This window comes from Toxorhynchites rutilus, chromosome 2 (genome assembly GCF_029784135.1).
Source record: "Toxorhynchites rutilus septentrionalis strain SRP chromosome 2, ASM2978413v1, whole genome shotgun sequence".
Lineage (NCBI taxonomy): Eukaryota > Metazoa > Arthropoda > Insecta > Diptera > Culicidae > Toxorhynchites > Toxorhynchites rutilus.
In genome coordinates this window covers 159170588-159222494 of record NC_073745.1, presented here as the reverse complement: position 1 = coordinate 159222494, position 51907 = coordinate 159170588, and the positions used below count along the sequence as shown (strand labels likewise).

At 38.3% G+C, this 51907-nt stretch overlaps 5 protein-coding genes across 5 annotated transcripts; 3 read left to right on the top strand and 2 right to left on the bottom strand.

Moving 5' to 3' along the window:
* Nucleotides 1-3281: 3281 nt before the first annotated feature.
* LOC129769633 (co-chaperone protein HscB homolog) lies at nucleotides 3282-4362 on the bottom strand. Its single transcript, XM_055772013.1, has 2 exons — nucleotides 4142-4362; nucleotides 3282-3990 (listed from the first exon to the last, which is right to left on the bottom strand). The coding sequence occupies exons 1-2, from the start codon at nucleotides 4331-4333 to the stop codon at nucleotides 3496-3498; spliced, it is 687 nt and encodes a 228-aa protein (XP_055627988.1). The 5' UTR covers nucleotides 4334-4362; the 3' UTR covers nucleotides 3282-3495.
* A 10183-nt stretch (nucleotides 4363-14545) lies between these two features.
* On the top strand, nucleotides 14546-15580 carry LOC129769238 (putative nuclease HARBI1). Its single transcript, XM_055771351.1, has 2 exons — nucleotides 14546-15063; nucleotides 15136-15580. Exons 1-2 carry the CDS (start codon nucleotides 14794-14796, stop codon nucleotides 15490-15492), a joined length of 627 nt encoding a protein of 208 aa, XP_055627326.1. The 5' UTR covers nucleotides 14546-14793; the 3' UTR covers nucleotides 15493-15580.
* Nucleotides 15581-16160: 580 nt separating this feature from the next.
* Nucleotides 16161-17147, bottom strand: LOC129769237 (uncharacterized). The gene is made up of 3 exons (XM_055771350.1): nucleotides 16975-17147; nucleotides 16556-16915; nucleotides 16161-16496 (listed from the first exon to the last, which is right to left on the bottom strand). The coding sequence occupies exons 1-3, from the start codon at nucleotides 17111-17113 to the stop codon at nucleotides 16339-16341; spliced, it is 657 nt and encodes a 218-aa protein (XP_055627325.1). The 5' UTR covers nucleotides 17114-17147; the 3' UTR covers nucleotides 16161-16338.
* A 10894-nt stretch (nucleotides 17148-28041) lies between these two features.
* On the top strand, nucleotides 28042-28452 carry LOC129767392 (uncharacterized). The gene is made up of 2 exons (XM_055768254.1): nucleotides 28042-28225; nucleotides 28279-28452. The coding sequence occupies exons 1-2, from the start codon at nucleotides 28053-28055 to the stop codon at nucleotides 28370-28372; spliced, it is 267 nt and encodes an 88-aa protein (XP_055624229.1). The 5' UTR covers nucleotides 28042-28052; the 3' UTR covers nucleotides 28373-28452.
* A 5-nt stretch (nucleotides 28453-28457) lies between these two features.
* LOC129767391 (N-acetylglucosamine-6-sulfatase-like) lies at nucleotides 28458-30413 on the top strand. The gene is made up of 7 exons (XM_055768253.1): nucleotides 28458-28598; nucleotides 28655-28714; nucleotides 28774-29112; nucleotides 29170-29344; nucleotides 29403-29914; nucleotides 29971-30087; nucleotides 30139-30413. The coding sequence occupies exons 1-7, from the start codon at nucleotides 28458-28460 to the stop codon at nucleotides 30286-30288; spliced, it is 1494 nt and encodes a 497-aa protein (XP_055624228.1). The 3' UTR covers nucleotides 30289-30413.
* The last annotated feature ends 21494 nt before the right edge of the window (nucleotides 30414-51907 follow it).

Below are 51907 nucleotides of genomic sequence, written 5' to 3'. Positions count from 1 at the left end.
TTGATAGGAAATATATCTATGCATCTATCATAACGAATAACATTTCATTTTTCTTGAGATAAATAATTAAATAATTGTGAAATATCAAGCATTGTCAAAATGCACTATGTGCCCATTTTTGATTGGTCCATTTTGTGCTCCTCAAATCGTACCGACCAAAACGGGCAACCAGAGCAGCAGCGAAATAGAATGAAGCACGATTGGAAAGGAAAAAGAAAAAAATGAACGAAACATTGGTCGCAGTCTCACACATGCGTAATTCTCGAGCCAGCCAGTCAGCTTAAAAATCCCCGCTCCGCTGCCGCAACGATCATTCTCATTCAAACCGTACACCACATCGGTTCGCATCACAACACATCAACAAACCAACCCAAGCAGCCATGTCTGGACATGGTAAAGGAGGAAAAGTGAAGGGAAAGGCAAAATCCCGCTCGAACCGTGTTGATCTGGAGTTCCCCGCAAGGGTAGCTAGGCCGAGCGCGTTAGTACCAGTGCACCAGTCCACCTAGTCGGCGTTATATAGTTTCGGCCGCCGAAGTGATCGAGTTGGCTGGCAAAGCTGCTCGCGACGATAAGAAAACCCGCATTCGGAACAGAACACATTCGGTTCGGTGGACATCAAGTCAACAGGCAGTTGCAACGAGTGGTGAATGGCAAACGCAATCGCAAAACGGCAGCTGGTAGCAGAAGAAAATAGTTTGTTCTTTATACAATCTGCTTTGGTGGCAAATCCAGAACAAGGCGGCATCGAGGGCGTTCGAAATGGTTTTTTTTCAAAACCACGAGTACAAAGTTTTCTAAATTGGAACCATTCCATAAAACAAGGCGCTTTTCAGGGCCATTAAACCTTCCAAAAAAGAGTTTAGGGAATACAGTTCAATGCTTTCTAAAACATTATCCAAAATAATAATAAAACACAAATTGATTTTTTCTTAATTTGTTTGCCAGGATCTGACGAGTATGTGAATTTGGCAGTTGTTCTGAGCTTATTGATAGTTGGGGACTTTCCTGATTATTCAATTTTCACCAATTCTTAAATTGTTTCCAGATTGAAAGTACAGTAATTTACAATTAGTTCGACATTTAGCTAATTGGACGGACATGTAATGCGACTTATTTAGTTGGACATTTGTGTACATAGAGATCCAAATTATGACCCCACATTGAAAGTCGACACTGTCCACTGTCATCGCAAATGTTCAATTACAGGTTAAAATCGCCTCCAATGCGTCACTGAGTGGCGCTTCGGCACGTCGCATTGAATGTAATTTACTGTACAACATGTCACAAAACTGGATGGGAAGAAATTTTCCAACTGTGAAAGCTGTGGCGAGTGGCAACAAATCGCTTAACAGGAAGGTTTAGCCGAACAAGATGGGGATATCGAGTGATAACAAAACAATAAACTCTTTAGATTGAAGATAATTTTGTGATCCTGAAAAGGACCCTTTTTAGCCTGCATGTGAATCCAACGAGCGAACAAATCGTAATAAATGTATTTTTTGCAATCGCTCCCTTTTAACGCTCATTCGTTCGTCTCGTTGGACTCGCCCCTCTGGCTGAGTCTGCCGATTTGTCTCTATCCTGTGAGTGTGTACCGCTAGAGTATAAAACACGCGGACCCCAAAAAAATATCTTATTTTCTTTCAAACCGTAAACCCGTGTGGTTGTACGGCATCGGCATCGTGGACGTAACAAAGGAGGACAAGTTAAGGAAAGGCAAAGTCTCACTCGAACCGTGCAGGTCTCCAGTTCCCTGTTGGTCGCATTCACTGATTGCTCCGCAAGGGTAACTAGGCCGAACGGATTGGTGCCGGAGCACCAGTATACCTAACAGCGATTATAGAGTTTCGGTCGTCGGAGTGCTCGAGTTGGCTTGCAAAGCTGCTCACGACAATCAGAAAACCCGCATCAAGAACAGAGCAGCTTCGGTTCGGCGCTCATCAAGGCAACAATTAGTTTCAGTGAGTGGCAAAGTGTTTCTCCGGCACGTCGCATTAAATGTAATTTACTGAACAATATGTCACAAGCTGGATGGGAATAAATTTTCCAACTGTGAAAGCTGTGGCGAGTGGCAAACGCAATAGCTAAACAGGAAGGTTTAACCGAACAAGATGGGAATATCGAGTGATAACAAAAACACAACACCAAAGGTTCTTTTCAGAACCATCAACATATTCATAAAGAGTAAACAGTAAACTAATCCATTTTTCAGGTAGATAGGTAGGTATTCACGTAGGAGAAGGAAATAAAACAATATATTTAAAATATATATTTAACAAAAGCTGTCCCCTTTGTATAGTCCTACGTCACTCCGGTTATGTCCCCGACATTACCCACCCGACTTTTTTTTTCTTTTTCCTTTCCAATCGTGCTTCATTCTATTTCGCTGCTGCTCTGGTTGCCCGTTTTGGTCGGTACGATTTGAGGAGCACAAAATGGACCAATCGAAAATGGGCACATAGTGCATTTGGACAATGCTTGATATTTCACAATTATTCAATTATTTATCTCAAGAAAAATGAAATGTTATTCGTTATGATAGATGCGTAGATATATTTCCTATCAATTGATGCAAAAACCTTTGCGATCTATTGAGAAATGCTCGAGTTATAAACGTTCCAAATCTTGCATTTTTTCCTACTTGTTCAGTGCCTAGATTTCCATTTCACCCCCTATATCTTCCGGTTAGACGTAGTCCTACGTCAAAAACACAAAAGCATTAAATTCTTATACTAGACCGTTTCACAAACATATAGATCAACTGCATATAGCAGATGTCGCAAGATCCCAACACGTCTCTAACAGGAACATAGGGATGTCTTCCTTGGGCCCAAGGACATTCAAAATGTACACTCTGGCTGCGTAGCTATCCGTACATTGCCAAACTGCGTGATCAATGTCATCGTAACCGTTTCCACACCGACAGACATTGCTTTGAACAAGATTCATTCTGTGGACATGCACATCTAGCGGGTAGTGGTTGGACATAAGTCTACTCATTCATTACACGAATGAAGTCACGACTTACGTCCAAGCCTTTGAACCACGCTCTCGAAGAAACATGATGATCGGGGTTCTACTGTACTGGAAAAATACAGCAGATGAGGTTGACCAGAAGTTTAAACTGAATGGTATGTATAAAGCTCAGAGTTTCAATCTTCATTTGAAAGGATTAAAAATCCCAAACCCTATATTGTATCTTTAAACTACCTATACCTACATGTAGAACATTTTTCTTCTAATAAAATTTTCTTCCAAATCCGATTCTTAGAAATATATCCGATTAAAACCGTACAGATCCTAAATTGGCAGTGCTTTAGAAGGCGAATATAATATATGAATACGAAACATAGGGCTCTTAGAATGCATAGTAGAAGGTAGAAGAAACTTGATAATACTATTCATGTAATATATAACTGAGCTAAATACAATACAATCCTAGCGTTAAATACTTTGCCAAAAATACTTCAAACATTGTTTTTTATCCAAACGTTACATGTATTTCAACATCTTTTCTTTTACAATAGCCTCTATGTTCAATAAATATTTTAACCTTATCACAGCTATTTTTGCACCTTCAAGATTATTATTTGCGAAACATACGTTCAACTCATCATATAAATTATTAATATCTAATCGCAAGTCTCGCGCTATGTTTTCCAAATCCGCACGTTCTACAGCTTCCTCCACTTGTTCGTTCCTCTCCATCATATCCATAAGGAACTCAGAATCGACGGATGTATTGTCTTCAGATATTCTAATCCCGTTTTGCTGCAGTATATACTTCCCTCTCTCCAACGGTAAACTCAACGTTTTGTATGCCTTATTCACAAGCGAACTCCATTCTAGCGAGTTATTCCTCTCTACGATCGATTTCTGACTGAACTTATCTGGGTGGAGCTGACTTTGAAGTCGTCGAAAATTGGAAGTTAAAGTCGAGGAATCCAAATTAAACGTACTGGGTACATCGAGCAATTTGAAGTAATCCTAAAATCACATCAGGAAAACATTATTAAAACGCAAAATTCAATTATGAATACAACAATGATTGTGAAACCACAAATTTCATACAAATATAGGGGAAAAGTTTATGTTTTGATTCTCACACTGAATCGCGTAGCTTGTTATTCAATGTTACCTCATATCCAACTTTTTGTAGGGAGCCACAACCGGTGCAAAAACAACTGTTCTGTTTCATTAATTGCTTATTACAACTCCAGCATATATTTGGAATCGAACAATATTCCATTTTATTTTTTATTTCATTTCCCGATCTGCCAATCGAATTAAAAACTTGAGCAAAATTACTGTTTTTCAACGCTCGTCTCATTTTTTAAATTACACAACAAAGAATATCAACATAGCCGGTGCTTACGAACATACTGACAGTATCAAATTCTACTGAATAAGATGGTGGGCCAACTTCAAAAAGTTTTCCATTTTCTACAGGTTTGCTAGGATTTTTGTATCGTACACGAAATTATCTACACCAACCAGAATATTTTGTTCCAAATTTCATGAATTTTTGTTTTAATCGATTTGTACACTCCCTAACAATCGTGCTTATTTGTAAATTATATATTTTATGAAACTAACTATCGAACAATTGCATAATGTCAAGTATTGTACAGGCGAAAATCCCGCGTTCAGATTGGTTAATTGGAACAAGCAATCTGTGTTCTCCCGTGGCTCATTCAGTACATTAGCACTCTATAGAAATAAGAATCATTCCCGTACTGGAAATATGCGCTTGGAGCTTGATTTTCTGTTGCGCAAAATACCACGTTTTTGTTGGTCCAATTTACGCTCCACAAGTTTTGCCACTTGCTTGAAATGCAGCACAAAAAAGGAAAACATTGAGTGCAGGGATGAATCATCTTTAGTTGTTTCTAAAGAACCATGCAATTTGGGTGCCTTTTAGGGTGCGGCGCAGAATTAAGGGCAATATGTCACAATATTTGAACACCCAACTGTAGAGTACAGAGCTGACATAATACCAAATGAAATAATAGTAATAATAATAATAATAAAAAAAGCATGAGAAACATGCCATGAAAACTATAGACCAATCAGATGAAAGGAAAATATGAGCCAGGCTATAAAAGCGCGAGCCATTCCGCGCAGCCGGCATTCTGACAACGGACGTGATACGAGCAACATCTGGAAGGAAAACTAGCAGCAGTGGCAGCAGCGAACAACGGAGCTAACCTGAGCAGCCGATAATCAAGCTAGGTGTCGCATCGGCCTGCTTCAATAGCAGCAGCAACAGGAGCAGCAGTAGCAACGGACATCGAAGTTCATCCGGACAACCAACAATCGAGCTCTGTACTCTACACCAACGTAAACGTGGATCCCGTAATCGTGTATCGGAGGTGAATTGAGTATACATAATATTATTCGATATATTGGTTCGTGAAAATAGATTACAATACCCGATCATGCACATTATATGTTCTTTATTTAGGAGGCTTTCAGCCTCCGGGGCATGTTCACCTCTGTATCGACGGCAGTGGATATTTCCAAATCATTTCACAGAAAATGTTTACATAAAAATTGAACTTGAAATAAAACCAAAATTAAACATATTAAAATATTTTCTAAGCATAATTTTCAAAAAAACAAGACAGGTATTTTTTTCGCTTGCTGGACCAGTAAACATTGAGTTCGGGGCCCAAATATTGGCCCCAAATTAAAAGACGCCGCCAGACGTCGACACTGTACCACTCTCAACGTCAATGTCCAATTACAATTGCCTCCAATTAGAGATGGGCAAATCAGCTCATCATGGTGAGCGGCTCAGAGCCGTTCAGCTCATACAAGTGAGCTGCTCATTTGGAACAGCTCTTCAGCTCAGTTGAATTTTGCAGTTGTCCACACAATTGCATATGAAACGTAATCACCATGGGACATTGCATAGTGTGCATTTTTTTAATAGACGGAAAGCAAAAAATAAACGAATTTAATTCGTAATTGTACAAAAACTAAAACTGATATGAATTCTAATAATATAATATACAACAAATACCTATTGCTGAAATCCAACATAGAAGATGCTTAGGATATGCTGAACTTAAACAACAGAAAAACCAGCAGTAGCCAAATAGAATGCCTCCAGGAATATTGGCTGAGACAACGTTTTTTGAAAAAAACCATCGAGATTTTTTTTTGCATCCGAGGATATAAAAATAAATCCACTAATAGGTGCAACGAGAAATAATTATTCGCGATCACAAAGGTAACAAAAGGACCAGTCAGACCGATCATCAATCATCAACATTTATGCCGAGTGGTTTTCTTAATTGTTTTGATTCAGCATGCGGAAATAAATGTATGTGTTTCCACAGTAATGTTTAAATAACAATGTAATATATTAAATTTATTTACAAGCATATAATAATGTGTATTATTTTGTTTGGCCATATAAGAAAAATTTAATGAAGTATCGAACGATTGAATATCTTCAAAACAAAAAACAGGAAGTGGGTTATATCTATGGTATAACCGCAAGGGTGACGTAGGACTATCGTTGATTTATAGATCATTTGTATGAAGTTGAATCTGAATTCATTCTGAATGAATGAATATTTGGAGAACTTCGAAAACGAGAGCGTTACGTTGGAGGCACAAGGTTTTATGCATCCAATATTGGATACGGAAATATCCTACTGATGGGGAAGAATAATCTTCAGAAGCTATCCTGTTGATTGCGATTGATTGAAAAACCACAAAACCAAATGTATTTGGTCACAGTGTTACATGGATAGAAAACATTCAATTAAACTCTTTCACATGAATATATTTTGAAAATTCCCAAAGGAACTGGCAGATTATTTTCAGTAACGATTAGTTATTTTCACATTTTCCTCGATATTGGAAGCCCACCAGTGGTTAATACCAACTCGATAACCACCTGTTAATAGCACTTGATTGAAACATATTTGGTCACAGTGTTACATGGATAGAAAACATTCAATTAAACTCTTTCACATGAATATATTTTGAAAATTCCCAAAGGAACTGGCAGATTATTTTCCAGCAATGATTAGATCTTTCCGGAACTTTCTCGATGCTGAATGGCATCCTAATGGAAAGAGTTCTGCGCGTGTATGTGTCGATCCTTCGCCGTCCACCTCCTCCAGCACGTTAGGCAACGATGTTGTCTTGTCGATGTCCTCACGAAAAATGAATGTGTCTCACCACCAGAATATCGCTTAAGTATGCTTTTTGTGTGTGATTGAATCGAGAGAAGGTGTGGTTTACGATGGCAATTTGGAAGGCAAACTAGAGGGGAATGAACTCTCTGAGCTCGGAACTTTCGGCGACTGAGCAATAATCGATTGCGGGCGCATACAATATTGGTTACGGAAATATCCTACTGATGGGGAAGAATAATCTTCTGAAGCTATCCTGTTAATTGCGATTGATTGAAAAACCACAAAACCAAATGTATTTGGTCACAGTGTTACATGGATAGAAAACATTCAATTAAACTCTTTCACATGAATATATTTTGAAAATTCCCAAAGGAACTGGCAGATTATTTTCAGTAACGATTAGATATTTCCACATTTTCCTCGATACTGGAAGCCCACCAGTGGTTAATGCCAACTCGATAACCACCTGTTAATAGCACTTGATTGAAACATATTTGGTCACAGTGTAACATGGATAGAAAACATTCAATTAAACTCTTTCACATGAATATATTTTGAAAATTCCCAAAGAAACTGGCAGATTATTTTCAGTAACGATTAGATATTTCCACATTTTCCTCGATACTGGAAGCCCACCAGTGGTTAATGCCACCTCGATAACCACCTGTTAATAGCACTTGATTGAAACATATTTGGTCACAGTGTAACATGGATAGAAAACATTCAATTAAACTCTTTCACATGAATATATTTTGAAAATTCCCAGAGGAACTGGCAGATTATTTTCAGTAACGATTAGTTATTTCCACATTTTCCTCGATACTGGAAGCCCACCAGTGGTTAATACCAACTCGATAACCACCTGTTAATAGCACTTGATTGAAACATATTTGGTCACAGTGTTACATGGATAGAAAACATTCAATTAAACTCTTTCACATGAATATATTTTGAAAATTCCCAAAGGAACTGGCAGATTATTTTCCAGCAATGATTAGATCTTTCCGGAACTTTCTCGATGCTGAATGGCATCCTAACGGAAAGAGTTCGGCGCGTGTATGTGTCGATCCTTCGCCGTCCACCTCCTCCAGCACGTTAGGCAACGATGTTGTCTTGTCGATGTCCTCACGAAAAATGAATGTGTCTCACCACCAGAATATCGCTTAAGTATGCTTTTTGTGTGTGATTGAATCGAGAGAAGGTGTGGTTTACGATAGCAATTTGGGAGGCAAACTAGAGGGGAATGAACTCTCTGAGCTCGGAACTTTCGGCGACTGAGCAATAATCGATTGCGGGCGCATACAATATTGGTTACGGAAATATCCTACTGATGGGGAAGAATAATCTTCTGAAGCTATCCTGTTAATTGCGATTGATTGAAAAACCACAAAACCAAATGTATTTGGTCACAGTGTTACATGGATAGAAAACATTCAATTAAACTCTTTCACATGAATATATTTAGAAAATTCCCAGAGGAACTGGCAGATTATTTTCAGTAACGATTAGATATTTCCACATTTTCCTCGATACTGGAAGCCCACCAGTGGTTAATGCCAACTCGATAACCACCTGTTAATAGCACTTGATTGAAACATATTTGGTCACAGTGTAACATGGATAGAAATCATTCAATTAAACTCTTTCACATGAATATATTTTGAAAATTCCCAGAGGAACTGGCAGATTATTTTCAGTAACGATTAGATATTTCCACATTTTCCTCGATACTGGAAGCCCACCAGTGTTTAATGCCAACTCGATAACCACCTGTTAATAGCCGCGCGTGTATGTGTGTGTAGCGATGTCTTCCCAGGGAACCGTTTGTGGCATCACTCTCCTCCTGATAGATTCCCTTCTGGTCTAGGGTGCACAAACAGGCTCTTGGTGACACCGTTCATCCGCGCTTTCATGATAAATAAAGAGCTTCACCGCAACAGCGACAACATGCTCCAATCGCTGTTCAATTAGAACTGAGTGGATTTCCGAGCGCCGCTCGCTTATATACCGATTGGTGATTTCAATAGCCTGTTTTGAAAGCAATTTTAAGACTATTGAAACAAGTTTTTGGATCAAAAAGTAACAAGTATATAACGCGTAGACATTTTATCTTTCGAATGAAGTGTTTATTATACCATTTCATTCAGTTGTTTAGGAGCTATTAACGCTCAAAATCTCGGTCTCCGGCGTAACGCTTTCGTTTTCGAAACTTTGATTTTACACCCCGGTATAGAAATGAAAGACGTAGTCCTACGTCAAAACCTTTTTTCCTATCTGGCATCTCTGCTAAAGCTAAAATACGAAGAGGGATACACGAAAACAAACTGACGTCATGCCATGAAGCGCGGGAGACGAAAAATCCTTTCGCGTCTCGCAATTCACACTCTCTGCAGCTTTTGCGCTCCACAGCTATGCAGCTCAACAGCTATGCAGCTCAACAGCTCAACAGCTCAACAGCTCAACAGCTCAACAGCTCAACAGCTCAACAGCTCTTCAGCTCAACAGCTCAACAGCTCATCAGCTCAACAGCTCAACAGCTCACCAGCTCAACAGCTCAATAGCTCATCAGCTCAACAGCTCAACAGCTCAGCAGCTCATCAGCTCAACAGCTCAACAGCTCATCAGCTCCAGCTCCGTAATGAGCTGATTAGCTGCGTTTTTTTGATTGCGAGCCGATCCGAATCCGCTCACTATGATGAAGCGATTCGAATGAACAGCTCATGAGGGGATGGCACATCTCTACCTCCAATGCGACGCTGAGGCCTTATACACATTGGACAACCGCGGCCCGATCTATGTTGGCGATGTCAATCGCATCTCTAACTCAGCTCTGCACATTGAGGCAACTCGTGACGAATTCGTTAATCCGTCAACTGCATAATCGCTGGCAAAGATGTCATTTCTTCAAATTTTGAAGGAAATCATATGAAGGGCGAATTATTAAAAATGACTAAAAGAATTACTTTACTTGAGTTTTTTTTCTTATCTTTAGCGAAAAGAGGAAAAAACAAAACAATATTTTTAAGCTACAATGAAATCAAAACGAACAGCCTTCTAATACAATACACTTTCAACTGCATGAAACAGATAACAAGCATCACTACAAATTTTCTGATCGCATGAAAAAGACAAGAAAATATGACCCGCTGCCATTTGGCAGTAAACTTTATTAAGTTTCGTATCAATCTTAAGCAATTGAAAATCAAATAAGTCTGTTGACTAGACTCATGTCCAATATTCCGTCGCTAACTAGTTCGAATTTCTGTTAAATTTTCAGTAATTTCGTACTGTTCTCAACTGTTCCGATATGATTCCGGCAGTATTGAAAGCAACATAAATTCTAGCATTACCCGGATTGTACTCAGTGGTCATTTCATTCCCTCCCTCTATTTCTGTGTATTAATAATTTGTAAAGTAACTGGCTCGCACCTGCTCGCACGAATCGTTGACCACAATATGAATATGTTTGAAGAGCAATCGTCACTGTGTCTTGCTCCGGAGTACGTGCCCCATCGGGAATGTCTGCTTGGAGTAGGGTCTCCCCACTGGTACCAGACCAACATAAATCGTGTCAAGAACCTGATTAAATCTGATTAAAGCTGATCCCACGTAGAATATTTTCCATTCGAGTTCTCTTCCAACTCTTCTGATCGCTTCACTTGAATAAAGTCACAGGAGGGTTGTGTCTGAGACACGACCGCATATTTGATGTAGGATTCCGTTAGGCTATCTGTTGATTTTGGATATGTTTGAACATCGTTAGACTCTTTGATAATTATTTGGTTTGGTTGTTGGGTAGTGTTTGTTCACTCCACCAGTGTTTACCGAGTGATGCTGTCAGAAGGATGAGAAACACTCGTTGGAAGGTGCGTATCAGATAAAAGATACCGAAGTGGAACGAGATATGATGAAAACCGCCCTCTGTGATCCTAGACGAGATGCCTCCTGTGATATGTATGGATGAAATAAATAAAAAAAAACTCACCAATGGAATATAATATAATTACCAATACTGAACACAATTATCAATTTTTCTCATCAGTAAAACATGTTACTTTAATATAGAGAAAACATATTTGAAATGGGAAAGGTATTTTTTTAATAATTTTTCTTTCTGAGTGATTATTTAACCCAGTGCGAATTTTAATTGGACTAACAGCGCCTAATACTATATGTAGAGCATATGGGAAATCACTATTTCTTCACTTTTCCAATTTTTCTCGCCGTTAAACATTCCTTGGGTGAAAATGAACACAACATTACAGACAGCTTAAACCAAACGACTCGTTCTCGAGCGGGAACACAACTTGGTTTTTATTTATGAAAATTGAATTAAATCGTTTCATATACCAAGTCATTTTTAACACAACTGTTACCATATACAATTTTACACTTACACTTACACTTTACTTGTGCTAAATTATTCTCAATACACGATCCGTCATTGATATGAAATTCACGAAGCAACCAACATTAAAGTTCCAAATTTATATTTTATTTGCTAGAATTAATCGTATCACGCACCCCAGCAAACATTAAATCGCATAACAAGCGTATATATAACATCATATGCCCTAAAATTTGGTTGGCATATAATGCGCCTAACTGGCATATGCATGCAAAAGTGGAGGCCATATACATACATGGCAAATGCTTACCGAATTTGTTTGGATGAATATGCAACTTTGACCGACTATAATAGCGATTATGTTGGAATTGAATTGCGATCTAATATGAATATATTCATGAATTGTCAAAGCACCAAATACGGCTTTCGCCATACTCCTATACGATTTATTACAGACATAGAAAAAAACAAATGGCGCAAAATATTTTCGTGAAATGTTTATTACAACCTCACGAATCGCCATTTTTATATATGAGTACTTATGTTCGTAGAAATAATAATTGTTTGATTGACTTGTGTTGGGAGTGGAATATGAATGTTTGAAATGGCACAGATTGATGTTTGGTGAAAACTGCTCCGATGTGGGTTCGAACTCCGGTCGTCTGGATTATCATCCACCAGCTATCTCTTACACTTACACTTACACTTTACTTGTGCTAAATTATTCTCAATACACGATCCGTCATTGATATGAAATTCACGAAGCAACCAACATTAAAGTTCCAAATTTATATTTTATTTGCTAGAATTAATCGTATCACGCACCCCAGCAAACATTAAATCGCATAACAAGCGTATATATAACATCATATGCCCTAAAATTTGGTTGGCATATAATGCGCCTAACTGGCATATGCATGCAAAAGTGGAGGCCATATACATACATGGCAAATGCTTACCGAATTTGTTTGGATGAATATGCAACTTTGACCGACTATAATAGCGATTATGTTGGAATTGAATTGCGATCTAATATGAATATATTCATGAATTGTCAAAGCACCAAATACGGCTTTCGCCATACTCCTATACGATTTATTACAGACATAGAAAAAAACAAATGGCGCAAAATATTTTCGTGAAATGTTTATTACAACCTCACGAATCGCCATTTTTATATATGAGTACTTATGTTCGTAGAAATAATAATTGTTTGATTGACTTGTGTTGGGAGTGGAATATGAATGTTTGAAATGGCACAGATTGATGTTTGGTGAAAACTGCTCCGATGTGGGTTCGAACTCCGGTCGTCTGGATTATCATCCACCAGCTATCTCGCGCGGCTATCTGAAATTTAATTCAACGGCGGTTAAAACTTTCGAGGGTATCAGCTTTTCATTGACATTTCAATATGATGTAATATGTTCTTTATTAGGATCTAATGTGATTTACTGTTTCATGATTCTCCTCAGCATGCAACACGATTTACTAAAGTATTGAATCGATTGAAATTATACGCTTATACGACACACAAACTGCATCAGCGTAATATACGCATATAATGCGGATTAAATATATGTTACGACAATGTACATCATAAAATTGATGTTTGTTATACCGAATTGCGACTTAATTTGATAATGGTATATAAAATCGAGTTTTCACATTTTATGCGATTTCAAATATACACGATACATACTTTGATTGATATTATTTGCGATTATGATTTATTCGGATTTCTTGTAAGACTTGGCACGTGCAAAATTATACGATTTAATGTTTGCTGGGACCATACCCAGCAAACATTAAGTCGTATGAATAGCTATAATTGGAGGCGATATACATACAACCAAGACACATTTGTATGATATATGATGCAGATAACTAGCATATACACACAAAAGTGGAGGCGATATACGTATATGCCATATTTTGCACGCATATAAAGCCGTATATAACGATATGCGATGCTTTTTGGACTGATATGCGATTTGATACGACAACGTTACCACTCAATCCATCGATGACATGGAAAGTCGTGTTTTTGCATTTTATGCGATTTTAGATATATATGATCGATATTTTGATTGATATTTTATGCGATTGTGATTTGATACGACATTATATGTGACTTATCATGTGCAAAGTTATACGATTTAATGTTTGCTGGGTACTTGCAATATGAAAATTCCTCCGGCTTGCATATATTTGCAATGCCAATTTCCTCCAGGCAGCTTGGTTTTGATGTCTCTGATAGGGAACACATTTCGGTAGGAACAAAAGTTCCCCCCTACTTTTATGTATTTGCAATGCCGATTTCACCCAGGCAGCTTGGTTTTGATGTCTCTGTTAGGGAACACATTTGGGTAGGAAGAAAAGTTCACTCTACTTTCATGTATTTGCAATGCCAATTTCCCCCAGGCAGCTTGGTTTTAATGTCTCTGTTAGGCACCCGCCGCATGTGTCGTCAATTTCGAGCAATCAGAAGTGAGTATTTCCGTTGGGATAGGGGTTGAGATTTTACAATTGTTCATTAGTTAGGTTCATGACATATATTATTTTCTTCAATATAAAAAATCGTTATTGAGTGTCGAAATCGATTGACGCATTTTTATCAATCCATCATTAAATGACTGCGCAATAGGCGTTTGAAATTGGACAATTTTCACGATGTACTCGATTTTCGATTTTCAATTTGTACCCCAATATGTTCCCGAAAGACGTAATCCTACATCAAAAATATGGATAATATATGAAATTCTATATCAAATTAGCAAAACACTTACATTTCGTTCGTGTTTGTATAAGCTGGGTCAATCTTCAAAACATTGTTTGTTATTATCACTGACGAATACTGAAATTCAACGAACACAAAAATCGAGACGTCAACAACAATTGAACGAAAAGATTTGCGACGGACATCGCGCGTGACTTGACATGCCGAGTTGAATCGAAAAAGTTGGTCCGACCGAAGTTGCCAGTTGCCTAGTTTGTAGGCTCTCATTTGATTACACATGAGGTCATATGAATAAAATGAGTGCTTTACTTGACTTCACTCAAATTCGCCTGTCAAAGCATTCACTCAAGCTTTTACTCACATCCGTATGATAAAAAAACGAGAATTGAGTGTTTACTTTTCGAACATCACAATTCGTATGAATAAAACCGTAACAGTCAAGTAAACACTCCGAAAACTTTGAGTGTGCCTCTAAGCAGACTCAGACCGCACTTCGCAAGGGATCGTTTGGAGAATTACGTAAAATTTAAGTTTATAAGGCATACATCAATATGTACTCTGGGGATTTTTTTAATCTACCATTTCAACCAGTTGTCGATGTTGATGGTATTTATACGAGAAATCGCGCAACAAAAATATACAAAGGGAGACGCATAGGTGACGATGACAATTTCAAGCAACTATACAGATTCTCCCGCGAAAACGTTGATCATTTAGCACAAATTTTTTTAGGAAACGACAATGAAACTAGAGGTGGAGCTCTCGGGGACATCCAGCGAATGAAATGTTTCTTGCGTTACTTGGGAGACCCCGGATTTCAGGTAATCTAATTATAAATAATAGATAAGATATTAATTATTGTCATTAATCTTTAAAACCCAAATATGTTTCAGGTTGGAGTTGGAGAGGATCTGGGTATCCACCAAACAACGGTATGCAAAACTATATGGGCTGTGTGCAAGGCAATTGTTATCAAAGCCAACGATTGGATTCGTTTTCCACAGACGACACAAGAACTGGAACATGAAAAGAAAGTCTGGTTGTCCAAACATCGAATGCCCGGTGCAATCGGGGCTATAGATTGTACCCATATCCTGATAAAAAGACCCAATATCTACAAGGATGAGTTCATTAATAGAAAGGGGCTCCATTCTTTCAACGTACAAGCGACTTGCAATGCCAAAGAGATTTTTTTAAATGGGCTGGTTCCGTTCATGACGCTCGTATATGGCGGAACTCCGAAATATTGAAAATTATGCAGCAAAACGGATCCGGTGCTCTACTGTTGGCTGATGAAGCATACCCTTTAGCACCGTGGACGATGACCCCGTATCGAAACCCAGTAACTGCTGGCCAAAAACAGTACAATAAGATACATACTCAAGAAAGAGTTATTATTGAAAGATGTTTTGGTCAAATAAAACAAAGATTCCCTATTCTGCAATCTAAGGTACGCGTGAGCACTGAGCGTATTCCAAGAATGATTGCAGCTTGCTTCGTTTTGCATAATGTTGCAAAATATGTTAATGATACTGACTTCGAACCATATTCAGATTCGACCAATTGCGAAATAAATCAAAGTTTGTTCGAAATTTCTGACACGGCTGCAAACACAGTACTGCAACGTGAGAAACAACGTCGTGATGCTATAGCTTCGTTTCTATTAGCCAGAAATTAGAGCGTAAGAAACAAAAACCGGTAATAACTGTGGAATGTAACTCGATTACAATTGGAAACCATGTAAAATCATTGAAACTTTAAATTTCTATCGATGTTTCATCAGAAGACTATGCAATTAAAATATTTTCAGTTTTTCTTTAAGAATATATGAATACCTTAAGTATTGAATAACATAGTATTAACTACGTTCGTTTTTATAATATAAACATGTATTTTTGATATTCGTAACAAGTGTAATGTGTATCCCTCAACATCCCGCTCCTCTCTCTATTGAATAGAGATATTTGAATGCTCCCAAAGACCCATACAAAAAGTATCATAGGACGAATTGGGGAAGGAGGGATTACAATGGGTGATTTATAGGAATGTAATTAATGGACGTTCCCTCGTGTGCATTTGATACACAATAGTAATTCTTAAAAATGTATTACCTTCGTCGACAGAGTATCGTTCAAATGTTCCTCAGTACTTGGAATTGGATCCGTTTCATCCATGTTTTCGACATCATATAATGTAGAATCTTCAGAAATTGACGGACCAGCAAGTGAAGTTGTCGACCCAAATGAAACGCCATCTAAACAAAGAAGTTACTTTCATCATTTACATAAAAGTATAATTATGCAGCATACTTACAACATCTTTTGGACACGCTGGGATTTTCTATTCCACCCATAATGTTAAAAAAATCTGTTTCGTGACTTTTTAATGTGATTTTTTTGTTTCCAGTCGCTTTGGTATCCGTCTTTTCTTTGATTCTCGCCTTCAAATTTTGCACTTTCTTGCTTATCTGTTTTCCAGACATCGAAATCCCGTACTGAATCAGAAGCTGTTCTTCTACCACTTTTAGCGCAGTTTTCTTTTTACGTTTCACTTCAGGAACTTGACTTTTCTCCAAAAGAACCTTTCCATAAAGTTTCAAAACTCTGACGAATATTTCATCTCCGCTTGTTTCACTTGCTCCCCAGCGAGATTTATCTTCATCTTTGTCAGTATCTGGAATGTATATGAAAAAATATATCATAAATGACTTTATGCTAATCAATCTAATTTACCGTATTCGCTCTCGATATACTCGGCGTTTATTTCTTCAAAATCGTTGTTACCGTCCAGATCCATGCTTTTATTTCGCAACGAACGGCACCACAAGCAGAATAAATTTCCAACGCTACAAAAATAAACAAACAACTCCATTGACAACAAACCAAACCGATCGTTTTGACAGAGTGAAAGCTATTTTCGAATTCGAACTTATTCCGAGTAAAGCATATCTTTATTCATATCAATATGAGTAAACACTCAAACAGTTTACTTTGCTCAAAGTAGCAAGTTTGTGAGTAAAAGCTAATTTTTATTCATATGGCTTATGGTCTCAACTTTTTTGCGACACTCGTTAAGTTGCTTTCCAACTTAGGTTGTCTAGTGTGTAGATGGCCTGAGTGGTACCGCGGCATGTCGCATTAAATGTAAACTACTGTATTGTAATAGAATTATAGGACAGATAGCTAATTTATTTCCCGAATGTATCTATTTATTGCATGTCTCATGCATTTCTGATTTGTGTGTATTCCGTTTCAGCTAGTTCCTTAAGAAGCTGTGTTGACAACCATTTTGTATCTGTAATTAAAGGCTGATTTAGACGATGCCAGTCAGCGCTCTAGTTGAAGTATCCAGTGAACAGAGAACAGACACTCTGTTCAAGTTAGAGGTCAATTACTTGTTCGATACTGGTACAAGTATCTTAAACAGAGTGTCTGTTCTCTGTTCACTGGATACTTCAACTAGAGCGCTGACTGGCATCGTCTAAATCAGCCTTAAAGGCTGTTTCGATACTGGTACAAGTAACTTGACAGAGTGTCTGTTCTCTGTTCACTGGATACTTCAACTAGAGCGCTGACTGGCATCGTCTAAATCAGCCTTAAAGGCTGTTTCGATACTGGTACAAGTAACTTGACAGAGTGTCTGTTCTCTGTTCACTGGATACTTCAACTAGAGCGCTGACTGGCATCGTCTAAATCAGCCTTAACGGTCATTCGTGTTCAGACTAGAGATGGGCAAAACAGTTCACTTTGATGAACGGTTCACTCATTAACCGTTCATCTAAGTGAATCAGTTCTTTTGAACCGTTCTTTCGCTCTTTCGTTCAGCGGTATTAAGAACAACATAGAATGTTAGCTGGAACCCAACATCAATAGACAGCTATTAATTGATATCGTTGGATTGGACAGTGTACGTATGGGATTTATATTTTTGAAATTTAGTGGGGAAAGATAAGCTGCTTCTTTTTTTAAAGTCGCAAACTGTATGTGAAAATATGTTTGTCGGTCGACAAAAGTTTATGTAATAATTTGATGTGCACAAAATATGTGCAATTTTTCATATTCTCTTTTTGGACAACACACAGGTTCCATGTAAGATCATATTTCATAATGTTCATTCAGGGGAAAAATCAGCAGCGATTTTCACTAACAATAAATCATACAAACAATCACGATAACACGTATACGCAATAGGCCAAACAATGAATTGAAAGCAACGAAAAAACTTTGCCCTCACTATAAGATTTTATGTTTACCTAATTCATGAATCGCCCCAGCTTCCCCCAGATTTTTTTTCTGATAATCAGGAAATATATGAATGTTACGCGGAATTGAAAGAATACATGTAATTGGAAATATATAGTTTTGCTTTTAAAACTACGAAAATCTAATTTAATTATTAACACAAAATTGAGTATACATTAACAAAACAAACCCTGCGTTAGATGCATTTTGCTCATCATGACAATATCGTTTTATTTTCCTTACAAACGTTCTCGTTATATTTGTCCATTCCGTCCAGCGCAAATCAGTCCAGCTGTACTCGTTCGCCCGCAAACACTTCGTTCTCAAACAGTTCGTTCCCAAACAGTTCACTCTCAATCAGTTCTTTCCCATACAGTTCACATGATGCATTCAAGCTTCGATGCATACGCCAGCTGATGGAACCAGGAACAGAGACCGAGTTGTTCCTCCGATTGGATAATTCCGATAACTTTCAAGTATTCTGGGAGAGTTTTTTAGAGAACTTCGGATATCGTTATTCAGTAGCAGAAATTATTGACATATTACGCAAGACCACATTCGAGAGATCAAAAATGTCTGTTACGGGATATATTCTTAAGACGCAGGAGATAGCATCAAGAGCCAACATTGTGGAGAGTCAGATTGTCCAGTTTATTATTTATGAATTCCGGGACAGATCTGCAAATATTTCCGTACTCTATCCGGCCAGGAATTTGGCACAACTGAAGCATCTTTCGCGTCGCTATATGCAGCTGCGAGATATGTACCCTGCGGCAGCAGTTCAGAAACCAAAACCAGAAGGAAAAGTGTATGCAGTAAGATGTTATAACTGTTCCGGTATTGGACATCTGTCTGCTGATTGTAAGGAGCCGAGGAGACCCAAGGGCTCGTGCTTCCGCTGTGGATCAACCCAACATCGACTGAAGGAGTGTACCAGACCAACGCCACGCAACAGTAACCAGGTGGCTTTAACAGATGATTTCCGTCGAGGTGCCAGCGGAGAACCTCCTGTTGTCGAAGAAACGGGAGCTACACTATCGGAACTCGATGATGTAAGTATTGCTTTCTCAATAGACAAAAATACGTGACAGTGTAACACTGTGGTCTCTTTGTTTGATACCGGCAGTCCAATTAATTTCGTCCGTCGTTTGGTGGTTCCTTCGTTGTACGGCCTAATAACTAAGACAGATTCCGGATATAAGAGTATTGGCAACCACCCTCTATGCACTTACGGGATAGTTAATGCAGTTGTGACATTCCGTAATCGAAGAACATCGATTAAAGTATATGTAGTGCCAAATAACTTCATTTGCGTCCCACTACTTTTGGGACGAAGATTCTTAGAGAAAATTGGAGTAACATTGTATGATACGAAATATGTTAATGTTAGTAGAGTAAAAACAAATGTTGAAATTGGACCACATAAAAATCGAAAAAAATCGATGGAAAAGTGTTACACTGTGCGTTCGATTTTTCGGCTGAAACGACTGCGCGGCCCATCGTGAATTACTCGCTACGTCCGCCATTGCCTATATCGACTTTTGAAATATTACGCCCTGTTCGACCTTCTTCAGACTCTTCAGTTTCGGAATCGCAAAAGTATAGTCCTCCATTGTTAAGATTTCGTGATACACCAAATTACACTCCGCTCCGTAACGATACTTGTTCAGTTCCTAGAAGGAAAATTTTTCCGCAAATTCAAAATTGTGCTGTACCCGACATATTCCTAATTGATACAATAGATGAGGTACAATAGATGAGGTGATACAATAGATGAGGTAAACAACATTGATTCGAAGTTGGACTATCGTACACGGGATGCGATCCGTCGAATAATTGAGCGAAACTACTCGGGCTGGCAATCCATTCCACCTGTTAAGCATAACTACGAAATGAAGCTAAGGTTGACTTCCGGTGTCCCGATTAGCTATGCTCCTCGTCGACTTTCATATTCCGACAAAAAGGAAGTTGATTGCCTAGTAGATGATCTTTTGAAGGAGAACATAATACGGCATAGTGATTCTCCCTATTCATTTCCGATTGTATTGAGAACTAAGAAATCTGGTGAAAAACGATTATGTATTGATTATAGGTCGTTGAACAAGATAACAGTGCTTGACAGTTTCCCGATTCCGCTTATTGATGATTGCTTGGAGCGGTTGGAGGGTAAGAAGTACTTTACAGTATTGGATTTGAAACATGGGTTCCATCAGGTTAAGGCTTCTGAAGAGTGCATTCCGTACACTTCTTTCGTGACTCCCAGTGGGCAATACGAATATGTTAAGATGCCGTTTGGGTTGTGTAATGCCCGGTAATGCGGCGGTATTTCAACGATTTATTAATAGAGTACTCGATCCTTTTCTGAAAGAAGGGTCCGTTACGGTTTATTTAGACGATGTGACGCTGGCAACTGATACTGTTAATGAACACCTTCAGTTGCTAAGTCGAGTTTTACGACGTTTGGCGGAATACAGATTGGAAATAAAACTTAAGAAGTGTTTGTTCTGTCATACTGAGGTTGAGTTGTTAGGTTTTACGGTGAGCCAAAAAGGTATACGACCCAATAATGCACACCTAGAGGCTATTAAAAGTTTACCGTTTCCGTCGGACGCTAAAGAGATGAGCAAATGTCTTGGTCTGTTTTCATATTTCCGTCGGTTCGTCCCGTCTTTTTCAAGTATTTCGCAACCGTTGCGTAATTTGGTCAAACCTGGTATAAAGTTTGTCTTCGATGAGAAGTGTAAGCACGCTTTTCTATATCTCCGCGATAAATTGGTTTCTTTTCCGATTCTGGCTCTGTACTGTCCTAATAAGGAAACATTGTATTGTGATGCCAGTGCCGAAGGTTTCGGTGGTATATGCTAAAGAAACAGGAAGACGGGAAATGCCACCCAGTAGCGTATTTTTCAAAGCGTACCTCTTTTGCTGAATCGCGTTATCATAGTTTTGAGTTGGAAACTTTGGCTATCATATACTCACTCCGTATATACCTTGAAGATATTCCATATAGAATCATAACTGATTGTAATTCCCTAACTATGACTTTAAATCGTAAAAGCGTTAATGCTAAGAAAGCCCGTTGGGCTTTGGAATTAGAGAACTATCATAATACCATTCAACATCGTAGTGGTAAATTAATGACCCACGTTGATGCTCTGAGTCGCTATTCTTCAGTTTCCGTCCAAACTTTTGAGAATTCTGATCAAATAATATCCGTTGTGAGCCCAGATGATATTCTTTTTCAGTTGCAAATTACCCAGAATCGGGACGACAATATTATTACGTTACGTGATAAGTTAGAGAATGGTCCGGTCAAGGACTTTACGTTAGAGGATGGATTGGTGTATAGACTGTCTGATGCGGATAAACCCTTACTTTATGTACCGTGTGAAATGCAGAACAATATAAAACGCCTGGCCCACGAGAAAGTATGTCATATGGGAACGGAAAAATGCGTTAATCAATAAAGATGCATTACTGGTTTCCGTTTATGAAGGATAAAGTGACTAGATACATTCAGAATTGTGTACGTTGCGTTTTGAATTCTGGATCCAATAGTTCGGCTCGTAATTTGCACAATATTCCAAAGAAGCCTATCCCATTTGATACAGTACACGTTGATCATTTTGACCCTCTTCCGTCGATATTATCTAAGAGAAAACATATATTTGCTGTTGTTGACGCATTCACGAAATATGTAAAATTGTATGCAGTCAATTCGACTAGCACAAAGGAGGTGAGAGCGTGCCTTGATAAATATTTTGAGCATTATAGCCGACCGAGGCGAATTATTAGCGATCGTGGAACGTGCTTCACTTCATTGGAATTTAGTTCGTACTTGTTGGACAACAATATCGAGCATGTCAAAATTGCCATTGGTTCCGCACTAGCCAATGGACAGGTTGAAAGGGTTAACAGGGTAATTAGGTCAATGCTTGCTAAACAATCCGAGCCTGTTCAACATTCCGATTGGTCGAAGAATGTTGAACTGTTGAATATGCGATAAATAATTCTATTCATTCCGCTTCTCGTCAGACACCTAGTATGCTGTTATTCGGTGTGAATCAACGAGGTTGTGAAGTAGATACATTGTTCCTGGAAGATATCCGTCCTTTTGATTCTGCAAGGGATTTAGTTTCATTACGAGAATCAGCATCCGAAAATATAAGGACTTCCCAAGAGCGAAATTCTGCCCAGTTTGAAAAGAATCATAGACCTCCCATGACCTATTCTGAAGGAGATTTTGTTGTAATTCGGAATATTGACACTTCAATTGGAACTAATAAGAAATTTATTCCGAAATACAAGGTGTTGACCAATGATAGATACGTCATAAGAGATATAGAAAATGGGCAGATCTCTCAGTTACCCTATGATGGCATAATCGAAGCGTCTAGGATGAATCCATGGGTCGATTGGCGATGTTCTGATAATGAAAATTCCGGGTAAATCAATTAATATTGAGAAGGCAATACTCTGTGTTTGTTTGTAACAGTGTTTGTGTTTACTTCCTCTTTTGTGTCCTATACATAACCTTCCCGAGTCGACCGCGGGATAATTTCGATCACCCTTTTGTGAATTAACATGTGTGGTTGCTATATGATCGGGTCGATCTGATGTCAGGTATGGCCGAGTTGTAATAGAATTATAGGACAGATAGCTAATTTATTTCCCGAGTGTATCAATTTATTGCATGTCTAATGTGATTTGTGTGTATTCCGTTTCAGCTAGTTCCTTAAGAAGCTGTGTTGACAACCATTTTGTATCTGAAAATAACGGTCATTCGTGTTCAGACCTGTACACCGTGTAGAAGAAAAAATCTGAAACACTATACAAAACTATACAAAAGAAATTCGGTCGTTTTATTCAGTAATTACAATAGAATATTTCTTGGTTTCTATGTTCATTATTTCGTCATACTACATATTTCATTTCTGTACTGGGGTGTAAATTCAAAGTTCTGAAAATGAGGGGGTGACGTTCGAGATACAAGGTTTTGAACGTTAATATATCTCTACCGGATGAACGAAGTGGTACGAAAATAACATTATTCGAAAGATAACAGATCTGCGAGAGATTTTTTTTTCCAAAATATATATTTTTATTAAGGCTCATTCACTCGGCCTGACGGGACCGGGAGTTCAATATTTCGACAATGTTTGCCTTACAACTATGTTAGTAATATGTAACCGATTACTCGCGGTTGGCTCGAAGTTAGTATTACAAGTGTTTTCGTGATTGTGATGTTGCTGTCTCCAATGCTTTGTACGTGTGCCCGACACGGGATACTTCCTACTGGGATGTAGCTGACCATTAATCAGCAACGACCCACCCCCCCCCCCAGTCTGTACCCCATATCTAGCGTGGTGCATCTTCTCGACTCGAGGAATCCAGGATAGTTTGGTCACTATCCGGCACAAACATCAGCTCGTGTAGAGTTGTCATGAGCGGTACAACCTTTGGCTCTTGTTGAATGATCAGTGGACGGTACAACCTTTGGCCGGTGTATCTGTAAAGAGTGTGTGTATGTATTGACGTAGGACTACGTCTTACATTTCTATACCGGGATGTAAAATCAAAGTTTCGAAAACGAAAGCGTTACGCCGGAGACCGAGATTTTGAGTGTTAATAGCTCCTAAACAACTGAACGAAATGGTATGATAAACACTTCATTCGAAAGATAAAATGTCTACGCGTTCTATACTTGTTACTTTCTGATCCAAAAACTTGTTTCAATAGTCTTAAATTTGCTTTCAAAATAGGCTATTGAAATCACCAATCGGTATATAAGCGAGCGCCGCTCGGAAATCCACTCAGTTCTAATTGAACAGCGATTGGAGCATGTTGTCGCTGTTGTGGTGAAGCTCTTCATTTATCATGAAAGCGCGGATGAACGGTGTCACCAAGAGCCTGTTTGTGCACCTTAGGCCAGAAGGGAATCCATCAGGAGGAGAGTGATGCTACAAACGGTTCCCCGGGAAGATCTCGAAGCATCCGCTACACACACACACATACACGCACGGAATTCTTTCCGTTTGGATCGAGAAAGATCCGGAAAATAATCTGCCAGTTCCTCTAGGAATTTAAAAATACATTCATGTGAAAGAGTTTATTTGAATGTTTTCTATCCATGTAACACTGTGACCAAATATGTTTCAATCAATCAATTAACAGATGGTTATCGAGTTAGCATTAACCACTGGTGGGCTTCCAGTATCGAGGAAAATGTGGAAATATCTAATCGTTACTGAAAATAATCTGCCAGTTCCTCTGGGAATTTAAAATTACATTCATATGAAAGAGTTTATTTTAATGTTTTCTATCCATGTAACACTGTGACCAAATACATTAGGTTTTGTGATTTTTCAATCAATCGCAATCAACAGGATAGCTTCTGAAGATTATTCTTCCCCATCAGTAGGATATTTCCGTATCCAATATTGGATGCATAAAACCTTGTGCCTCCAACGTAACGCTCTCGTTTTCGAAGTTCTCCAAATATTCATTCATTCAGAATGAATTCAGATTCAACTTCATACAAATGATCTCTAAATCAACGATAGTCCTACGTCACCTTTGCGGTTATACCATAGATATAACCCACTTCCTGTTTTGTAGCGAATAAGTAAAAGTTTATAGATAGGATAGGAGGGCTATGAAACAGGGACACAACGAAGGAAACATCATTAAACGTTGACATCGGCGTTTCTGAGGAACAGGCATAGATGAAGCAGAAGATCAGGATCACGGCTACCTAAGATATCCCGGACGGGAATATCCGATTGTCTGCCTTTTGCTCTCAACGCTCTAGAGAGCTGAGAGCGAGCAGCATGGAACCGGATACACGACCAGACAATATGCTCGATGTCGTGGTAGCCATCGCCACAATCACAAATATTGTTTCCTGCGAGCCCGATGCGATAGAGATGCGCGTTTAGGGTGTAGTGATTGGACATAAGCCGAGATATCACGCGAATGAAATCACGACCTACATTCGATCCCTTAAACCAAGCACTCGTCGAGACCTTAGGGATAATCGTGTGTAACCAACGAGATATGATTTTTACTTATTGGCCATAAAAACATATTTCAATAGCTCAAAACTGCTTCGAAAGCAAACTACAATCGACAAAAAATTTGAGGAACAGAGTGCGAAATCGGAAATTTTAAGTGATTTTTGATATACTGTAACTTCGTGAAAAATCAACGCATATCGATGGATGCGCATCATTTTGTAGCTACAACTTTCAGGTATTAGAATATTTTACGTACATATTTTTACCTTGGTGTGTGTAGATGCAGTGGGCAACAATATCGGGAAGAAATGAAAAATCGATTTTTCTTTGTTTTATCAAGAATATTCTGGACTAACATATTTTTTTGCTAACTAACTCAATAGCAAATCCAATTAACCTTATCAACTAGTTTTCACTTGATTCCAAGAACTTTCCTATAGGATCTTCCCACACAGAGATATTTCAGTTTGAATGAAAAATTACCTCTTCGTCTTTGATGATGAATTATTCAATAAACAATCATCGCAAATCGAAAGGCAATTTTGAAAACTCGAATGAATTAGGCCATGTTCTCACTGCAGCGGGGCGTCAACGTGGCGTGAGCGGGGTGTGTTCACTTCTCGCCACGATATTTTAATTCACTCACATTGCACCGTGCCAGGGCGTGTCTTCGGCGTGTTTTATGAAAATTGTCAATGTGTGTTTTTGAATAAAAGAATGAAAATTGGTTTATTTTTAAATATTCCAACATTGTTGGACGTATCCGGCTAAAAACTCGGAGGGTGAACAACGTAAAAAATAAAAAAAAGTCACATGAGGGTTGTGTCCGAGACACGACCGCATAGTTGACGTAGGATTCCGTTAGACTATCTGTTGGTTTTGGATATGTTTGAAGAATTACATCATTAAACTCTTTGATATGGTGGCCCTGAAAAGACCCGTTTTGTTTGGTTGTTGGGTATTGTATGTTAACTCCACCAGTGTTTATCGAGTGATGATGGCAGAAGGATGGTAAACAGTCGTTGGATGGTGCGTATCAGATAAAAGATACCGAAGTGGAACGATATATGATGAAAACCGCCCTCTGTGATCCTAGACGAGATGCCTCCTGTGATATGTATGTATGAAATAAAGAAAAAAAACTCACCAATGTAACATAAGACAATTACCAATACCGAACACAATTATAATTTTTCCTTATCAGTAAAAACATGTTACTTTAATATAGAGAAAACATATTTGAAATGGAAAAGGTATTCTTTTCTTTATAATTTTTACTTTCTGAGTGTTTATTCAACCCAATTCAATTTTAATCGGACTAACAACACCTAATACTATATAGAGAGGATATGGGAAATCACTTTTTCCAATATTTCTTCACTTTTCCAATTTTTCTCGCCGTAAAAAACAGACAGCTCAAACTAAACGACCCGTTCTCGAGCGGGAACACACCTTGGTTTTTAATTTTAGGAAATTAAAATAAATTGTTTCATATATCAAGTCATTCTTAGCACAACTGCTACCATATACAATTTTACACTTACACTTGTGCTAAATTTTTCACAATAAACGATCGGTCATTGATATGAAATTTCATGGAGCAACCCCCGACTTGCATATATTTGCAATGCCGATTTACCCGAGCACCTTGGTTTTGATGTCTCTGTTAGTGAACACATTTCGATAGGAACATAAGCTCCCCCTACTTTAATGTATTTGCAATACCGATTTCCCCCATGCAGCATGGTTTTGATGTCTCTGTTAGGGACTCGCCGCATGTGTCGTCAATTTCGACCAATCAGAAGTGGGTATTTCCGTTAGGATAGGGGATGAGATTATTTTTTTCAATATAAAAAATTGTTATGGAGTACCGAAATCGATTGACGCAAAAATGTCATCAATCCATCATTAAATGACTGAGCAATAAGCGTTTGAAATTGGACAATTTTCACGATGTAATCGATTTTCGATTTTCAATTTGTACCCCAATATGTTCCCGAAAGACGTAATCCAACGTCAAAAACAAAAAGAATTAAATTATGTCACTACTACAAACTAACATTTCCAAGAGAGAAGCGAAGAAGTACAAATATCGCCGGCGTGAAGTGTTTTCGTTTGCCAAATATTTGACTCTTTTTGACAGATAAAATTTGGTCAACGTGTACTGAGCAAATATATTCTACACAAAACACGACAAGCAAATATTCAATTATTGGATGCCTAAAATATTTTTTCAGTCTGTTCTTCGAACCTGTCGGTACATGGTTAGGTTACCTTGGATATTTCAGTTGATTTTTTTCCATGTTCGGTGTTTGATATTGTTTACTACTGTTTAAAATTGATGAGTGGCAAACAAAATAGTGTTTGTACAAATATCAAATCAAACATTATCTGTCAAAAAATATCAAATATTTGACCTCCGGGCAAACAGTGTACGGCCACCTTAAGTATTATAGAGGGATGATACCCTAGTAACCCGCCCCAGGTGTCACCGGTCACGCTACGCCACTGCATCGGAATGATCCCTCTGGCATCCCTGTTTATACCAAATTTATGTCATTATACAATATTTCACAAATTATCGAACAATACTTTTCTCTATCAGATCACTCATTCCGTTTTCGAGAAAATATTGAATTCTATTTCTATTTCATTGGAAAAATGGTTCAAAAGTCGAATAGTTTGGTTGCATTTGTCAAAAACATCTACTACGACGAATATAAATGGTATGTTCTGAATCTTTTCAATACTAACCTTCATATGTACACATGCATTGCAGGGCCGTGGTGAAAAGTGCGTCGCTCTTCATACTGGGAGTACGAATTGCCAAAGAGTGCATCGGCTTGGAGCTTATGCCGGCTATTCCGCATTAGTTCGGCTCCAGTTAAGCAATTAGATTAATTCTTGTTCATAATTCTATTTGAGTATAATGAAATAAAAATATTGCACACTATCGTCATGTTTGTGATTAGCAAAATGGAACCATCGATAAGAACATTCCTTATGTTTTATATTCTTGGCTATGTATATGGCAAACAAATTGCACCCAATATAATTGTGATCTTAACAGATGATCAGGATGTTACGTTGAAAGGATTGGTTTGTATGATACATTTTTTCATTCTATAGTATTGCAAGAAAAAATTGGATTGCAGGCTCCCATGGTCAAAACGCAACAATTTATAGCGAACGAAGGCGCTACGTTTACCAACGCGGTAAGTTCTTAAATAAAAGTTGTTCCAATGTGATAAATAATTAAAGGTGTGAAATATAGTTTACATCTTCCCCAATATGCTGTCCATCTCGGAGTTCCATCCTATCTGGACAATACACACATAATACAAGAACACACAATAACTCTTATTCAGGAGGATGTTACGGTGATTACTGGCGTAGCACTGTAGAACCTCAAAATTTCCCAGTGAAATTACAACAAGCCGGATATAAAACTTTCTATGCTGGTAAATATCTCAACCAATATATGTCTAAAGTAATTCCTCCAGGTTGGAACGAATGGTATGGATTGTACGGAAATTCTATTTACTATAACTACACTTTGAATGAAAACGGCCGCTCTGTGTCATATTCTGAGGAATACTTAACCGATTTGTTGGTAAGTATTACTGTATTCGAGCTGCGACAAATAAATATATACAAAAGTACTCAACAGAGGAACAAAACGCTTGACTTCATTTCGAACGCAGAAACAAGCGAACCATTTTTTGCCATGGTGGCCCCGCCAGCACCACATGCTCCGTATACAGCAGCCCAGAGACATCAGCATATGTTTCCTGAAATATATGCGCCCAGAACTAAAAATTTCAACATTCCTTGTAACTCACTAGGTACGAATATAAGAGTTATCAACGAATACAAGGCAATAACATAAGTACATATTTGCAGAGAAACATTGGTTACTCACAATGCCGCCATCACCCTTGCCTAACAACATACTAGAATCTATAGACGATATATACCGTAAACGTTGGCAATCTTTGATGGCAGTGGACGAAATGGTGGAAGCAATAGCTATGCTCCTAGAGAGGAAGAATATCTTGCAAAATACGTTTGTAATTTATACTTCAGACAACGGATACCATTTGGGTCAATTCAGTCAACCCTACGATAAGCGCCAGCCTTATGAAACAGATATACGAGTTCCTTTTCTCATAAGAGGTCCCAATATTGCCCCCAAAAGTCTAATATCATCCCCAGTTGCTCTTTTCGATATTGCGCCAACCATTTTTGATTTGGCTGGATTAGAAATTCCTTCTCGAATGGACGGCGAGTCAATTATGCCCAAATTGTTACAAACAAGTATTAAAGAACGGCAAATATTAATAGAATACTGGGGAGAAGGCAATGTCAATACGTATAATTCGGAATGTCCGTGGCAGAAAAAAGACAAACTCTATGTACGTTCAGTGTGTTATATCTCTAATCATTTTATACAGTATGGATTCTTCGACAGCTTTGTACCTTAGATGCAGTATGTCATTGTCAAGACTCCTGGAACAACACCTATAATTGCGTGAGACATTTAGCTGAAGATGTGGATTTTATTTACTGCGAATTCATGGATAATGAGGTATATCCGGAAATTAAAAATATTTCATTTATATAATACCATCTTTTTCAGCATTTTGCCGAAGCTTACGATTTAACAAACGATTTATATCAGATTCAGAATGTAGCTTTCGAAATCCTGCCGTCTGCTCGAGCGAAGTACAGTCTTGCACTAACCAATTTGACCCAATGTATGGGAGAATCATGTCGGCAAATATATTGATACAAGATTTTTTTTTACTGTTTCGCTATAACTGATTGAGTTTTTAATTTCGTGGATGTAATGAATTATGTGTTAAAAAAAATAGAATTATTCTCTATACACAAAATAAAAAAATTAAAATAGTAGTGTATAAACTTTCCATGCGCCTTATAAAAGGGTCATCCATTAGCAACTTGATAGTTTAGGCAAACTTCGTCCCGGCCAAAATTTATTATCAATTATCTTCAATACCTTCAACCATTCACGTTTTCTTACTAAGCTAATGTTCAAGGGTCCAATCGCAGAACTGTTCATTGATTGATCTTCTAATCGATCCTTCAAAACTACCTTCTACTATAAAATTCCTAGTACTTCTACCAAAACTCGTCATAATAATATCAGATTATTTTCCGACACAATTCTAGTTCAAAATTTTTCAACCACTTGCAAATAACATGTTTCTCCGTTACATGGAATATATGTTTGATACAGAAAATATGATAGAATAAAGACAGCCCTAAATCAGACAATTCCTCCCCCGAGTTTTTCCCTTATCCATTCCATTTTCATTTTTATAAATAGAAAAGATATAGGAGTGCGTTTTATCAAATTAAAAAAGAAGTGCTTGAGCTTGAGCTTGGGTAGACTGTACATTTCGTAGTTGCTCTTAGTGATTGACCTGAACCAACCAAATTGCACAGAGAAAAACACAGAATGACGATTGGGACTAGCAAATAATTCTCGTTGTGCAATTTTCGGTGATTCGTTTATCAAATTAAAAAAGACGGGTGGGTAATGTCGGGAACATAACCGGAGAGAAGTAGGACTACACCAAAGGGTGTCCATTATTCGAATATAATGGAGCACAGATCCCAGAATGACCAACTTTTCATGTACAAAATTGCAGAAGAAAAATCAAAGGATAAAATAAAACCTCAGCACTCAGCAAACACTCAAACGTTTAGATTCAAATACGAAAAAATCAAAATTTGTCGTGTAAATGTCGAGCGATGCAAATGTTGCCGGGGTTATTGTTCAGCCGGCAACGAACACATACAGGGTGGGCCATTTAAAGTGGAAGGATTTGTTTTTGCAATAGCAAAGTAAAGAAGTGGAATTTAAAAAAAAAAAATTTGAAATTAATTTATTTTGGTCCAAGGAGATTTGTTCTAACTACTTTTTGATTATGATATCTCGTAAATGACCGCCTCTGGCCTTGACCGCAAAATGTGCCCTTTTTTCGGCATTTTCCATCACTTTGCCCAATGTTTCGGCCGATATGGCAGCAATTTCTTGTCGGATATTGTCTTTCAGCGCAGCCAGGGTCCTTGGTTTACCAGTGTATACCTTGGATTTTAAATATCCCCATAAAAAAAAGTCAGGAGGCGTCAAATCAGGTGATCTCGGTGGCCAGTCATAATCGCCGTTTTTCGATATTAATCTTCCAGGGAACATTTCGCGCAATAATTTGGTCGTGGCAGCCGCTGTATGGCATGTAGCGCCGTCCTGTTGGAACCAGTAATTGTCCAATTCATTTTCACGAACAAATGGCAATAAAAAATCGGTTATCATTGTCCGATAACGCTCCCCATTCACGGTCACCGTTGCTCCATTTTCGTTTTCAAAGAAGTACGGGCCGACGACTTTATCGGCATAAATGCCACACCACACAGTAACTTTTTGCTCGTAAAGAGGTTGCGTTTCGATGAATTGAGGGTTTTCAGTAGCATAAAACCGACAATGTTGTTTATTCACTCCTCCATTCAAGTTGAAATGCGCCTCATCAGACATTATGATTTTTTGCCAAAAGCCACGTTCATTTTTGGCCATTTCGATGGGCCATTTCGATGGTCCATTTCGCAAAATCAAGTCGACGTGGTAAGTCAGATGGGTTAAGTTGTTGAGCCATTTGAATTTTATACGGAAACATTTTCAAATCAACACGAATTATGCGTCGGAGAGTGGTTCGAGCGATGCCTAACTCTTGCGAACGATGGCGACCTGATGTCGATGGAGTCTCTGCAACACTGGCTCGAACGGCATCAATATTCTCGTCGAAACGTCTTGGTCGTTGTCTGGACAGATAACTGGCATTACCAACACTACCAGACGATATAAATTTGGCATATAATCGACGTATAGTGTTGTCTCCAGGCGATGTTTTAACTTTATTTTTATTTTTCCACGCACGTTTAGTTAACACAATTGAGAAGTTATTTTGAATGTACAGCTGAACCATTTCAGCGCGTTGTTTAGGTGTGTATTGTTCCATGGTTAAAATTGTACTGAAATGACGCTTCCAACGCGGTATGACATTTGTTAATCTGACATCTCTGTCAAAAGTTATGGGGTTGCCAGATGCTTCCACTTTAAATGGCCCACCCTGTACTTCATGGCAAGCATATTGTAATAGGCCGTCTGGTATCGCGATATAATTGGGCTTTGCACTCCTCATGAATAACTGTGTTCTACTAGTCAAGTCCTACATTTGATACCTATATTGGTGGGGCTTAGAGAAAATATGTAATCCGCTATTTTGTGATGGCGGCCATTTTGGATTTGCATTTTTCATAAATAACTGTTCTACTGGGCACCTTACACGATCAAAACGATTGACAATAAGTGTCTTCAAGGCTTTCGACATCCGATACAACCTCAATCAATATTTTGCCACCTTACACGGTCAATATCGCCCTCAACCGGAGACAACGAAAATATCCGCGATGGCGAAGACATTCGAGTTTAGGATCCAAACTATTCTCCATCAAATAAGAAGGCTAAAAGGAAATTTTTAATTGGTAAAATTTGAATGAAAATATGTACTTGGTATTATTTAATTAGTTGAAGCGCGTAGTCCTAACCCTAACTTAACCTATTTCCTCTGAATTTTCAGATATTCCTACTAAAATTTATTATTATAATATAACGTCACTTTGGACACAATTTTTGTATGGGATTTTTTCACCACTTGCATAGAAAAGTGATTTGCATTCACATAGAATACTAATTTGATTCGGAAAAGTTAATTTTCATTCATAATTTTTCAGTTTGAAATTTTCCTTCTCAAAAACACATCATAATACTTGCTTCACAAATACAGACTGTTCCTTTCAGTTTCAGAGATGCCAGATTATTTTAGTTTGCGAAAATATATGCAAGTTAAGCGGACCTTACACGGTCAACTTTATTGACAATATGATGACATTTGAGAGCATAATGACAGCTGAACATGGCCGACGACGCAGAAATCCGGATTTTCTGATTTTCGAGCATCAATATCGTGACATTTCATACGGATGCATGATGTTGACGTTTTACCTCACGGACTTCCAGACTGAGTTGCCAGATATGCAAGCGCACATTTAATTTTTGTTAGTTTTTTTTTGCGATTGCAATTAAATTTTATAAACTACTGAAATTGTAGGAAAGACGGCGCCAGTGGCGCCAGAAGATAAAAAAAAAAAAAAATTGTAGGAATCATAAATGGAAGCTTTTGGTTTGGAAAACCGATACTTTTAATAGCAAAATACGGTGCTTTTCACGATACAAATCAAAACTTCAAAGTAAACTGACAATGTAATGGTGAGAGAGTGGATGAAACTTAACAACGTTTTAGGAATTTTTTAACGTTGAACTCGGTCATTCTTTGCGCTAGTGAGCGGGTTGTGTGTTTCTTCACACTTAATTTGGAGAATGAGAAGATCTGGGAAAATCACAGATGAAAAAACATCATGTGTTAATTCAAGCTACAGTAGAATCCCGATTATCCGCGGAATAGTCGGGCAAACTCACCGCGATTAACGAAAATCGCGGATGACCCATTAAAGGACAAAAAAATGCAAACACGAAAAGAGATGTTTCAACATAAAAACTATGTTCTATCAATACAGAAATCAATCAACTATCCATCTATAAGGTCGTGTACACCAGTGGCTAAATAATGTAAAAGCCATGACCACAACAAAAGAGCATGGGCCTATCACTCACTAACAAATTCCGGAAAGGCCTATTGATTTACTATGGAACTCGCAGTCACGAATAATCCGCAGGGCGGATCACCCGGTCGCGGATAATCGGGGTTCTACTGTCATAGTCTCATTTATGGAATAAAAACATTTGCTTGCAGCTAAAATAACTTGCATATATTTTCGCAAACTAAAATAATCTGGCATCTCTGAAACTGAAAGGAACAGTCTGTATTTGTGAAACGAGTACATATTATGATGTATTTTTGAGAAGAAAAACCGAATTCTAAAGTGTAAATTATGAATGAAAATTAACTTTTACGAATCAAATTAGTACTCTATGTGAATGCAAATCACTTTTTTTCTGCAAGTGGTGAGAAAATCCCATACAAAAATTATGTCTGAAATTGACGTTATATTATAATAATACATTTTAGAAGGAATATCTGAAAATTCAGGGGAAATAGGTTAAGTTAAGGTTAGGACTACGCGCTTCAACTAATTAAATAATAGCAAGTAGATATTTCCATTCAAATTTTACCAATTGAAAATTGCCTTTTAGCCTTCTAATCTGATAGAGAATAGTTTGGATCCCAAGCTCAAATGTCGCCACTAGCCATCGCGGATATTTTCGTTGTCTCGGGTTGAGGGCGATATTGACCGTGTAAGGTGGAAAAATATTGATTGAGGTTAGATCAGATGTTGAAAGCCTAGCTGTCACGATATTGAAGACACTTATTGTCAATCCGGTTGATCGTGTAAGGGGTTTCCCTTCGTACTGTTGATTAAAGCCTGATTCATTTAGAATCCGGAATCACAAAACCAGCTGTTTTTCGGGATTGATTGAAGGTACAAAACTTGTTTTAGCATCACAATACAGATAAGATGTATTTGCTTTGTAAGTAAAAATATTGAACAAATGCCATGCACGGTCAATTCATGCATTGTGATAGATTATGTTCTTCGCTACAATTAAATTTAATGACTATCCTTTTAGATTTGGTATAATACATAGGACTTACAAAATATGTGAACGAAAGAGTTATCAAACGGTTATTGTTGATTTCCCCAGACACCTTGATTAAGAAGTCTATGTTAGGGAAACACATTTCAGTCGGAACAAAAATGCCTCCAACTTACATGTATATGCAATGCCAATTTCTCCACGCTCCATGGATTTGAAGTCTGTGTTAGGGAAACACATTTCAGTCGGAACAAAAATACCCCCGACTTCCATGTATTTGCAATGCCGATTTCCCCCAGGCGCCTTGGCTTTGAAGTCTGTGTTAGGGAACGCATTGTGGTGAGAACAAAAGTCCCCCTACCCCCTCATGTATTTGCTGTACCGATTTTCCAAAGGCTGCTTGGTTTTGAAGTCTGTGTTGGGGAAACCGTAAATCGGGCCAATCAGAACAAGGCAGTTAGAGCGTTTAGATAACGCTTAACATTTTACAGTTATTCAATTGTTTATCTAATGGAAAATAACATTTTATTAATTGCAATAGAGGCGTAGAAATGTTCGAGTTATAAGCATTCGAAATCTTTCTTTTTTTCCTGCATGTTCTGTGTTTAGGTTTTCGTTTTAACTCCCCCACTCCGGTATTCCGGTTAGACGTAGTCCCACGTCAACACACTTAGAATTTGAATTTCGATGAAGCTTTTATTTCAAATTAAAGTTTGGTTTATGCCATTATGTGTGAAATACAACATCATTTAAATGTCCACCTAGGGCTTCCTCGCACACCTTGATCTTGAACAGGTAATTTTCGATGACTTTTCGGCACATATGGGGCGGTATCTCGGTCATAACTTCACGAATGTTGTCTTTCAAATGTTCAAGAGTTTGCGGAGAGTTGGCATAGACACGGTCTTTCGCATAACCCCACAAAAAAAAAGTCTAGCGGGTTCAAATCGCATGGCCGTCCAGGGCCAATTGGCATCACCAAAACGCGAAATTATGCGTCCCTCAAATTTCATTCGCAATATGGCCATGTTCGGTCGTGTTGTGTGGCACGTGGCGCCGTCCTGCTGAAACCACATGTCATCCGTATCCATATCTTCAATTTGTGGCAAAAAAAATTGGTTAACATGCGGCCATAGCGCTCACCATTCACAGTTACCGTCTCGCCGTCCTCATTTTCAAAGAAATACGGCCCGATGACTCCACCAGACCATAATGCGCACCAAACAGTGACTTTTGGCGGATGCAATGGCCTCTCAACAATCACGTGTGGATTTTCTGAACCCCATATACGAAAATTTTGGGTGTTCACATAGCCACCGAGCTCGAAATGTGCCTCATCGCTGAAGAAAATTTGATGCGAAAATTCAGCATTTTGCTGCTGTTGTTCGTTCACCCAATCGACGTATGCCCGACGCACTCCATGGTCACCACGCTCTAATTTTTGTACCAGTTGGACTTTATATGGATGTAGGTGCAAGTCCAAATGCAAAATTCGCCACAATGATGTGTTTGACAAGCCCAATGAGCACGCCGTGGAATCGAAACATTCGGGTCATCCTCCACACTGGCAGCAACAGCAGCAATATTTTCGGCCGAACGCACATTACGATGATGCACAGGTTTCACAACATTCGCTACGGATCCAGATCCATTGTTCGAATTTAAGCACTACATTAGCGATTGTGTGCTCTGTAGGTCGTCCATGACGACCAAAATCCGTCCGTAATGCTTGAAAAACATTTGCCGGTTTTTCATCATTTTTATAGTATAATTTAACAAAATTAACACGTTGTGCGATGCTAAAACGATCCATATTGTAAAATGGCAGACATTCAACTAACGATATGACGCTTTGGTTGACAGCTATGTCAAACGGTTGTCAGCTCAGGGCTGTATACTTTCGGAAGCCCGAAAAGGAAAACCCTGTATTATCTGCAAGCAGATGTTTTTATTCCATAAATAATGCTATGATGCCACCGAGCGGGTGGCCCACGGTGCGGATTATTCGCGACTGCGGGTTCCATAGTAAATCTATAGGCCTTTCCGGAATTTGTTAGTGAGTGGTAGGCCCATGATCTTTTGTTGTGGTCATGGCTGTATTGATAAAACATAGTTTTTATGTTGAAACATCTTTTTTTCGTGCTTGTATTTCTTTTTTGGTCCTTTAAAGGGTCATCCGCGATTTTCGTTATTCGCGGTGAGTATACCCGACTATTCCGCGAATAATCGGGATTCTACTCTAACTTGAATTAATACGTGATGTTTTTTCACCTGTGATTTTCCCAGATCTTCGCATTCTCCAAATTTTATAGCGGAGTGTGAAGAGTGACACAACTTAGACTAAAGTGCATTCGCTACCGCAAAGAATGACCGAGTTCAATGTTAAAAAATTCCTAAGACGTTGTTAATTTTCATTCACTCTCTCACCATCACATTGTCAGTTTACTTTGAGGTTTTGATTTCTATCTTGAAAAGTACCGTATTTTGCTAATTAAAGTACAGTTATTTACAGTTATATGCGACATTTTTCTAATTGGACAGACCTGTTATGCTTTCATTTATGATTGCTACAATTTCAGAAGTTTATAAATTTTAATTGCAATCGCAAAAAAGACTAACAAAAATTAAATGTCCGCTTGCAAATCTGGCAACTCAGTCTGGAAGTCCGTGAGGTAAAACGTCAACATCATGCATCCATATGAAATGTCATGATATTGATGCACGAAAATCAGAAAATCCGGATTTCTGCGTTGTCGGCCATGTTCAGCTGTCATTATGCTCTCAAATGTCATCATATTGTCAATTAAGTTGACCGTGTAAGGTCCGCTTACTAGTCAATCCCTTTCATTTTATACCCATATTGATGGGGCTTTGAGAAAATATGTAATCCGCCATTTTGTAGCGGTCGCCATCTTGGATTGTCAAGATCATGAAATACGCAGTTTTATACTGACTGCAGAGATAAAGGTGTGTTCCAAATTTCAGATCAACCGGTCAACAGGAAAGGGATCAAATTTTAACTAATGTGGTACAGCGCCATAGCCAAACATGTTACATACAAACATATAAATATCACAGCTAACTAAAACCGTTAAAAAACTCCAGCATTCTATCAAATCGGGCGCGATTAGCCACTCATTCACCCGGCGCGACACTTCCTCCGCTTTTAACACTTTTAACTCCGCCTATCGCTGCTCCACATCCCATTGAAACTCCTGTCTCTCACTCTTGCGGTATCGCACCGCATACATCCCCGGCAAATGCAGCAATCTCTTATGGTAGAAATCAATTCTAAGATAGCGTCTTTCCTGCTTGGCGTCCGATGATAGAATGTGACAAAGCCCCACCATCGCTCACTTTATATAGCCATATAGTTAACGTTGTAGCGACCGCCTATATTTATTTATAATCTCTTTTTTGTCTCCCTCCTTCACCTTGTCCATACGTTTCGCCCGTACCCGTGGTTGCTTGTAATGAATATCGGTTTGCTGCGGGAGCGCAGACAAAATGTATGGGAAAGTAGGGAATTCTTTCTTCCAATTTTTCATGAATTTGAACTTTATATGAGCTGAAAACCGTAATGTGTAGCATATAAACAATTGCTGAGGATATTTCCTCAGCAATTGGAAAGGATATTTCCTCAGCAATTTTTCTGTGTGTATTTGGAACCAAAATCCATTCATTAATTGAGGAGGTATTATCGTTCAAAAACTGAACACTTTTTCACACCGAAATATTGAAATGGGCCCCTATATTGAAAGGTTAGACTATATTGAAAGGTTGATCAAATTTCATGTTTGATAAAAATATTTTACAACCATAATTACACCTACTTGCTTTTGTAAAAAAATTGACATAAAACTATTTGGCGAAATACAGCTATTTGGAATGAATGACAAACACGATTATCACATAGTACACTGTTTGTCGAGTCAGATACTATTTTGTGTCCGTCCGCTGTCATTTTTCAAAGAAGAAAATATTTATAAATGAAAATTGGCTTCAACAGTAGCATCATCAGGCGCTATACCAGTAGTGATGTCTAAATATTTAATTTATTCGATTATCGATTAATTATTGGGGCATTTTTCAACATTCGATTCATTCGAATAATTGTCTTTCAATATTCGATTAATCGAGCGAATATTTATTTCTTGTAATAATCACTTTTTGGTCCCGTGGTCTATCGGGTTGTCGATGATACATGGTCGGATAAAAAAAAATTTGGATAGAAAAAATATACAGCCTAATTCTTAACCTAAAAATGCATTATCCTCGAGAAAGATTCTTTTTTTTTATTAATCGCGATTATAGTGACAATAATTCGATGTATTCAGATTTTGATTTTAAATTATTCGATACAAAATTACTCGATTATGATTTCAGATATTCGATTATTTGAATTAATCGAACGAGTAACCGACGTCTCTTTATACCAGTAGCTCTGGCCACTGCAGTTATGATAATTGAGGAGAGACCAATAAACAAACACAGTTCTGTTATGGTTATATAAGAACTTATATAAATTATACAAGAATTTCGTTATAATGGCATCTCAAATTTCGATTATTTTCTCCGTTGATTAAAAAACAGGATATACAAATGCGGATGGTGATTCCTGTCGGCGAGCGACTTGCATTGACGTTGGGATTTGTAAACTGGGATATTTACCCGCTAAAGCATTGTATAATGTTTACTTTCGGGCATGAATGCCAGTTGCGCAGATTGATATGTGTTGCTTATATTGACGTGGGACTACGTCTAACCGGAATATATGGAGGGTAAAATGAAAACCTAAACACAGAACATGCAGGAAAAAATGAAAGATTTCGAATGCTTATAGCTCGAACATTTCGTACTGGATAGGAGAGATGTTTGCATCACTTGATAGGGAATATTTCTACGCATCTATCGCAACTAACAAAATGTTGTTTTTCATTAGATAAACAATTGAATAACTGTAAAATATTAGGCGTTATCTAAACGCCATAACTGCATCGTTTTGATTGGCCCGATTTACGGTTTCCCTAACACAGCCATCAAAACCAAGCAGCCTTGGGGAAATCGGCATTGCAAATACATGAAAGTAGGGGGACTTTTGTTCTCATCGAAAAATGTTCCCTAACACAGACTTTAAAACCAAGCAGCGAAATCGGCATTGCAAGCACACGAAAGAGCCTAGAGGCGAGTGAACTGAAAAGTTTAAACCCTCTTAAAGCCAAAAAGAAGAAAAAGAACACACGAAAGTAGGGGGAGCTTTTGTTCCCACCGAAATGTGTTCCCTAATAGAGATTTCTAAACCAAGGTGCCTGGAGAAATCGGTATTTCAAATTCATGCAAGTCGGGGGTATTTTTGTTCCGACTGGAATGTGTTTCCCTAACACAGACTTCAAATCCATGAAACGTGGGGAAATCGGCATTGCGAATTCATACAAATCGGGGGTATTTTTGTTCCGATTGAAATGTGTTTCCCTAACACAGACTTCAAAACCGAGGTTTCTGGGGAAATCGGCTCTGCAAATAAATGCAAACTGCGAGTACTTTTGTCCTCGCTTGCCTTTGTGCAGAGTGGAATATGTCTGTCCTAACATGATCTTCTAAACTTAGGAACCTGGGAAAATCGTGCAGCCACTAGAAGCGAATGAACTTCCCAGTTTCAAGCAAATTCGAGATTCGAGAAGTATGTACACTTTTGGGATGTAAACTTCAGAGGGAAATGTAAAATAAAATAATCGTTTGATAATTTTTTTTTTGTCTTTATTGGAAAGATTTTCAGCCTTAGGCTGGTTCATCAAACGATTGATAATTCTTCCGTACATATATTTTGTTCTAGTCATCATACCAAACGTAAAAGGTCCGTCATTAAATTTAGTTGTAACGAAGAACAATCAATCACAATAAATGAATTGACTTTACACGGCATTTGTTCATTTTTTTCACTCACAGAGCAAATATATTGAACTCAATTGAATTTGGAAACTGTTTCAATCAATCAAGAATTTAATCAATACAAACGAATGATTGCTCAGCTAAGGTAGTTCCACGTAAACCTTGCGGTTATATCATAGATATAACCCACTAATTTTTTTTTCAATGCGTCTTGTTTCTTAATGGGGGGGATTAATAAAAATTACAATAAAAAAGATCTGACATTCCTGTTGGCAGTTTTATTTGCAAATTGTTTGCCAATTCACAATTATCAACAGTGACAAACACTGCCAAACATCAAAAATACAAAAAATATGACTGAAATATTTAACGTACGTCAGTACCTGAGACGAGACATGACAATAGGGGGGCTGATTCCAGACCACTTTTTCTGTCAAACTCGGACCACTTGCAACTCGGCTTCTGATTGGTTGACGAGGAAAATAATTGACAAAGATAAATATACAAAAATGGGATTTTCAACATTTTCAAAGTATTGCCAAATATATTCAAAGTGGAATAATAGTTGCGTTCACATTTCAATTTAGCGATAATTCCTATAGTGGATTATTTGTATTTTTTCGTTTCTATTACGTCCGGTGTTCAGTTTCCGAAGAGAGGGAATCATTGCATCGGAATTTCCACTCTAAGTCTTTTTGTAATTCTCTTGCCATCTAGCATAGCATAATAGCAGCGGCCTAGCAAAGAAGAACATTAAATTATTTTCCAATCGTAGAGCAGTTAGCTATAAAATTAGGATCAAATAACAAATATAACAGCAGAAAAAGTATTTAAAATCATGTTGGAACCTGAATAAACATACATACCTACATACTTACAAAAAAAAACCTGAATAAACGCTATTTTATAATGTGGGAATGTATTATTTTATCAATATTTCAGTACTGTTAGTATATAAACGATATCAAAGTTGAATTATTAGGGCTTATTCCCGTATACACTTCACGGTGAAAACGAATTGAAGTGTATCCGCGATGACAACGATACGGTGTCGATATCTGGATACGAAATTAGTTTTTAACAAGTCTTACTACTCGGCACTTTCAAATTGCTAAAATCTGAATGAAAATTTTTACTTGGCGTTATTTATTCACTCGAAGCACTTCTTTCTTACCCTAACATGTCCTATTTTCTATACACTCCGATATTCTCACTAAAACTTATCATTATAATATAAAATTATCTTCAAATACAATTTTTGTACGAGATTATTTTACCAAATGAAGAGAGCAAAGTTTTCCATTCACATTGAACACAAAAAAACACGTTTTCATCGTGAAGTGTAAATGGTAAGGCCCATAATCCCTTGATCAATGAAATGAAGTTTGAATTGAATTCATGTATTTCAACATATCATACTCCTACTATCAAATCTACGTTTTCTAGTTTTCTTTATCTCTTCACATTTAATTTTTTTGCATACCAAAATAACAGGAAAATACTTATTGTTTAAAATATGTGACATTCGGTTGAAAAATTAATACAAAAAAATGGTGCAGCTCAGAAAATACATGATACGAAGAACACATGTTTTTCACGGGAAAATAAACTTTCGAAATATTATAACATTTGGCAACCTTCACATCTCGTTTCCCTGTTATCTAGCACTTGGTCGACGAAAATGCAGAAAGAAGAATAAGCGTAAGAACACACTGGACGGCTCTCCCGCGCGGATTTTGCAATGACAGATCGCCGCGGGGCCTCGATAATGAAATGTGAATGAGATAAAACACATAAGGCGGGGCGGGTGTGTGCGGTTCCAATATCACTGTTGTAAGGTTCCTCATACGCTGCGGTGGGTCGATGAAGATGATGCGCCGCAACGGTTTTGTGGGAGTATTAGTGTTTATGCGCTTTTGATAGGTGTAAATAAAGCAAGGCAATAAGAAATGTACTCTCAGGTGAGCCAATACGTGAAAATCATTCTGCGGTCATGTAGCTGCGGATACTCGAATTCCATCCAAATTGTCGAGAAATGCAATATTTTAGACGTTTGTGATCAATTTCTCTCTCCCTCTTGCTCAGGTAAACATCCCCTCTTCTGTTTTCCACCATTCTGTCTTTATATACCGCATCTCTCATCCGCTTACTATCCAAACAGTTGTACCTTGTATCATAGACTCGTCTTGCATCCGTCTAAAATATAATAAGCCGAGAGCCGCTTAATGTGTTTTACTTCAAGTTCCTGCTGCGACTTGTCATTGCGAAAATCGCGCGGGTGAGCCGTCTAGTGTGTTTCCACGCTAAGAAGCTAGTTGTCACGTCTTGTCTTAAAGGCTGATTTAGACGATGCCAGTCAGCGCTCTAGTTGAAGTATCCAGTGAACAGAGAACAGACACTCTGTTCAAGTTACTTGTACCAGTATCGAACAAGTAATTGGCCTCTAACTTAAACAGAGTGTCTGTTCTCTATTCACTGGATACTTCAACTAAAGCTAAGTGGTGCGGACTCAATCTACTTCATTTTCAAGCAAATTTATGGATTTTTTCAAGCGATTTCTTGCAATAAATTCTCAGACCACCAGAGATGCCAGATTAACAGATATGTTTGTAAATTTACAGACATATCTGTAAATTACTTTTAATTTTTGTTGCAGACTTTTTGGATACAACAATATTTCACAGGTTTTTGAAAAATAAGATCTCTATTTATCACATCAAAAATATTTGAATCATCTTATTACATTTTTCCATAGTTTTAATACATAAAAAGTTTTTATATTTAGTTTATATCAATACACATGACGTTAGACCTATTTTTTGAGTAATTCATTAACACTTTGTCGTTCGGCGTAACCACAGTGGTTATGTGCGCAAACTAGCGCCTAACTGCCGGTGTCACCACAGTGATTACGAGGCAAAATAGGTCGCATTGCAGTGATGTCGTGAGCATGGTATCGCTCAGTAGCCGACGACAGTATTTCAGTATCTTTTGCATTCTGTTGGTGTTTTGTTTGGTAACAATAAATTGTATAAGTCAGCGTTTTTCATGATTGCATAAGTACTTTTGCCCTGAAATCATTTCAGACGAAACAGACAATACGATTCTTCACGATGAATGAAAAATTTCATTAAATGTATCTATACTATACTTCAAAATTTCATGACAGTGAGGGAACAGAGTCGAGAACTTATGAGAACTATCGATGAGATTGGTAAAACTTAACAGATTGTAATTTCCCGAGAATATCGAGAACAGCCGACGACAAACCAAGTAAACCGAATTAGCGCTGCCGCCGCCAAGCGAATCATTTTTTAGCAAACGTACGGTGCAACATGTGCGTCGCTAATTTCCTTAAAAATGACTCCTAGAGGGATATCTTTTGAGCAAACGACAATGAATTGAATCTCAAAGCCTTAACCCTTTCGTTACGAGCGTAGTCTATAGACGACATCCGCGCGACGAGCTGTGTGTACGAGCGTCGTCTTTAGACGACATAAAATTCATACTGCTCTTCGATCACATCAGCGCGATGTGCATACTTTTCGGCGCAGTGCTTCATACAGGAATAGCACTTCAACGGAGCTCACTGCCGTAATGAAAAGGTTAATAGAACATCTTTGAGTAATATTAAGATTGAATACATCCGAGCGAAAACAGAGACCGTTTTATCCCAGCCCTTGAGCATCCCTTCAACCTCGCACTGTTAGCCTATATCTATCTATACAAATGAAAATATAGATTTGTTCGTAAACGGGCCTCGAAAAAGGGATGATCCGATTTTATCCTTCTTTATTTTGTTGTATTCGTCTCTTCTCGTAGGTCAATATAGTGGAGAGCAAAATCGGAAAGTTTCCGGAAAACTCAGAAGGAATGTCGGAAAATTCGGAAAAATGAATTCCTATATGACCGAAAATTACATCATGATATATCCATTCAATATTTATATGATCACCCTAATGAAAAAATAAAAAAGGGTCTAATGTTTTGCGATAAAGAACAAAACTACCACTTTTCATCGAAATCTGAGAACCACTATGTCGGTTTGGCATGAAATGGCTGTATATATAAAAGATGTACATATACAAAATATACAATAATATACAAAAGACAATCTCACGTGCATCGCGATGTACAAAGTATCAATGAATCTGGAAAAATTAACGTTAAAAGAGATTTCTACAGATCCACACACTTTTACAGACATTTCCACATTTTTAACAGATTTTCACATACTTTTAAAGACTTTTTTTAAAAATCATCTGGCAACTCTTCGTTCCACTTTTCATCGAATGTTTTCAAATCGCAGGAGTAAACATTTACGTGACTGTGACTTCGTTTGTTTTTATTTCATTCGGGGAAATATTATATCAGGGAAAGTGGACATTAAAAATGCGTTGCTCAGTGAAAGAGTGCCCGAATACGAGTGAAAATGTTCGCGTTAGCTTTTATCGTATTCCTTCGGAAACGTATTTACAGACGCGCTGGGCCGATTTTTGCGGAGACGACAAACTAGTTCCGTATAAGGATTCGCGTATCTGTGGAATAAGTACGATGTTTGAATTATTGAAAACCAAAAGTGTAGCAAACCTCTCATACACATTTTCAGGATTATTTTTATAGCGTCTTAATGCAGTGGACTGTAAAAACTGCTACTTAATCCCGCTGCGTGATACCAAAGCAGCCTTTATGCGGATTGTCCAGCGTGAGAAACAAAATTCCCTCCGTGGGCGCGATGCAGACTGCCTTCATTGCAGTGATGCAGCGGGGATTTTCCATTCGCTTGGAATTTCACATCACTGTGGCAGATTGAGGGACTCGTTTCATCGGAGACAAAACACAACACACGCTTAAACTATAACAATGTACATTGTATAAAAAACGTCCCCAAAACATTTCACTTTTACTATATATGTACGTATCAAAATTCGCCAATGTCGAATTTCGCTCCCACAAAAAAATCTTGGAGTGAACTAAGCGTTATTTGTAGTTTGTTGATATTCGGTCAGGTTCTGAAACCTTGGAATATGAGATTCTCTTTCAGAGATGCAATGGCCAACTAAACAATTGGCGGAAAAATGAAGTTCGTTTATTTTATAAGTTTAATTATTTTTGCCTTCGATAACAATACAATAGTGTTGATTATCATAAGAAAAATAACACTCCTGATCGTTGGATCTCTTTTGACATTTCAATTGGATCTTTTTGACGTAGGACTACGTCTTTCATTTCTATACCGGGGTGTAAAACCAAAGTTTCGAGAACGAAAGCGTTACGCTGGAGACCGAGATTTTGAGCGTTAATAGCTCTTAAACAACTGAACGAAATGGTATGATAAACACTTCATTTGAAAGATAAAATGTCTACGCGTCATATACTTGTTACTTTTTGATCCAAAAACTTGTTTCAATAGTCTTAAAATTGCTTTCAAAACAGGCTATTGAAATCACCAATCGGTATATAAGCGAGCGCCGCTCGTAAACCCACTCAGTTATGATTGAACAGCGATTGGAGCATGTTGTCGCTGTTGTTGTGAAGCTAATTTCGTTTATCATGAAAACGCTGATGAACGGTTTCACCAAGAGCCTGTTTGTACACCTAAGGCCAAAAGGGAATCCATCAGGAGGAGAGTGATGCCACGGTTCCGCTTGAAACATCGGAGCAGCCGCCACACACACACACACACATACACGCGCGGAATTCTCGTTGCTATCATCGTTGCTGAAAAATAATCTGCCAGTTCCCCTGGGAATTGAAAAATACATTCATGCGAAAGAGTTTATTTTAATGTTTTCTATCCATATAACACTGCAACCAAATACATTTGGTTTTGTTATTTTTCAATCAATCGCAATTAACAGGAAAGCTTCTGAATATTTGTTTTCCCCATCAGTGGAAATTTTCGTATCCAATATTGGATGCATAACATGAAAAACGGAAAATGTTTCACATCGCGAAAATCAAGTCATTTTCGAGCGATTATTTGCTTTCTACTCATATAATGCTGCGACCAAATACATTTCGTTTTGGATTTTTTCAATCAAGTGCGATCAACGTAAGACCATGTCTTTCGGCAATTTATTAGAGGTGCAATGAATCTTTAGGAATTCCCGCTCTACGCGCACTGGCAAACAATGTTTACTCAACAATTTCTCAAACGAGAAATGGGTGTTGTGAGAAAGGATTAGCGAACGCGAAAACGACAAACGGGAGAAAGATACGTTTGGAGGTTGAAGGAAATTGGCAGAAAACTTCTTCATTCTATCATTCAAATAATGTGATTCATACCACATCGTTTTGCCAGAAAGAGATTATTAGATTATTAATGTTCAAAGGAGGAATCGAGTCCTCCGAGGAAATTACCCAGCGCAAATTAGAGTCGACTATCGATTGCGGCATTCGTACACAAATAATTTTATAATGCAGTTTCACCAAAGTGATTTCTTCGGATATATTCACTACATCATGTCATGTATTTCATATTCTTCGTTAAGAAATCCATATCCATGGCACCTATCGGTAACGAATTATTATCGAAACCACGATTTTCGCTAAATGCTCCTTTCAGTTCGGCCTGTAAAAAACTTTTCTGTACTCTAATCCACCAAATTTGGAGCCCTGAAAAGGGCCGTTGATTATATGCTAAGCTAATATAGCACCCTCTCCTTGGATTCGACGGGCCAGCTGAATGTCCTTGGGCATGATGTGACCCGTTTTACGTGGATAGCACACAAATTTGTATCTTCGAATAAGCCTCCTGCAGCGTCATAGCCGCGGAACTTTGGAAGCGCAAGTCGGTTTTGAAGTTCTGAGCAATTCCACGATCCAAATGCTGCAAAGGTAGCTGCGGATCAGCAATTCGGTCGACTTCTGATAGCGATGAATTTCACGCAAAGTTCCCGGTCGATAGCGATGTGGCTTCTCCACCTATCGTGCTACTGGTGCGCTTATCCGAGCTGACTTCGTGTGCCTTACCACCGAATGACTAACGAGCTGTCTGCGAAAGACTAACGAGCTCGAGTCCTCACGGTGCGAGAGTAGAGTAAGAAATGAACGAAAGCAAAGGAAGCGTCATTTTATAAACCATAAAAGTATAGAATCTAAATCCCACCCTTATTATATTCGTGAGTATACAGTAAGCTTATACAATAAAGAGGGTGGGGTTTACATTCGATTCTTTTATGTTTTATAAAATGACACTTCCCTTGCTTTCGTTCATTTCTTACTCTACTCTCGCACCGTGAGGACTCGTTTCATCGGGACTAAGCAGACAGCTCGTTAGTCCTTCGGTGGTAAGGCACCACGAAAGCAGCTCGGATAAGCGCACCAGTAGCAGGATAGGTGGAGAAGCCACATCGCTATCGACCGGGAACTTCGCATGAAATTCGTCGCTATCAGAAGTCGACCGAATTGCTGATCCGCAAGCTACCTTTGCAGCATTTGGTTCGTGGAATTGCTCAGGACTTCAAAACCGACTTGCGCTTCCAAAGTTCCGCGGTTATGACGCTGCAAGAGGCTTATTCGATGATACCAATTTGTGTGCTATCCATGCAAAACGCGTCACATCATGCCCAAGGACATCCAGCTGGCCCATCGTATCCGAGGAGAGCGTGCTATATTAGCTTAGCATATAATCAACAGCCCTTTTCAGGGCTCCAAATTTGATGGATTAGAGTTCAGAAAAGTTTTTTACAGGCCGAACTGAAAGGAGCATTTAGCGAAAATCGCGGTGTCGATGATAATTCGATACCGATAGGTGCCATGGATATGGATTTCATAATGAAGAATATGAAATACATGACATGATGTAGTGAATATATCCCCATATCGAAGAAATCACTTTGATGAAACTGTTTACCGTTTGTCGTTTTTAAGTGTTGGGAAAGGGCATTATTTTTGCTGAGTAAATTCCAAGAAAAAATCCATTCCTTCTTTAAGCGTGATTCATTCTGCTTCGGATCAACGGAACAGTGATAATCATTTCATACAAAAGATAAAATGTCCAAGAGTTATATGATTGCTATTTATTGAGTCGGAAAATTGTTTCAATAGCTTAATGATAGCTTCGAAAACAGGTTATAAAATGACGCTTCCTTTGCTTTCGTTCATTTCTTACTCTACTCTCGCACCGTGACGACTCGTTTGTTTGGGACCAAGCAGATAGCAGGTTAGTCTTTCAGTGGTAAGGCACACGAAAGCAGCTCGGATAAGCGCACCAGCCGCAGGATAGGTGAAGAAGCCACATCGCTATCGACCGGGAACTTTGCGTGAAATTCATCGCTATCGGAAGTCGGCCGAATTGCTGATCCGCAAGCTACCTTTGCAGCTTTTGGTTCGTGGAATTGCTCAGGACTTCAAAACCGACTTGCGCTTCCAAAGTTCCGCGGTTATGACGCTGCAGGAGGCTTATTCGAAGATACAAATTTGTGTGCTATCCACGTAAAACGCGTCACATCATGCCCAAGGACATTCAGCTGGCCCGTCGAATCCAAGGAGAGGGTGCTGTATTAGCTTAGCATATAATCAACGGCCCTTTTCAGGGCTCCAAATTTGATGGATTAGAGTTCAGAAAAGTTTTTTGCAGGCCAAACTGAAATGAGAATTTTCGTTTGGATGCCATACAGCATCGAGAAAATTCCGGAAAGATCTAATCGTTGCTGAAAAATAATCTGCCAGTTCCCTGGGAATTGAAGAATACATCCATGCGAAAGAGTTTATTTTAATGTTTTCTAATTATATGGCGAACACAGCGACCAAATACATTTGATTTCGTAATTTTTCAATCAAGTGTAATTAGCTGGAAAGCTTCTGAAGATTATTCTTTCCCATCAGTAGGATATTTTCGTATCCAATAATGGATGCATAACATGAAAAACGGAAAATGTTTCGTATCGCCAAAATTATATAATTTTCAATCGATTATTGCTCAGTTGCCGAAATTTTCATACTCAGAGAGTTCATTCTCCTCTAGTTTGCCTTCCAAATTGCCATCGTAAACCACACCTTCTCTCGATTCAATCACGCACGAAAAGCATACTGAAATGATATTCTGGTGGTGAAACCCATTCATTTTTCGTGAGGCGTCGTGCACAAATTACGTAACGCGATATGGGGAGAGGGGTTAGATGTTGCGTTACTTTCTGTTTATTAGAGATAGGAAATTGCGTTACGAAAGGGGGGGGAGGTTCAAAATCCGGATTTTTGCGTTACGTAATTTGTGCACGACGCCTGAGGACATCGACAAGACAACATCGTTACTGAACGAGCTGAACGGCGAGGGATCGAGGTATTCATTACCTGGCTTGACCTGACCTGAAATGCAATCAGTTTGTTTTAACTGTGAGGGAGCGCAGAAAGGCCGATCGATCAGAAGGAGAAGAGAAGGTGACCAAGAGAGTATCAGCATCGAAATACGGTTCCTCGGGAAGACATAGAAGCAGCCGCCACACACACACACATACACGCAACTCTTTTCGTTTGCTGGTTATCGAGAGGAAACCTGGAAAGAAATGATCGTTGCTGAAAAATAATCTGCCAGTTCCCCTTGGAATTGAAAATTACATTCAAGCGAGTTTATTTTAATGTTTTCTATCCATATAATACTGCGACCACATACATTTGGTTTTGTGATTTGTCAATCAAGTGCAGTTAACAGGAAAGCTTCTGAAGATTATTCTTCAGAACAAGGTTTTTTGTATCCAATATTGGATGCATAAAACCTTGAGTCTTCAAAGTAACACTCTCGTTTTTGAAGTCTCCCAAATATTTATTTATTCATTCATTCAGGATGGATTTAGATTCAACTTCAAACAAATGATCTCTAAATCAACGATAGTCCTACGTCACTCTTGCGGTTATACCATAGATATAACCCACTTCCTGTTTTTGACAGCCGTTTTGATTCAGTCCGCACTACCTAGAACTAGAGCGCTGACTGGTATCGTCTAAATCAGCCTTAAGTCAGTACCAAGGCGCCTCTATATATACCAGGTGAAACAATCATATGAAATGCACTTTCAGCCATATTGGAATTGCTGTCGGCATTGTTTACAAACAGCAACAGAACGCTGCAGGCGACTCTCTACAAACTGCTACGACGCTTATTCGAACGATGCTTACTGTATTCGGCTTTCGCGAATTTATGTGAAAAACAAGGGATGATTTTGTAGAATTTCATTCTCATTTCCACTACTCTCGCATGTGAAAATGCAAAAATTACGTATCCTAGCGATAATAGAACAAACAACCCCCGCTCCACAAACCGTAATCCCCTTTTTATTGAAGTGATGATGTTGCTTCACCTGTTATACATTGATATAAGCGCCTTGGTCAGTACATGGTTTACCAAATTGGTCTAAAAAAGTTTAAGCAAACAAGTACTAAATGTTTGCTCGTCGTGTTTGCGTCGAATATATTTGACCAATACACGTTGATCAAATTTTATCTGTCAAAAATAGTCAAATATTTGGCTTCGGTCAAACAGTGTATGAGCACCCTAAAATTTGGATAAATTTACTTGATTAGTTCTCGGGTTATGCAGAAACTTGTGTTTAGTTTGTATGGCAGCACCACCCCGAAGGTGGAAGGACCCAGCAAACATTAAATCGTATAATTTTGCACGTGCCAAGCCTTACAAGAAATCCGAATAAATCATAATCGCATATAATATCAATCAAAGTATGTATCGTGTTTTTTTGAAATCGCATAAAATGTGTGAACTCGATTTTATATACCATTATCAAATTGAGTCGCAATTCGGTATAATAAACATCAATCGTAAAATATATTTAATCCGCATCATATGAGTATATTACGCTGATGC

Bases quoted from the DNA above. Each gene is read 5' to 3' on its own strand.
- LOC129767392 (XM_055768254.1), top strand. From the start codon at position 28,053: ATGTCATTATACAATATTTCACAAATTATCGAACAATACTTTTCTCTA. The intron at 28,226-28,278 runs GTATGTTCTGAA...CATGCATTGCAG, and splicing joins TACTACGACGAATATAAATG to GGCCGTGGTGAAAAGTGCGT.
- LOC129769238 (XM_055771351.1), top strand. From the start codon at position 14,794: ATGTACTCTGGGGATTTTTTTAATCTACCATTTCAACCAGTTGTCGAT. The intron at 15,064-15,135 runs GTAATCTAATTA...AATATGTTTCAG, and splicing joins TGGGAGACCCCGGATTTCAG to GTTGGAGTTGGAGAGGATCT.
- LOC129767391 (XM_055768253.1), top strand. From the start codon at position 28,458: ATGTTTGTGATTAGCAAAATGGAACCATCGATAAGAACATTCCTTATG. The intron at 29,113-29,169 runs GTAAGTATTACT...AGTACTCAACAG, and splicing joins AATACTTAACCGATTTGTTG to AGGAACAAAACGCTTGACTT. The intron at 30,088-30,138 runs GTATATCCGGAA...CATCTTTTTCAG, and splicing joins GCGAATTCATGGATAATGAG to CATTTTGCCGAAGCTTACGA.
- LOC129769633 (XM_055772013.1), bottom strand. From the start codon at position 4,333: ATGAGACGAGCGTTGAAAAACAGTAATTTTGCTCAAGTTTTTAATTCG. The intron at 3,991-4,141 runs GTAACATTGAAT...ATGTGATTTTAG, and splicing joins TACAAAAAGTTGGATATGAG to GATTACTTCAAATTGCTCGA.
- LOC129769237 (XM_055771350.1), bottom strand. From the start codon at position 17,113: ATGGAGTTGTTTGTTTATTTTTGTAGCGTTGGAAATTTATTCTGCTTG. The intron at 16,916-16,974 runs GTAAATTAGATT...TATACATTCCAG, and splicing joins GTATATCGAGAGCGAATACG to ATACTGACAAAGATGAAGAT. The intron at 16,497-16,555 runs GTAAGTATGCTG...TTCTTTGTTTAG, and splicing joins CAGCGTGTCCAAAAGATGTT to ATGGCGTTTCATTTGGGTCG.